Source organism: Equus przewalskii, chromosome 30, assembly GCF_037783145.1.
Source record: "Equus przewalskii isolate Varuska chromosome 30, EquPr2, whole genome shotgun sequence".
NCBI classification, from domain to species: Eukaryota; Metazoa; Chordata; class Mammalia; order Perissodactyla; family Equidae; genus Equus; species Equus przewalskii.
In genome coordinates this window covers 23,913,098-23,985,186 of record NC_091860.1, presented here as the reverse complement: position 1 = coordinate 23,985,186, position 72,089 = coordinate 23,913,098, and the positions used below count along the sequence as shown (strand labels likewise).

The 72,089-nt window shown below is 34.7% G+C and overlaps 1 long non-coding RNA gene and 1 other non-coding gene across 3 annotated transcripts; one reads left to right on the top strand and one right to left on the bottom strand.

The window, feature by feature from the left end:
• The first annotated feature begins 17,220 nt into the window (after nucleotides 1-17,220).
• LOC103556725 (uncharacterized) lies at nucleotides 17,221-35,268 on the top strand. Of its 2 annotated transcripts, none has more exons than XR_011534953.1 (3): nucleotides 17,221-17,346; nucleotides 32,639-32,885; nucleotides 33,625-35,268. It is a non-coding gene; the product is annotated as an uncharacterized lncRNA (long non-coding RNA). The 2 variants fall into 2 exon arrangements; XR_546273.2 differs by having other exon boundaries at nucleotides 17,225-17,423; nucleotides 33,625-34,865.
• Nucleotides 35,269-62,265: 26,997 nt separating this feature from the next.
• Nucleotides 62,266-62,375, bottom strand: LOC139080569 (U6 spliceosomal RNA). Its single transcript, XR_011535181.1, has one exon. It is a non-coding gene; the product is annotated as a U6 spliceosomal RNA (small nuclear RNA).
• Nucleotides 62,376-72,089: the final 9,714 nt, after the last annotated feature.

Sequence of the window (72,089 nt, the reverse complement as noted above, 5' to 3'; positions counted from 1 at the left end):
TTCCTGTTTTGTATCATTCTAGATATTAAATCTAATATCATTACTTACATCAAAATGCCATCCGATTAACTATCATAATTGCACTGTATATTGGCATTTCAGATCTCTAGACTATATTCAGTGGATACTGAATTGCCCTTTTTCCTTTCATGATATATCATGACTTTTTTGCAACCGAGTGTAATCATAGATGTAGAATAAAACTGTGGTCTCTGGCTTTATTTTTCCCCCGTCGCAACTGTTGCAAATATTCAAAATCACAATGCATGCTATTAATTTCAGCTGATATTTTCAACTCTCTTAACCCAGCCCTTACATCCGACAGCTGTAAAGGCTTTCAGCCATAATAAATCTCTGCCTGACTTCCCAAAGCAAACAGTGTTGAGGAGAGTGATCCCTCCAATAACATTTTGTCAGCTCAAATCACCACCACAACATAAGTGATTCAGACAGTCTGAACTGACTCCAGGCTTCTCAACCTCCGGTCCTTATTTCCTATTTTCTTTTACTTATGACCTGTTCTTAATATTCCGAAGACTCTGAAAATGCTGTGTTCATTCCTCGAGACTGGCTGAATGCCCATTTAACAAGTTTTTTTCTTCTCTCTCTCTCTCTCTCAGAAGATTCTGCTTTGTGGCCAGCTTAGTCCAGTTCATCTGAAAACCAAGTTTATTCAGGTCTGCTAATTTTGAAAAAGAAAACTGAGTAAGCTGGAACACTGTAAAATTAAACTTTTAGTAACAAACATCTATTGTTGGAAAGTGAAACAAGGTGACTTTCCCTGACATGCTTAAAATTAATTTCAGAGGTTGTGATGTCTACCTGGTTTATCCTCCTCAATTGTGCACATCATAAATAAAGTGTTGAGTGAATTAATGAGCTTCCTGGGAGTGGAATACCATGAACAGAAGCTGGGTCAAGCCATGTGAGCCTGGTAGAGAAATGTATATATTATCCAAAACCATTCTTTTCAAATAGCAAGTCATGTAACAATTAAGGGCACAGAGCCTCTGAGCCAGACAGATCATCTTCAAATCCTGGCTCTGCCACTTACTAGCTGTTTGACCATGGGCACGTGAGCCTCCCTTGCCTCACCTGTAAATTACAGGCACTATTACCTGTCTAATTAAATAAAACAGGGTTTGCTTTCTTTCTATTGCTGCTGGCAGTGTCTGTGTTTTAACCCAGACTAATCTATTGACTTGGGATGGTGTTATCCCAAAGCAACTGAAAAACACAATTTTCTAAGTAACTCAGCCACTGTAGATCCTTTGGTCCCCAGTTTTATTGAGATATTATTGACATGTAACATTGTATTAGTTTAAGATGTACAACATAATGATTTGATTAGGTATATATCGCGAAATGATCACCACCAAATGTTAACCAATGTTTAGTTAACGTCCATTGCCTCACATAGCTACTACTTTTTTTCTTGTGAGGAGAACTTTTAAGATCTACTTGTCTTTGTTGATGTTTAATTTGAATAATTCGGGGTAAAAATGAGCATCCCTTATCCTCCCAATTATAGGCTACTTCAGGAAAATATATTTTGACACCATTCATTATTTTATTTAAATCAAATTGCATGAGCATATCTACTATTTTTATTACTCCAACAGTAATATCATTGCATTTATTAATTGCTAGTACATTATGAGCACTAGTTTATTTAATTATGAGATAAACACAACAGGATAAATATTATTGTGACTCTTTTATAAACAAGAATGTTAAATATCAACCAATTTAAGAGCTAATAGTTATAAAAGAAAAGGTTGGGCTAGGTTTCACACCCAGATCCAATCAGTGGAAAAGTCTTTTTTAAAAAAAAAAAAATTTACTACCGTTTAACATTAATTTTGAAACAAAACTGAAAAATCACTTAAGGGGGTAGGGAGGCATATAGGGCAATGATCAACAGCCTGGAATTTTGAATGTGAATGTCTGGATTCCCAATTTTGTTGCTTACTTGCTTTACTAATACACAGGTTGTTTAATCCCTCTGGGCTTTGAGTCTTTCAACTATGCATTGAAGTTAATAAGAGTATCTACTGTATAGAATTTTTATAGCATTTAATGAGCTCACAACACTTGATACATAAAAATTTCTCCCAAAATTTTACATTATTATTTTTAGCAAAGGAGAATACTGAGCCCTAGAAAGTTTAATGGATTTGCCTAAGGTCACACAGTTAGTTCATGATAGAGATTGAATTTTACTCAGAACTTCAGAGCCATATTGCATTCATTATTCAATAACAAATATATATTGTTTACTATGAGTAGCATGCTAGGAATTGGAAAACCAATGGTGAATAAAACCAATTATGTTGTTAGATCTTACAGTCTTATTTTGGAAAAATAAAATTACAAAACAAATGATATCATATGTGTGGGTGCCAGTGTATGTAACTCACAGAGGGTGATGGGACACATAGGGAGAACCTACTCCAGCATCAGAGAAGCTTCATGGAAAAAACGACCTCCAAGCAAAAAGTGAAAAAAGGTGAAAGACTGAAGGATGGCTCGCATTCGGCAAAGTGGCCAGGATCTTTCAACAATTTCTCTGTATCAAACCTATCACTAGTTTCTGAATATAGAAAATCATTAATGAGCATGGATTCTATGAATAATGGCAAGCCTATGGTAATTCTACAAACTCAATAATCTGAATAGAATAATTGCAAAGCACATAACCTCCTGAAGTTTTTTTTTCTTTTTTTTTTTTTTAGGATTAATGACTGTTTATAGAATTCTAAGCAATGTCTTTTCAAACTCAGGCTATCTAAGTGCAAAGTGTGATTAATAACCCTGTGAGGTTAAATGTTTGATTATATGGGAAAAAAGAAAGTTGCTACTGTTGGTACAAATGGACTTGGAGTGTAACAGAAATGACGTTTAAAAGAAGTAAAAACATACATTGTTACTCTTTTGGCTCTGGTTGTTGAAAATATACTCTACTTAAAACTTTTTGTTCCTGTTTAGGGAACAACTATTTCTGTTCTTCAGATAGTTGAGAATGAGCATCAATTTATTCTGGTTTTGGACACCTCAACTTTTTTGAATCTTTGAAAAACAGAGACAGCGTTATTAACACTTGGCATTGGCTACTAGGAGAAAACTGTGTTGCTGAATATAACAGTTTTACTGATACAGCAACCTAGACTTTCATCCTTCAGTGACTATAGTGGTACTCTTTTAACTTTGAGATCCTATTCTTGTGGACATGCAGCCCATCAGACAAAGCAATAATTCTGTGAAAGATATCTTATTTGTTTTTTCGCAGACTATTGAGAGTAACAGTAGAATTTTCATCACATTCCATTTCTGTAAATATACCAGGTAACTAGATAATTGAATCTGGTTTCCTTCAATTTATTCCCTGTAGGTCAGTGTATACTAGTTCAATGCTTCCTTTCTTCTCCAAATTCATATGTCATTTACAGAATGTAATGTTGCTCTATGATGATTAAAAACAGTTATTAAGTTTACGCCAAGAAAAAAAAAGAAATAGGACCGCCCAAGATGATTAAATAGGGAATAAGGGATAAAATCTTTGCCCCAAGCAATACTTGGTTCATAGCATGCCACTGATGTTGAAAACTCCATCCCACTCGCAAAAATTCTTATTACACTTACTCGATCCATTTCATAAACCCAAAGTGAGACACTACACTGTATTTAAAGGAAAAGGGTCAAACATTTGTAACTTTATAACAAATTAACTACTTCTCACTTATATCTCAAAAAGTTTAATAATAACCATGCCTCCAACATAAAGTGTAATCTATGAGATGTTGTAGCCTGTTCATATTTTCTTTCTTTGTTTATAAAAGCAATAGCAATAATAACAAAAGAGTTAACACTTACATAACTCTTATTACATACCAGACACTGTTCTAAGCACTTTCCAGGTAACAGCACAATTATCCTTACACAATCCAATGAAGTAGGTACTATTTTTATCCCCATTTTACATGTGAGGAAACTGAGGCAGAAAAAGATTAGAAACTTTGCCCATTAATGTAATGCATAGTGGGACCACAGTGTGCTAATGGATCGCCTAACATGCCAATCAATTTTGTACAAAATTTAGCCCAGGGTTGAATCCTTTAAGGGACTCATGGTTTTCCTGACCCACTGAAACAGTGTAATATATTCTTTGAGTGTGGCTCATGAATGTAAGCTCACCTCCTTCAGCTCTTCGTTCCTACGCTGTCTCCTAAGGGAAGCCTTTCCTGATACCATCTTTAAAATGACAACCACTCCCTTCCCAGCACGTCTATTCCTCTTCTCTGACTTATTTTTGTAAAAGCCTTTACTATACAACTACTAGGTGTGTTTTTCACATTTTGCAAAAATTGTGTGTCTCTTCTCACCAGAATACAAACCCCATGAGAACAGTATTCTTCAGCTGATGCCATGCACAGTGCCTGGATAAATAGTAGATGCTCCATAAATGTTAGTGGAATAAATAAATGAATGAATATGCTGGAAATATTTCCTAACTATATAAATATTATGGGAACTATTTGCGTATTATATATTTTTATATGAATAGCTATTTGCCTCAATCTAGTCAGATTTTCGTTAACACCGCAAGATTTTGTTTTCGTTAATGACTGTTCCTTATACACAAGTAGGGAGCCTCGAATAAGAATTTAGTTTAATTCCATCATTGGAAGAAGTTAAATTTTGGAAATGTGTTCTTTGAGCCTCTGGAGACCTTCTATAACAATCCTTTGCCAGGATCATGCTTCCTTGGTCAAATTTAAGATGTCAACCTCACTAATAACAAAGAAAAATAGGGGAAAAAAATCCCAAAATACTTGATCTGTGCCTAATAGCCCTTTCTCTTGTGTGTATATATATAAAAAGCTGGCTATCTATCTATATATTTCTATCTAACCAGCTTTTTATAATCAAACTACAGCACAATGGCATTGTTCCACTGTCAAATGGGTTCTGTGATGCAGTAAGGCCGAAGGTCCTATCAGAAATTTCCTGTTGGCTACCTAAGCAAAGCGTGGTGCATTCCATGCCTTAAGAAAATCAGCCTTGACAAGTAAATGCATTATTTTGCTCAGGGCAAAGAGAGAATGTGACAGCGAGAGCAGAAGTGAGGGCTAGAGAGAATGTCTTCTAGACACATTCAGTGAAAGTAAATTTGACAGCTACATAGGTGATAGAAACAATCCAATAATTCAGGCACATATGCTCAATAAATATTTAATGCTTTTGGTCAAATATTTCTGAAAATACCACCTGAAATGTTACCTGTTCTCCCATTCACTTCTTTATCTAAGAATTTTTCTTTTAGAATTTTTTTGTAATTGATCTTTACTTTACTACCCATCCGCCTGTGAGCTTGTGTTCACAGTCCGAAAAAAGGTTTTCCTGGAATAATTCTGCCACATGTTGGACTTTCCTAGCTCAAGAAAAGGAGCACCGCTGACCAGCTAAGTTCAGAGACCAGGGCACATCTCAACTTCCCAGAGGGCTCCAGGACAAATGGTGTGAGTATCTGCAGGAACAACTCAGACCTCATAGAAGGATTATTTAAAAATGTAACTTGAGTTCTTATCAAAGTCCATTTGCCTGTGCCTTGTGGCAGAACAAAAGAAAGGAGAGAGAGAGAGAGGAACCATGTACTAAGGTGGTAAAAGTTGGTCAAATATGGCCTTGGGAAAAAGTGCTCTGTGGATTTGTCACCTGCCATTACAGTCAATCTTTTCTCATCCCCAACAATGTCAGTGTGTCACTCAGCATCCTAGCCTGCATCTCTTTGATGAAAAACTTCAGTCATCCTCAACGCCATATCTCCTTCCTTAGGCATTCTGTCTTTGAGACCTGTTCTATTCTTTGTCTGCCATATTGACCCAGATTTATGATTTCCTCTTCTGTGCCTCTGACAACATTTCATTTATTGCAAAAACATGTGAATAGCCTGCTTAACAGTTGTAGAGCATCTCCTCTTCCCAGAGTCCTCTCCTACTCTCTCTTCTCTTCCTCAAATCTTAATAACACTCAGTCTCTGTCTTTTATGATCACTGCACTTAAATTTATCCTCCCCTCCTTGGCTGTCCACACCCTTTAGTTCATGGTTATTTTCAACGAGGTCCCAGTGAATAACTTTTGTGAATTGCTCTCAAGGTTTTTCCTGTACTGTATATGGAGATTGTGAGCTTCTTCAAAGGCAAGGACCATATATGTCCTTTATGTGTCCCTCAAAATGTCTCCTACAGCTTGGGGCATGGGAGGAGTTCTTTGTAGATCTTTTCTAAATGATATTAACCATATATGTAAATATTATACGAGGTTTGCTATCCCTTAGTTTTAATTTCTATGTTCTCATATTTAAAAAACATTTTGCTGGGGCTGGCCCTGTGGCATAGTGGTTAGGTTTGCATGCTCTGCTTCGGCGGCCCAGGGTCTGTGGGCTCAAGTCCCGGGCACTGACCTGTGCACTGCTAATCAAGTCATGCTGTGTCAGCGACACATATGCAAAGTAGAGGAAGATTGGCATGAATATTAGCTCAGGGACCATATTCCTCAGGCAAAAAGGGGAAGATTGGCAACAGATGTTAGCTCAGGGCCAATCTTCCTCACACACACATACACACAATTTTGCTAACTGAAATAATTTGTATTATATTTACTTCTCTAGACCCAGTTCAAGTTTTTCCATCTCTCAATTTGTGAAGACCCATAGCAAACACGATTCTAATTCAAACCAAATCAATTCTGTATTAACTAGAAGAAACACCTCACGTTCTCTAAATGCATTGACTTTTTTGTTTCTAGTTCAGCTCAATGGAGTTTACTGTTTTTTTGGCAGGGGAAGTTTTGCCCTACACTAACATCTGTGCCAATCTTTCTTCTTTATCTATCCACCCACCCCCCACCCTGCCCCCAAGCCCCAGTGAGAGCTGTATATCCTAGCTGTTAACTTCTTCTAGTTCTTCAATGTGAGCCGCTGCCATAGCATGGCTACTGACAGATGAGCAGTGTGGTTCCACGCCGGAGAACTGAACCCAGGCCACTGAAGAGGAGCACAATGCACTTTAACTGCTAGGCCATCAGAGCTCGCTCTGGAGTTTACTTTTAAAATACTGCAGACTTTCCCACTATTGTCTGATCTTCAAGTGCTAAATAGTTTTCTTTAAATTTAAACTTATTCAGACATTCATCTTCCTCTTTTAATTTGACTCCCTCTTCTTCCTTTCATCCTTCTCCTCTTTTCTCTTCCCATCTTTGATTTTTTTCTATTTATTTATCTCTCCCACCCCAACATCTTGCTTTTGCAAAGCACCATGCAATTTCATTTTCCCAAGTGGTACAAACATGTAGATTTCCCCCACTTGAATTAATATATGGATTCATAACAGCTTTCTCTCAAACAGTTTTAGTCAGCTTAATTCTGAAAATTGTCTAGAGAGCTAACAACCACTTTAGAATTTTTGAAAAATGCTAACAAAGTAGATGTTTCTGTGGAGAAAGTTTTACATAAATTTGTAATGATTTGAAAACATCACTTTAAAATATTTGTATTGAAGATTTATCTACTCAACAAATATTTATTAAATACCCATTACTAGCATTTTGCTGTACAATAGGAAAAGTTGATGAATGCCCGTGGGATGGAACTCAAATAAAAATATTTTTTCAATATTAATTTTGAAAATATTTTACTTTGTAGACTTTCTTTCAATGACTAGTTGCCAAACTAAGCCTTTTCCCCAACATTTTTCTTTTATTCAATACTCCATACTTACATTCATAGTAATTAATTAATTTTTACCTTTAATTGTGATAGACACATAACATAAAATTTACCATCAACCATTTTTAAATGTGTAGTTCAGTAGTTTCAATTATATTCATATTGTTGTGCAACAGAACTGCAGAATTTTTCATCTTGCAAAACTGAAACTCTATAACTGTCACACAACTCCCCATTCCCAGCTCCTCCTACCACATGGTGACCACCATTCCAGTTTCTGTTTCTATGAATTTGACTACTTTAGATAACACATATAAGTGGGATCATGCAGTATTTGTCTTTTTGTGACTGGCTTAATTTACTTAGCATAATGTCTTCTTGGTACATCCATATTGTAGCATGTGACAGGATTTCTTTCCTTTTTAAAGGTGAATAATATTCCATTATTTGCATATATCACATTTTGTTTATCCATTCATCATTTGTTGCACATTTGGGTTGCACCTACATATTGGCTATTGGGACTAATACTGCAATGAACATGGATGAGCAAATATCTCCTTGAAATTCTGCTTCAGCACTGTTGGATATAAACCTGGAAAAGACATTGCTGGACTATCTGGTTATTTTCTTTTTAATCTTTTGAGGAACTCCATACTATTTTCTGTAGCAGTTGCACCACCATACAATCCTACCAACAGTGTACAAGGGTTCTACATCCTCACCAACACTTGTTATTTTATGTGGTTTTGGTTGTTTTTTGATAGTGGCTGTTCTTATGGATGTGAAGTGATGCCTCATTGTGTTTTTGATTTACATTTCTCTAATGACTAATAATGTTGAGCATCTTTTCAGAAGCTTTTTGGCCACTTTTATGTCTTCTTTGGAGAAATGTCTATTCAAGTCTTCTATCCATTTTTTAATCGAGTTAATGTTTTTATTGTTGTTGAGATTTAGGAGTTATTTATATATTCTAAATTTTAATCCCTTATCAGATATATGATTTACAAATACTTTCCCTCATTCTATATGTCACCTTTTTACTCATTTGATTGTTTCCTATGATGAGCAGAAGATTTGAGTTTGATGCTGTCTCATTTTTCTGCTGTTATTTTTGTTGCCTGTCTTTTTAGTGTCAGAGCCAAGAAATTATTAGCAAATCCAATATCATTAAGCTTTTCCTTTAGGCTTTTTTTCCAGTAGTTTTATAGTTTTAGGCCTTACATTTAAGTCTTTAATCCATTTTGAGTTAATTTTTGTATATAAGAAAAAACTCAAGCTTCATTCTTTTGCACGTGGATATCCAGTTTCCCAGCACCATTTATTCAAGAGACTGTCCTTTCCTCATTTGTTTATTCTTAGCACCCTTGTTGAAGATCATTTGATCATATATGCATGGGTTTATTTCTGGGCTCTCTTTTCTGTTACGCTAATCTACATGTCTGTCTCTATGCCAGTAACGCACTGTTTTGATTACTGTAGCTTTTTAATATGTTTTGAAATCAGGAAGTGTGAAGCCTATGGTTTTGTTCTCTTTTCTCAAGATTGTTTTGAACATTTAGGTTCCTTGAGTTTCCATATGAATTTTAGGATATTTTTTCTGCAAAGAAAAAGACATTGGGATTTTGGTGAGGATTGCACTGAATCTGTAGGTCACTTTGTGTAATATGGACATTTTAACAATATTAAGTCTTCCAATCCATGGACATGGGATGTCTTCCCGTTTATTTGTGTTCTCTGTAATGTCTTTCACCAGTGTTTTGTAGTTTTCAGTGTACAGTCTTTCAGCTCCTTGGTTAAGTTTATTCCTAAGTGTTTTATCTTTTCTGAGGCTATTGTTCTTCAAATTTCCTTTTTGAATTGTTAATTGTTATTGTATAGAAATGCAACTGATTTGGTGTGTTGATTTTGTATACTGCAACTTCCCTGAATTTGTTTATTAGTTCTAACAGGTTTTTTTGGTGGAATTTTTAAGGTTTTCTACATATAAGAATCATGTCTTCTGTAAATAGAGGTAATTTTATTTCTTCCTTTCCAATTTGAATGCCTTTTATTTCTTTTTCTTGCCCAATTGCTCCGGGAAGGACTTTCAGTACTATGTTGAAAAGAAGTGGCAAGAGTGGGTACTCTTGTCTTATTCCTGATCATAGAGTTAAAGCTTTTAGTCTTCCACCCTAGAGTTTATGATGTTCGCTGTGGAATTTTCATATATGGCCTTTATTATTTGTGGTACTTTCCTTCTGTTCCTAGTTATGTCAAATGTTTTTATCATGAAAGGGTGTTGAATTTTGTCAAATGCTTTTTCTGCTTCTATTGCGGTGATCATGTGGTGTATTATATTGATAGATTTTCATATGTCGACCCATCCTCGCAATCCAGGAATAAATGCCACTTTGTCATGGTGTATAATCCTTTGACTGTGCTATTGAATTTGGTTTGCTAATATTTCATTGAGAATTTTTGCATCAATGTTCATCAGAGGACTTGTCTGTAGTTTTCTTTTTTTTATGTTTTTGTCTGACTTTAGATCAAAGTTCTATCTGTCAAGTACATATCCTTAACCACCATGATAATAGTTTTGAGAACTAAAATATAGACAATGTTGCTAATTAAGTCATCAATATTAAAATACAGTAGTCTGTGAACCACTCAGAGATTCTCCCTAGCTTACCATGAAGTAGAAATCCACAGGGGAGGATCACGGGCCTTGGAACCAGCCTGCAATTTCTCAGCTTTCCCGCAGTGAGAAATGTACTTATCTTTGAAAAAGTGGTGGAAACATGCCTACCTTTATGAGTTGTTATAAGTACTAGAGGTAATTAATATATTAATAGTTAATCTTTATTGCATACAAAGACACAGGTGCTATTTAAATGTATTAGACTTATCTCCTTTAATTCTCATAACAACCCCAGATAAGTGCTATTATCATCCCCATTTCAAAGAAGAGGAAATTGTGGCTTGAGGCATTAAATCACTTGCCTGAGGTCACACAGCTCTTACATATTAGCACAGGACTTGAATCCAGGTGGTCTCAGTCCCAGAATTGTTTTTAATTACTACTCCCCCATGCTTCCTATTTCAGGTGCTCAGCATAATATATAATCGTTCTTCTCTCCGCCTTCTCTTCTTTTCCTTTACCACTCTCTCCTCTTCCTTCTCCTCCTGTGCCTTCTTTTTCCTTTTCAAGACCCACATTGGAAGATCCAAATCACTGTAGCACCCCTGCTTTCTAAGTGAGCTGGGGAAATATAACCACCAAAAGAAAAAATATTCATGACATTAGTTATTACACTAAGTAGATGAACACTTTTTATGTTTGTTCTAACTCTAGTGTTCTTAGACTTATTTTATGATAATAATCTCAATTATATGTTCATTGTATCTGGGACCTAAAACCATTCAAGTTCACACTCAGTTAGCACTTATGGAGTATCTAATATTCCAGGTTTTGTGTTAGGCATTCCACAACTGTTGTTTTATTTAAATCTCACATCAATCATGGAAGAACTCTAAGTCAAAGATCATTCTCCTAATCCACAGTGGTCCCATGTCTATTAACCATTTAAAAACAGCCAAAATAAGTGTTAACTCTTCTTGAACTCCCCAACAATGTTTCCTTTCTGTGTATTTGGATGTTCTGATACACAAGTTGTATTTTTTTGAAAGTTTATTATAAATGTACTCCATAATTAAAGTTTACATTGCAAAAAGAAGAGAAAATATAATATTAGTGGAAGCATTTTTAAAATTTGTCATTAAAAGGACCATATTGCAATCAACATTCATACAATATCAACTTCTTTTCAGCAATTTTTCTTGGTACAGACAAACCTGATCCTCGTCCCCCTCAGAATAAATCCACCTAAAAGAAGAAATGATGTCAGAAGAAACAATGTGATCATTACTAAATGGAGATTTATTATTCTCTCAGGTGGAAATGGCTCCTCTGGGAAACACTGATTCAACTGAGTTTCTGCAAGGAAGGTACTACCTCTATATACTAAATGCATGTACGTGTTTACAAAATGATTCACGAGCGCATCACTGGCGCTTACTTCAAAGCAAAGCACTTCTGTGAATCCTGGCAAAAATAAGGGTGTGGCTTGGGTATTGTCAGAGAGCAGCAGGGGGGGAGAGGATTAGCGGAAAAGGGAAGGACAGCCAGAATGAAAGTACATGCAGGAGATCTTATCTTCTTAGCTGATGGAACTTGCCAGCCTTTGGGCGCCCAGAATACACAACACAGAGGTTTGTAGAGAAATCAAGGGTGGGGCAAGACAAAACAAAACAAAACAAACAAAACACCACGAACAATACAAATGCATCAAGAGATGAGACTTTCTGTGATGCTTCAGTATGAGAAATAGCCCATAGTCTAGAAAAACCCTGAAAGCGAAAGTGGTTCCCTTTTAAGTTTTCATACTCTGAGGAGGTGACAGCTTCCTGCAGATTGGCCTTGGGCTGATCAGATTTCAGCAGCACACTCAGCTCCAAAGCCAAGTTCTCATCCTATGTAACAGTGGAGGGTTTGCTTAGACAAGAGCCCATATGGCAAGTTGAACTATACAAAAGAACTTTTTCTTCCTCCACTCTCCCACTGACTCTTCAGGCAACTGGAGGCTAGCATCTCTAATGTGGGCCTAATTCTGAATTTAAGCTTTTCACAATGGCAAGCCAGTATTTTCATAATAAATGCAATGATTCACCAAGATAATGTCTACAATATTAAAGTTTAAAATCATCTGGCAGTAGCAAAACTCTAAATGATAACTTACAACATGGAGATATCACTGGCTTTGGGATTTTTCTATTATAACTTATTTTATTCACAGAAATTGCAAAATTAAGCAGCTGGAAAAGCCAACATTCCATAACGTGTCTCTTATATATTGTATTGTATTTCTCTCATGTGATAAATAAGGAAAACATATTTGGGGGAGAAAATACTAGAGATTCCATTTTATTTCATGCAATGCAAGATTTCTCCCCGGGGGGAAGAAATAAAGTGTGTGTGTGTCTGCGTGTGTGAGAGAGAGAGAGAGAGGGAGGAATGTCTGAGAAAATGTATCTTGCATGTCTGAGTTATATCTTTCAAGACTCCATATGATGTTTTCCTGCTTCTAAAATTTTCCAGTGTTGCCATCCAGACTCAACACATTATTTAAATGCAGAGACCACGAACCATCTCAGGGCAAAAGACCTAAACCGTCACAATTGTTCAATATCACCAGTGAAGACTTCTTTGAAAATTGTCACTCACAGGCAAGAGTCCCTGCTTCACAGAGCAAATCCTCTGAGATTCTCAGTCTCTCCTGCTGAAACTTCATCTTCCACTTTTGCCTTGGGGTCATTTCTAAACAGCAGGGCACCAGACATGCTACCTTATGAGGAGCCAGACCAAAGTACCACAGGATGGAATTTCACTATCAGCTCAAAGTCTTTTTACCTTAGAGACTTTACAGTAAGTCAGGACCTTGCAGTAATATGATCATTTGTTGTTTCAGAATGTTAATCACTCCACTGAGTTATCTAGTTATTTAAAAAATAAAATAAGAACCACATTAAGATAAATTAACTTGTCTTTCCTATGCCACGAGTTAAAAAATTATTTAATTACCCAATACTTTGCTAATTCTTTTCTGACAGTTCAGGGTTTCATGTTCAGATTTGAAGTCAGGAATAACTACTCTGTGAATTTGCTCTAATTCTGGTTGTGATCCTGACTCTCATTTGTGAACTTTTGCCAATCACTCAAGGTCGTTAGAAGTCTGAGTTAGTTGAGTATTATCATTATTATTTTCACACCTCTGAAGGTGGAAGCCCCCAGTGTTTTGACATCAAACTTACAATGTTATCACTGCAGACAATGAGAATGAGGAAAGTTGGGCAACTGTCCCCATTTGCTGACTTTATGCCATTGACTGCCCCTGCCTGCTCTTTGGGGCTGGCTTGACACGAAGAGCAAATACCAACAGGGTTAATCCCTGGGATTTGGAAGGGAGGTGGCATTTGGAGCTCTCTTTATCCTCAGATCTTAGTAAAGAGAATTGTTAGGACTGTGCAGCAAGAGTCAGCAGGACAAGCTGCTAGTGTTACTCTCCACAATCAGAGCTCACCCCCACAACAGGGTGGGCCCCTTTGTTTCATTCTGTTCCTTTAAAAGGGAGAATTAGCACCCTCTCTATGGCAAATGTGAGCAGAAAGGTCTAAGAAAGGAACAGTAAACTGGTAAAAGGAAGAAAGTAATGTAATGTCAACCCTAAAAGCTTTGCCTACAGGGTATTTTTTCTACTGCCACTAAAGAACGAATCTTCATTCTACTCCCAGTGTGAAGTGCATGGATCAACCATTCCTGACTTGGGCTGAGATGAAGGCTCCTGGGTTAGGAAGGGTGGGTAGGGGTGACATTGCTGTGTTAATCACAGTGCTTTCCAGTCAAAACCTGTATTCTTATTCTGATGAAATTAGACGTTTCTTCAATTGGAAATGTATTCATTAAGGGTCCCTTGAGTGCAAAACTGGAAGTTTGGGAGTTTATAATATAATCCACGGATGTACTCTTAACCTCTAAGTAGCTTAACAATTTGAAAAATCAGATTTACTTCAAAAATAGCATGACTGACTAAGTAATTTTAGAAGTTCCTAAGTGAGTTATGGAGTCACTATAGCATATATGTTGAATACGGTTTTGAAAATAGTTCCTTTAAATTTACAATCACATTTTCAATCACATTTTAACTTTTTGTGAAATCCATAGCAACAAATTAAGAAATTTCAGAGTATATGACATCATGTACTGACCTTCGAACTTTATACCATTTCCAAAAACCTGTAAAATGATTGTGGTAATTGCTTATTCTGTCTGTTGTGTCACACCAAAAGCCATTTTCTACTAGATAGTGGCTTACTTGAATATTAAAATATTGAAACTACTATCAGACTGATTAACTCTCAACTCCACACCCATCTACCTCAGGCTAAGTGGTGCTATAAATGATGTTCAACATCTTTATGGTTACTAAGTTGAAAACCTCTCAATCTTTTGGTCTACACCACAGGAAACAAGCCATAGTCCTATAGAATTGGAAAGCCAAAGATGGTAAATAAAAAGCAAAAGGATGACGCCAAACATCTCTTTTTTTCATTTTTCCTTGTTCTTTCCATTCATGTGCTTTCAGATACTGAATTATGATTTTCCTTCTCAAGAATTTGGCCAAATCCCTAGGGAGAGAAGAACACAATGTCTTCACGTTCATTTAGATTTCATGAAAGAAATAGGGGCATCGTTTAGAAGACTATCAAGATCTCTGAAACTTATCAACATGTTCACTGAAACTGAGTAGAGTGTCTTGACTCCCAACTGAAGGCACCAAATTGTTTCATCCTGTGCCTCCTTTGGTTAATCATTAATATTTTCAGGAGCCCTGTAAAGTCTGAGAGTTTGTAGCCAAACCACAATCTATTTAAAGAGACAGAAGCTGTAATTTGATTGCATGTATTTAAGATAATAGCATGTTTCTCTTTCATAATCTCATACAGAAACAGACTGGGAGATGTCACAAATTCAAAAATGTTGATTGAAATTAATTATGTCAATAGTTTAAGCTGAATACTATCTTATTTTTGAAAAAATTAAGTTAATATTAAGACCAGAAGAAGTTTCTCTTTTTTTCCTAAAAATACCCAGTTATTTTTAGGGTATAGAAATAGATAGATATTTCCTACAACTGAAATATATCATCTACTTATACAGTTTTTTCTAATCAGGGACTTCCTAAGTTTTAGAAACCTTGTCATAAACTTAAGGTTAAATGTACCACAAGATTGCAAACTTCTGTAGTAAATAGAAATTAAAATATAAACTAAAACTTTTCTTCTTTTTAATCCAGAGAAAATGTAACATAGAGGGAAAGATCTTGACAGCCATAGTTCCCTTTCCTTTATATTCCTCTTCCTAAAATAGCATTTTGTGAGCAGTACCTTTAATTAATTCATCTGAATGTATTTTTCCTCCAGTTTCTACAAAAATGAAGTCTTAAAACCCTGTCTTATACAAAACTTTAAGATCTACTTTGAAATTATTTAGAACTCAGGAGAAAAGCAGATTAGGCAAAAAATTTGCATAAATTCAGGTCAACAAGTGCTCATTTCAGGCAATAAAATGCATCAATTCAATTTCCCTCATCCCTAGCATCCCACCTATGACACACAGTTATCTTCCAAATGAGCCACTAAACAATTTTCAATCCAATTCACTGTTTCTCAGAGTGAGGTCTGGGAACTAACCACGTCAGAATCACCTGGCATGTTGATTCACTGTAAGTCCTAGGTCCCATCCAAACCTATTGACTCAGTATTTCTGGGATGGGTCCTGGAATCTGCATGTTTGACAGGTTCTTAGAAGATTGAGAATGATTGATCTAACCCATTTCATCCTTCCATACCCACTTGGTTGCTTTAAAACTAGCCTAATTGATTATGCCTGTTGAAACTAGTTTCATTGTTGCAGCCACATCCTATTTTCTCAACCTCCTTCTGCTGTAATCTCATACCACCTCCTTGTCCTTCCTTAAACTTGACTTTTTTCATATGATTCAGTATGCTTCAAAAACCTTTCCCATAGACACTTCAATGTTTTGTACCTTATTCAACTTTATATTTTCTGTATGTCCTCTCTAATTGAATTAAGCTCTGTGATAGGAAGGATTTTGTCAGTCCTGTCTATTTTTGTATCTGTGCCACCTGGAAAAGGGTCTAGCACATAGTAGACATTCTATAAATATCTGTGAATGAAGGAATGGATTAAGGAGAGATCTTGTTCTTGGTTCCTGAGCGCATCTTTTATAATCATAATATAGCTCTTCATTTGAAATACACCACCAAATTATATCCCTCTACTAATTTAATTAATTAAGATACCAATGTGATAGCCATGTTTTTCTAGGTCCAATGGATAGAAAGATGAATAGGGCATACTTCCTTGCACCTGAGGGTTTCAGAATAAAAAATGAAGAGCTCATTAGCCGTCTCAGCTTCCCCTCCCCTTAATTCAACATCTAATTCTAGTCAACATCTAATATATATATATATATAATAGGCTTGCATAGAATATCTCATTTTATCTGTAGAGTAGCCTCATTTTACAGATGATAAAAATTACGACTGAGAGTGACTGAGGAACCACAGGCATCCTGTTTACTTGGTCTTTTATTAATTTCCGTGGGGGATAAATTCATTTCCTGCTTTATTCTCATCTGTGTTTGGTGAAGCAACAGGGAGTTTTCATGCATGCGTGTGTGCGTGCACATATGTGTACATGGACTTGCATTTCTGTTGAATATCTCTTCGTGTTTGGGGATTGATTAAAGGACTGCTCTTCCGTCAGGCTATATTGCACCCCTTTCTGGTAGTTTCTTTGAACTTGCTCTTCCTCCTCGTTGGCCTCTCTAGTCACATGATCTCAATAAATACATCTGGGACAGAGGGTTGTCTTCTGATTTTGGTTTCCTCCCTCCCTGGCTTGTACCACTTCTCATCAACTTCTCTACAGCCCTGGTTTACACCCTGGCCAAACAGAAGATTGTCTGATCTTCCACTGTGACAATTCTCAGAACCAGGTAACCTCTGGTGAGGGTTTTCATTACACGTGAACTTCAAGGTGCAGTTGATAAAATAAACCCATTTCGTTGCCAAGGTGAGCTTTTAAATGTAACTGGGCCATTTTAATTGTTCAAAAATCCTTTTATTCACCTCTTGCTGATTCTCTAGTGAAGTTATCAACGTATGACTCTCAAAATCCTCTCTAGGTCTTTGCACTCTCCAAGTTTTAGGTTTCTTATTTTTACCTACCCACTGAAATGCTACTGGGATTAAAGTGTTTAATTTGGTACTCTCATTCCCTCAAACTGCCTTCCTTCTAAACATTCTTATTTCTGTCAGAGGCACTATTGTTCTCTCACGTCTTTAAGCTCAATTTTGAGGTACTCTTAGCCAAGTGGTTCCCTTAACTACTCCAAATTCTCCCCAAGGGCCAATCTCATTTCTCTATTACTGCTTCTTATGCCATCTTAATTGTCTTCACACTGATGCAAGCCAAGAATTATATAATTGTTTCATAACTGTTAAAGATCTATTCTAACACACTCACTCTGAGACAGAGTGTGTAAATATTTGTTGAATAAATTAATGAGTACCCTAATGAATACATATTTGATACAAGGATAAATAAATAGTTGAGTTGCATCACCTCCTCCCCCCCAGGAAAATTGTGACAGTTCTATGCTGGGCTTTTTCTAGGTAGAGGTCACATTTTATTAAGAAACTTTCTTCCTTTATTCCCCTAAATCTCCAGGTGCTCTCTTTCTAATAAGAACTCAACATTTTTATTTTGCTTTTAGCAAACATTGAATGACCTTGTGGGAATGGAACAAAGTTTGTGAGGATTTTATTAATCTCAAAACAAAATAGAATTTGTGTATGAGACAAAATCCAAAAAGACCTTGGTAAATGAGCATAAAGATAAAAGTTAACGACTACTGGCAAGTGTCTCGCAGTGAGTAAATAATGAATATCTGAGTAAAATTTTAAAAAGTTTGATTACATCCTTGGAATCTTGAAATCATCATGGAGGAATTCCTAAAAAGCTCTCAGAAACTCTTCAAGAATTTACTTCTTTGTCTTTCTGAGACTTGAATTTTAATACTTTTTAATTTAAATATAATCACATTCAAATAAATATTTCAATCTACAACTCTAATTTAAATTCTCCTCTTCTTTTTTGTGTCTTTCTCTTAGAGCTTTGTTTTGTTTTTCATTTACAATTAGCTGTTTCATACGGAGTTATTAAGTATCTCAAAATCACCAGGAGAATGATGGTAAATATTGGATAAAGATGTAACGTATTCCATTCCTCTTTTTGCCATCAGTTACATAGTTTTGCATCAGCTCAAACCTGACTACTATAAGTTACATTCTTGAATAGCTTTCTATTTTAAGTTATCTTACATTTTTGCAGAAATGAGTGAGTAGACCTCTTGACTCTCCAGCATTCTTTCACCTATCCAAACTGCAGAATTGTGGACAATCTTTGAGTCAGTACAGAAATGTTGTATGTGTGGGTGGTTTTTTTCTTTTTCTTTTTTTTTTTCCCAGAGACTGGTAAAATCGCACTGGCTCCAGAGTTTCACCCTCCTGCCCTAGCAATAGAGGTCATCAGCAGCATGGAGTCAGTTTGGGGTATCTCCCAATCAGAAACAAATAACAGTGGCTCCTTTGGGAATCCACTGAGACCATTACAGACCTTCCAATGAATAGTTAAGCTTTGTAGTGTGTCTCCTGGAGAAACAGCTGTTTGTCTAACCTTTGAACTGACCGATACATTAATCTGAAGCATAATTTAGTTCTGTCTGAGCTCCTGGGTATGGCATGAATAGCTGGCTTGCTTACATTCTACCAGTCTCCAAAATAATAATTTTTGTGCTTGTTTAAAAAAAGGCATTTTCCCCTTCCCAATTTAATTATGTATGATTATTTGATAAGGGAATGCCAGAGCTGGTGTATAGTTCCTACGCTCCTACCCTGATAATTCTACCTCCATCTAGCCTTGATCCTGCTGTTAGTTACTGATATTCATCAGAATCTGTAAATCAGCTACTGCCCTCTCCAGAGCCTCTTTTCAGACCAAAGAGAAGTCTGCGCTCAGGGCTTTGCTCTGGTGAGGAGAGGTTAAGAGGAGTGGCACATACCTACAAGCTCCAGCATTGTGAAGTGCTCTGCTTGTCAAGTAACATGGTAGCATTCTACAGGAAAACCCTAGCTTGAGGCAACCTCCTGTGAAGTCTCCTTTGCAAGCAGAAGATCTATAGCACACAAAACCATCTGATTTTGTACTTCCTTTATAAGAAGTAGATTCCTATCAGTTTGATGAAAGGATGGGAGAGAAACCCTAGCAACTGGGGAACTACTTGGACAAGAAATGTGTAACTGGAAGACTACGCTCCAATTCTTCCGTGGTTGGAGTCAAAGGAAACTGTAAAATCAGGAAAAAGTTCTAAAATGGACATTATTAATGTAATAACAAAGAAATGTTATTTCCATTTTGTTAAAAAATAAGTGAAAGAAAAAAGAGAGAAAGTAAGAATCAGAGTTCAGGAACTCTACCTGATTTTTAAGACTGAGTATTTTTATGCCTATATGATAAGAGCTGAGACCAGGAGTTCACCACACTGTTTCTTAAGTGTGTCAGATCAAACATATCTTTAGGTAGATTAATTTTTTATTGGTTACAATATACCTGCAAGTTTAAGAATTTAAAGTGGAATAGTGATGTGAAAACAGCCTTTGAAATGAATATCTTATTAATAAAGAAAAAGGTAAAGACATCTGACGTGCAACTTCATATTCTATTTTCAGAAAATAGAATGTGAGGTTGTGTAAAGGGAAGGAAGGTCTTGCTTAATCAGAGTTAATGTGAGAATCATTTTAGGCAACAGAGCTGGGGAAAACTTCAGTCCGAATCAAGTCCATATTTACAAAATCTACTCTCTTGTAGAAATTGTGCATGAGCTAGACTCATCATTGTCCTCTAGGAATAAACTCTCTGATAATTTAGGAACTGATACAGTACACCAAGATTTGGGGTATTGTAAGGTGAAGTGTGTACAGTTTAATTGCGTATAGTTTTCCAGAGATTTCCCTTATCTCCCTCTCCTTGTCTCTACATCATGCCTTCCCTCCTCCTTATATGTATGGTTATCACCATCTATAGGTTGACAATGAGTCTCAGGCTTGTGGATGTTTACAGGAAAATTTAGAATATTGCTGATTCCAAGTTTATAATAGATGCTAGTTTGGGTTGAAAGAACAATTCTCGTATAATTTAGAAGGAAACTATGAATTTCCTAATGTGTTTCTCATATCTAAGGAACTGATTTATGTCAGACCAAAAGCAGTGGCTCACTTGTGAATGTTTAACAAGCTGTTCTCTGGGTGGAGCAAAAAAGGGAGCTCTGATTTATAGCTTTTGCCAATTTCCATGGTGTAAACATTCCTCCCATGGTTTATTTCAAGCCACTAACATGACATTACTAAATGCATAGTTGGGAAGAGATGGTCACAGTCAGATTTGTAAGCTTGGAGGGGCAGCTCTGCTGGCCGCTGACGAGTGTCAAGGAACTTGAAAAATCTAGTGTACTGAATGAATCTCAAATTTAGCCTTTGTCACTCATAACTCGTTATGGGCTCTTAAAACTTGAAGCAATATCCTCAACAGGTATATGGAAAAGTGACAGGTGATGAAAAAAATCATTCACGAGGCAGTACAGATTTTTAATAAGTAAAATGGAAAATTTATCAATTTTGCATTTTGAATATTTTGGTTTGGGCACATTGCCAATATTTCTAACTGCCTAAACCAAGTTTTTTCCCCTTCCCAATACGAAAAATATTCTCCTGTCAACATGAAACAACATATAGTTATTATCCTATCTTATAATCTACGAAGTATCGTATAAAGATTTTAAAACACTAATTAAAATTATTTGTGAGCAGAAACTAATGTTAATGATGATCCAGAGAGACAAAAAAAAAAAGGCAAAGTGGTACCCGTGAAGCATACATTCACTTTAGAATTTCCAAGATCTTGATGTACCATCATTAGTTCCTAAATTATCAGAGAATGTAACTCCTGGAGGACGAGGATAGAGTCTGGCTCATTCTTTTATCTAACTGCCTAGCACAATTTCTGCAACAGAACAGGTTTAATAAATATTGAGTTGATTTGGATCAAGGTTTTCCCTGGCTGCCAGTATCCAAACTGACTCTCATACTCACCCTAGATTAAGGCAGACCTTGCCTGTTCACGGTTTCCATTAGCCTGAAGTTGCACGGATTCACAGAGGAAAAAAAAAAATCTACAAAACCTGAGAAAGGATGTGAATGGATTTTAAACATGCCAACAAATGTGGGTATTAAAGAAAGACAAAAAATTTTCAAGACTTTTGGTAATCAAATATATGCAAAGTAAATAAATATTTAGATTCAATTTTAACTCATTAAATAGAAATTTAAAACATAATACTGTCCAATTCTAGAGCTCAAGTGGTAGAAATTGGAGTTCCAATACCTTCCACTATTACTGGAAGGTAATTCAAACCTTTTTGCAGAGCCAAATAGATCAAGAGATCGAGAGATGTGAAAATGATCACACCCTTTGACCCAGAAATTTCTTTCTATAGAATGTATACATATATTTTTTTCATAGAAAGATATATATATATATATATTTAAAATGAATAGGAAAAAGTCCTATATGATTTCAGATGTTCACTGAATATTTTATACAATTCAAGATATGAAAACAACCCAATATTTTAATAAAGAGGAGAGGCTAAATAAATTACAGGACTCCATGCTGACAAATGAGTAGTGGATACTTTGAAAAAGTGTTCAGATTATAAAAATTAGAAAATAGTTTTGAAATATTAAGAAAACAATACAAAATTCTGTACATGTTATAATTTTAAAGCAGGAGTTGGCAATCTTTTTTATGTAAAAGGCGAGATGGTTAATAAATTGGGCTTTGCATGATGTACAGTCTGTGTTGCAACTACTCAACTCTGCTGTTGTAGTGTGAAAGCAGCCTTGGACAATATGCAAATGAATGAAGGATAGCTGTGTTCCAATAAAACTTTATTTACAGAAAGAGGTGACAGCCTCATTTGGCCCAAGGGCCAAAGTTTGCAGACCCCCTGCTCTAAACACAAATGTTGTGAACTAGAAGGGACTCTGTAAAATTGAAAGTATTTTTTTTGAAGTGGGTAGAGTTATATTATTTATTTATTTCTTTTTCTTACATACGTGATTAATATTTTTGCTACATTTTTGAATGATTATAGAACACCCTGGAAAATATATATTGTCATATAAAAAACCTGCCTCATTCTAAACCTGTAATTATCATGTTTTGATGTAGTAACATGACTCACTCAGGGTATAATTTTACATGAGAGAAATTCATAAAGAAAAATTTATGACTTTAGAGTTTAACGTAAGAGAATTCATCAAATATCTCTCCAAATAACAAAAGATATAAATACTTTATGTATAATTTGTATTCACAATAGTTATAGTTTACAATCATTGGCTAATGAAAGACATTGCACTAGGAAGTTTATGTGTATGCAAATCATTTCCTTTAATCTTCACGACCAACCTAATGAAGTAAATTTTATTTTCCTCTTTTGACAGAAATCTGATTTAGGTAATTTTCCTCAGTCTCACAGCTAATAAATGACAAAGCTGGGACTGGAACCTATGCTATGAATTGTCATGCTATCTTTCCTGCATATTTTCTTTCTCAAAACTATTTTTTTAATGAAATTGTCCCTTGATGTAGAAATATCACTTTTAGGAGCCTATTGTGAAAATGCATCTCCAATAAGGCCATAAAAATTGCACAACATTTTTCATGGTGACATTAGTAGCAGTAATAGAAAGTATTTGAAAAAACACGGATCTATATACACATATGTTTGTATGTGTTTGTGTACATATACATAAATATACATATAATATGTATATTTGATATATACATACATAGTAAGGTAGCTTTTAAGTAAGAAAGAAAGGGATATATATATATTCTCTTCCCTGTCCCATCCCAAATTTTTGCAAAACATAGGGATAGGGAAGAGAAGAGGAGTTCTCCAAGCATATTGTTTTATAAAGTTTTGCCTTTGAAATATTTTCCATTTTAAAAATTGTTTTACTTACATGATGGTTTAAAAACCTTAAAATTAAATGCCTAGAGAAACAACTATCTATCAAATTGATAGCATAGCAACACAGAAAACCCACAGAAATCCAAGTAACTTTGACCACATTACTCTTCCTGAACACCCTCAGTGGGACATATTTTGGGGAAAAAATTCCTACAAATATGCCTTACACTTCTCTTTCCTGGTAGTTTTGTATTTGATAGTGTTCTGGACGTAGAAATCCCCAACACTATATGTGTGTGTTGTAGGATCGTGCAAATAAAGGAGTAAATATATTGGTAGTGTTGGTATCAGTGTTATCTTTGCAGAAACAAGGAGACACAAATATGGAACAAGGAAGAAAAATAAAGAACTCTCTAACTTATGTGCAATAGCAAAAAAGTGGAAACAAGCTAAATGAATAAACAAATGTTATAGGCACACAATTGAGAACCATGGAGCTGTATAAAAGATAGAGAAAGTTCTCAAGGAATTGCTGTGTTTTCTGATAGGACAAATCCATATCAAGTGGCACCATACAAATAAACTGGCCCGGACTTCTCTAAATGTCAAAGACAAGAAAAACAAAACAGATGAACAGTTCTAGATTACAGCAAACTAAAATGAGGCATGACAACCAAATGCAATGCCATCCTCTCTATTGGACTTTGGATGATCTTGGATATATTCAACTGCAAAAGACATTATTACACAATGAGAGGAGCTTGAATGTGGACTGTACCATACCTGTATTATACTGTATTATCTATATCAAGGTTAATTTCTTGAATGTGATCACAGCAATATGGTTTCAAAGAAGAAAATCTCTGTTATTAGGAAAAATATGCTGACATAGTTAGGAGTGAAGTGTCATAGAGTATGCCAGGTACTCTCAAAAGATTCAGGGAAAAAAGTCTATATGGAGATAGGTAGATAAATAGATATAGCAAAAGGAAAAAATAAATGTAGAAAAATGTTAATGATTGTGATTCTAGGTAATCCATATACAAAGTTCATCATACTACTTTTGCAACCTTTCTGAAGATTTGAAATTGTTCAAAATAAAAAGTTGCTTTAGGAAGTAAAAACTATTATATTTTGCTCTCAAATTTGAATGATATCTAAAAGAAAATTCTTGGAAAACTGTAATACCATTATTTTCCCCGAGTGCTTTGAAAATATTACTCCAATTTTTGCTGATGCTAAGTGTGTTGTCAACCTAATATTGTTATATTTTTTAAAACAGGTAATCTGTCATTTAAAGTTTTACAATTTTGCTCTTTGCCTTTGAAGTTCTAGTTGCACTCTGTTCTTGCCAGGTGTGTGTTGGTTTACATAAACCCTGTTAGACCTTGCAACAACTATCAGTTTATGGATTCATTTCTTAGCTTAGATCTGGAAAATTAGGAGCCATTCCTTAAAACAACCTTTCAATTTACACCTTCTCTCTTTAGCTGTGTCTAGTCTATTGTTTAAGCATACCCTTCAAACAGATCTGTTTTAAAGTCTCTTTAAGTTTCTTTATTACTTTTCATTATTAGGGAGCATTTTCTGAGTATTTGTTTGATTCTATTGATACTCCCTAAAAATGTCCTCTGGTGAGATATGTATTATATGTATGTGTGTGTGTATATATATATGTGTGTGTGTGTATATATATACATATAAATATACACCTATATATATATTTGCCTTACTGTAGCACTAGCTAACTAGTTCTTATATTACTTTACCAGTCTGAGATATACTTACTCATTTATGATGTTAATTTGGATTCCATAGCCTGTTGTACCATGGCTTGGATTTCCAACTTTTCAAGGATGGCCCCTTCCTACCCAGGGCCTCAAGCAGATCCACAAGTTTCTTTGCAGTTTCCCCAGATGGGAAAAGTTTTTTGTTTCTGTTTTAGAGACAGATCAATATTTGGACTCTATGCTTTATGCATAGCTCAGTTGCAGACCCCTATATTTTGGGGCCTAAGACTTTGACTTCCATTATTGAGGGTCATAGAACTCTATCCTCCATGTAATATAAGGAGCTAGATTTGGAAAGTAAATGTACAGGAAATGACAAGATGGGAAGTGAACAGAATAAGGTCTACAGAAAAAGATAAGGTGACAAGGTGATCAAAAGAAGCAAAAGTGTTTTCCTAACAGTGTTTCATGCAGATGAGGAACATCCTTCATATGTAAACTTTTATTCATTACCTCTACGTATACTGTTATATCCCTGTTCTGTTACTGCCACTTGTGGGGAAGCACAACAGATCGGATTAACTATAATTATTTTTAAAAACTAATTTTTTTCAGTTTGTAAAGGTAACATTAGAGGCATAATGCTCTTCCCCCTTCCAAGAATGTGCTTCTTTTCTCCAATGATGAAGTTGATGTGGGATTTGCTGTGTTCTTAGGGATCCTGCCTCCCTGACCACACCTGTTGACATGGAAAGTAGGCACCTAAATTGGTCTTTCTCTGGAGTTCTTTAGAATTGCTACTGGTTAAAGGGATCCAAACTCTTCCTGGAGGTGAAAGTGTGAGAAACCTAAGCCGTTTGGAGAAGATTAGTATAAGAAACTGCTGAAAAAAGAGAGATGGACCAAGAAGCACGTTGGTGTCCCATGTGTGAGTAAAGACACCATCTTCAAAATGGATTGTCCAGCCCTACCTGCCCAAGCTCACACTTCATGGATTAGTGGTAAACAACCCAACCAAGCTCTTTCCAGATTCCTGACCCACAAATCACGTGCAAAAAGGATGGTTTTAAGGCACTAAGATTTGGTGTAGTTTGTTATACAATAATAGATAACCGGACTACTTAACAGCACCTCTCTAGAAGAGCTGTTTAAGACTAATGGACATCTTAGCCTGCTGATATCCGCTTTTCACTCGAAACCACAATGAGAGGAGAGATGACAGTGCTTAAACCTACTGTAGTCTAGGGATATTTATCCAAAGAGGTTCTATTAAGTGACAAATGAAGACATGTCTCATCCCATCACAGACTGACAAGGTCTCTGAATTTTTGAGAATATCACACCTGGATACTGAATTCACTTTGGGGCCTTTAAGCCCCAGACGGTTTGGAAGAAGTTCAGAGAACAGTAATCCCAACTCTGACCCACACCTCCTCCAATTAAGAAATAAAATTTTTTTAAAAAAAGCAGAACCCCAACAACAGTCTACCTCACACACGAAACCACAGTGATTAAAGAAGGAAGGTCTGGCTAGAGATAAAAGACAAAGCATGTAACTAATGACAAGAAAATATACCTCAGGGCCAGCAACTGGTAACGACAGGAAAGGCATGATCTGAGGCTACAAATATTTGAAAGTCATTTTGCCCCAGCAATAGAACAACTTTTTATGAGGTGTTACTAATAAGGTAAAAGAAAAAAAATGGCTGATTTCTTTTCAGATATATTCGTTTTTACGCAAGCCTACATTTACGGACTTGGAGCAAAAATTATGAACTTGTGGGAGTAGCAGATTTTACTGAAGGTTAGAGAGAAAGGCATATTTGTGTCATGATAACACCAATAAGCTAATCGACTTTTTCTCCTCATTCTTAATTAGGCAAAATTTTCCACAGGCCCCAGCCTTTCCCGATCTTGCCCATCTCCATGTTTGCTTTGACTAGACTATTGTCCCTATGCAACCTAAAAATAATTTTTAAAAACCCTCCTTTTAAATTGTGCAGAGCACTTCAGTCCACTCCCCAAATTTCCCTCTGCTTCTATCTTTACATATCTCTTAAGGTGGCTTGCTGAAGCATCATCTTCCTACTTGAGGTTTGAATCTCTGCCTCTTTCAACAGTGTCTGCAAGGAGCTGAAAATAGATTTGCTGAATAATGGCAACTTCTAAGAACCCGGTGACTCCAGTCAATTTTAGTTTTAAATATCATTTTCTTCTTTTCTGTGAATTTGTGACTGGGTTTAGTGTTTGAGATGTTTACTATGGAGTTTCATTGGAATCAACACCTGGGGGCAGGGTCGGGGGCAGGATTGATAATTAGAAGTTACAGAGCTGCCAGTTTTAGCCCAGTGGTTCTCAACTGGGGGTAATTTTGCCCCCTTCCCACCAGGGGACAGTTGATAATGCTAGAGCCTTTTTTTATTTTCACGATGGAGTGGAGGTGAGGGGTTGCTACTGGCATCTAGTGGGGAGAGGACAGGAATGATCCTGAACATCCTATATAACATGTGGGACAGCCCCTTCAAGAAAATTACCCAACTCAAAATGCCAGTAGTGCCAAACCTAAGAAACTCTAGCTTTAGATAAAGCCCAAGAGGCATTGAGGAACTAAAATGGCTCATCAGAAGTGTCCCGAGTTGGGCAAAAATGAGTGGGCCTTTATAACCCTACCTCCATCTGTAAGTGAATATATTCAGGCAATCTCTGAAGTCTGTCCAGTGACTGCGCTCCCAGAACCTGGACAATCACCCCTCCATTGAAGAGGGATGGAGAGAGCACATCTTTCCTATAGTTCCCTGCTATTAGCTATGTGCAAGAGTACAGAGAAGAAATATGTCATGCTACTTTCCTGAGTTGCTGAGGATAAAGAAAAATCCATGCATACCTAAAAGGTCAATTTCTACTGGAGCATAGCTAACTATATGACTTACTGTTTATTAACTCTTATTGGTATGTAAGATGCTTTATCTGCTCCATCATGCCTCGTGTATCCTTATGCCAACCATTACAAAATTTGATTACAACAAATCTGTAAGTACTTGATAAGATTTCCATCTCTGGCCAATTCACAGCTAAATCAGATGAAAATGCTTAATACTCCTTGTTTGTAATCAAAAGCAAAATGTAGATTTTCTGACTTTTAAAGTCACAGAATGTAAGAAGTAGAAGGGACCCTAGAGGTCACCTAGTCCAATTTTGCATGCAATCTGCACATGTATGCATGTATACACAACACTTCTAGCAAATTCTGATTGCCTTAATTATCTACAGTGAAACGCAACTTGCTATCTCGAATGGTAACGCATTCTAATTTAAGATAGATTTAATTTTATTTCCTTTATTAAGCTTAAAACTTCCTATCTACAACTTCTTCCCTCTGCTCATAATTACATCTTATAGATACTTTGCTTTCTATGTGAACAATGCTGAGAGTTATTTTGTTTCCAAATAAACTCTCATTTCCAAATATTTTCCATATCAAAATATTTTTTGAATTAAATATATCTTTTTTCCTTCAACCTGTGTGCTTCATAAAGCATGGGCTTGACTGCCCATATTCTTGGCTCCCATGAACTCTAAGATGACATATTTGCATTTTCCAATATTTCTTTATCTTTCTCTTCACTGAACAATTTTACCTTGTTCAGAAAAAAAATCTAGAGTAACATTTTTTCTGATGGAACAAGTCACAGATTATTAATCCAACAAAACTTCCTTGTTACATAATATTGTCATAATTTATTGTTCAACATCATTTGCAAAATAATGGTTAATCACGGTGTTTATTTTTATAATGTCTATATCAAGAAAATAATGTCTGAAAAGTAACATAGAGTCAGGAAAAATAATGAGAATTTTGCTTTTCTCATTATTTTAATTAGGGTGGTTTTTAAATTGCTCTTGAATATGTTAGTTATTTCTCTGATATTTTAAATGATTGAAGCCCAAAACATATAAATGATATTTGAATGTAATGAGGTTTTTCTTTCTGGAATGTAGTCCCTGTTATAAAAATATGAATGGTGGTAGCAATGAATAGAATATGTTAATAATTATTCATAATGGTTAATTCTAAGTTTAATAATTAACATAAAATTGCAAAAATAAACATTTGGTCATGTATAATACGCATATTGTAAAATGACATTGCATAATCAGTCCAGAGGTAGTTAATGAGTGCCCATTTGAAATCCCTACTCATTTATGTTTATGCTTATTAATATATAATAATTAATAAAATAATGGGTGATAAGAAAATGGAGTATGTAAATAGTTCCCTATATATAAGTCCTCAATGATGACATTTTCTTTGGAAAAATGATTCTCATGTCACATTTTTAGGAGGCCAAGTTTAGTACATCCATTTCAGTCACCAGAATCGACTTTTATGGAGTAGATTCAGGGCTCTCATTTCTTATTAAAAGAAATAAACATGTTTCTCCTCTTTGAGTTTAAGCGAGTACTAACAACAATGTATTATCAGCATGAAGAGAGAAATCTTTTTCTCTACCATTCTCTAGGTTTTATGAATTTGGTGTCTCTTTTGCTCTAATTACTACCTGCAGGGAACAAAACTAATGCTCATTTTCAATGCAAATATTTAAGAGAAAGATTAGACTAAGGATGCCATGTCACACAGGAGTGGCCAACCACTACAGTCAACAGCCCTCAAATCTTAGTAGATCCGTCTAAGAAATGTTGATTTCTGGCTCACAAAACAGTCTAACGCAGGTTTGCTGTGGGGAGGCAGGCCATTCTCTGGGCCTCTAGGTTCTGTTTTATGCTATGTGGAAGGCCACACAGCAGGTTTTAGGGATCAGCCCTGGAAGTGGCATACATCACTTTCTCCCACACGAACAGAACTCAGTCATCTAACATTAGGAAAGCACAAAAATGTCTAGCTGTGTTCCCACAGAAAAAAGAAAAAAATTTAATGTTGTCCAGCATTGCCTCTGCCACAGACTGATTTTGAAGCAATTATTTCCCTTACTTATTTTTTGCTATAATTTCATGACCTAACTCATCCCTGGCCCTGAACCTTGCAACCTTGGGTTATTCTAGCTTCCTGATCTTGTCAGTTTGCAAGGAGAATTAAGAACAAACAGGATGATTCAGGCTTCCTGAGGGCTACCCTGAAGCGGCAGAATGGTCTCATGGTCTTCAGAAAAGTGCCCTTCTCCCTTGCCAGCTCTCTCCTGGTTATTGCTAACATGACTGCTGCAATGCAGCCGCCACCAATGCACATCCCGCGACCTGGTACTTCTGTCAGCTCACCTGCCCTTTTTAAATCTAGCACACAAATTGCTTTGTGTATGAAGTATGAGTGAGCTAAATTTTTTACTATCTTAGGTTACCTGATAACACAGACAGTAACTGAGACGGAAGGAGAGGAAATGGCATTGCTGGAAGAGGAAGAAATTGATACAGTGCTTAGTCAGAACCGACAAATTCAAAAGAGAAAGTGACAGAGTATTTATTGCTGAGAGGAGCTAAGTGCATAAATTCTCATTCAACTTGCCAATATAAAAGATCTCCAAAGAAGTGAATGACAGAAGAAATGAATAACATTTTAATATTGATTGTTATGATGTTTTGTCCACACTGGCTAATTATGATATAATCTGTGTCAAATTGAGAAAAAACCCATAATCCTGAATCTGTATTTTCCATGCTCAATGACTCTGACCCAACAGCATGTGAAATAGTTCCTCCAAAAAGTCCCACCTGATTGGCCAAAAAGTGGTTTTGTTAATTATTCTTTAAATACTCATATCAATATTGTCCTCTGTATTAGAGCCCAAGACATGGATCAAAGTGTTGATGTTATCTGGAAAGTCCAAGCCCAGGCTGGTGAGGTAAGGAGAAAGGTGGAAGTGAGGTAAAGACAAAGGGCATTGTTGTGCAATTCACTACTATGAGGGTAATGCCTTTAACACAGCCATGAACAGATACAACTGGTTGTTCAGGACATATGTTTGCTTGGAAAATAGGACTTTTCCAAAAGTTTTGCAAGGAGAAATTCCACCACAGAGCAACTGATGAAAGAGGAAAGGAGGGGACATTTATCTATTCAGTTTCTTCCAGTCTTCCATTTCCCATTGTCAAAATTAGCCCATGCAGAGCTAACTTGCTCACACATTCAAAATGTGTCCCTCAGCCCCTTGTCAACTTCTCAGGCAACTAAATATCATGTTATCTGTTGGGACATTTCATCCAAGTGTAGAAATGGAAAGGAAAATCAACATGGATAAAGCTGTTGACTGTGAGAGAGTAAAGAGGCAGTTAAGAGAAAATGAGGTCTACAATGTTTATATCCCACATCGTGTCCATTCATAGTACTTATATCCATCTACGTCCTTCCAACACATCAGCTTACTGGGGAAGTGACTACAAGGTGACCCCTTGGACCTGTAAAATAACCTCAAGCCAGAATTACATTTATTGCTTGATCTTCACCCCCTTTCTAACTGGTGACCATGGTGGCATTTCCAGTCTTTGAGTATCAATGTCACCTAGAACCCCACATCTAACATTCTTTTAAAAATCTGCATATTTCTGATTCCCCAGTACACAGTTATCTTGACAACTAGCTATACGATTATTTGGAGGAACAATGGGAGGAATATTTACCACATATACTTGCTGTGGAACTGTAGGGTCCCCGCTCAAGGTAATCCAACGTCCCCTTCCATAAGTGCATCTGGGTATCTGGTACAGCTTATATTTGGAAACAGGGTAAGTAGCTATGATTTTTCAGTATAATAGCTGTTATTAGCCTTCTGCTAACCTGCTCTCGATTTTTTTTTCTAATTATATAGAACATATAGTACCCTATTCAGCTGTCTGACTGCCTCACTTCAATGGGAATACCATGATCTGTTAGCTGCTACCATAGGTCTTTGTGGGTCCAGGACTTGTTTGACATTTTAGCTCTATGGCTCATTGTGAAGATTAGATCCATCTTGGTGCTGATGATTAATTGTTGCTACTTGCACTATGCCTTTCCAGAATCCCATCTTTCCAGACAGAATAGAGAGGCGAGGTTGATGGCTGAATTCCCTACAAAAAAGCCTCACCCTACAGAGTGCAGTCACTACCAAACTAGCAAAGACTCTGGTACCCATCTTTACCCCCAACACTACATTTTCTTACTCTCCAGTGAACAGAGGTTCTTTATCTGCTCCTGAGGACCTTGGTCATGTGGTGAGTTGATGAACTATACATGAAAAAGTCATTTAACATTCTCATATGCTAGAACTTTCTGATTGCCTCTTTAACATTTTGCCAAGGAAGTTCTTGTACCCCTACTTTGTTTATTCCTGGTCATCATTGAGTCCAGAGTTCTGAGAGCAAACACAGAAAATTATTAGGGCCAACTCCTGTAATTCTTTATAAAATGTTAAATCCTGATTCATGAGATTCTGAGTCTAATCAGTCTTATGTTCCACTTCCCTTTCCAGCCCTACGGTCTCAAGACCCAGACCCATACATGCTTTCCGGTCTCTTGCCGCTACACAGCCAGACTGCCATTACTTTTCCAGTACAGCTTCCTGGAGTATAGCTTTGGTTTCCCCTTTGAGGCTGTGCTGAAGCCTGACTTTGGTGATGGCCTGTAGGCAATGTGGGGTGATGAGAGTGCGTCTTGAGGGAAGTGAATGTCTTCTTGTAAGACACCTGCGTCTTGTGAAATCATCGCATAGCCTCCAGGTAAGAGGAGACTGAAATATGTCCTATGACAATAGAGAAGGGCTGGAACTGGGGGTTCTATATTCTCAAGTTCATCCACTCATTGCCCTATCCCAGGTCTCAGGGTCCCACTCTTCCACTTGCAGAGTCCTGACTTTGTCATAGGAAAACTATCAAGGCTGTAAATTTAGTGTTCCTGGATTTCTAGGCAAGATTTGGGAAGCATCTTCCCTGACTCTTTTAATCAACTATTTAAGGTCTGTACTGTTGACATCAATAATTTCTTCACATCTCAATCCTAATAAATAACATGGTTCCCCAAATTAAGTTCTCTTCCACTGTCTTGCGCTCCATCTACACATCATAATCCACCACAGGTGGATGCTTAAGGAATTATGCTACTACTTCATACCAGCAGTTTTTGTTTTTAGAGAGCTGAGTAATCTAACTACAAAGTCCCATCCTGAGGCACAATTGTGTTGACCTTGGCACTCTAGAAAATAGAGCCTGAGGCAAAAAATAATATGCTGGCAATTTATTGGGACGTTCAAGCATGGGGCTCTGAGTAGGAAGGGGGAACAAGATGCTATTGAGTCAGGAGTGGGGCAGGCAAGGGAGTTGGAGAAGGTGTACAAATATTGTAACCTCCAAATTAAAAAAACTAATAATAAAATATTGAAATATTTAATCATTTTTTCACTTTTAATACACTTTGTGTGGTTATGATCTTTGTTTTTTGTTGTTGTTTTTTTTTTTTCAGGAAGATTAGGCCTGAGCTAACTGCTGCCAATCCTCCTCTTTTTGCTGAGGAAGACTGGCCTTGAGCTAACATCCATGCCCATCTTCCTCTACTTTATTTGTGGGACACCTACCACAGCATGACTTGACAAGTGGTGCCATGTCCATACCCGGGATCCGAAATGATGAACCCTGGGCCACCGAGAAACAGAACGTGCAAACTTAACCGCTGCGGCACTGGGCTGGCCCGGTCATGATCTTCTTATGATCATACAGTCTGAACAAAGATCCTGTGTACACAAGAAAGCAGCAGATAGCACATATTTAGGAGCAAATGATCTTGTACCTGAAACAGATATAATGTCTTCTAGGTCACCTGAATTAGAGGCAGTAGTAGTTCATATATGTACCTAAGGACATTCAAACATGTCAAATTATACAGGAAATGTCTGTATTAATGATTTACTTAGATAATACATCAGAAGTGTGAAATCCATAAAATAGGCACTTTCAAGCTGTTCCTGTCATCTTCAAAACCTATCTCAAAATATCCCTCCTTTGTGAAACTTGCCCCAGGTGAGGGTGGTTACTTCCTTATATGCATTCCTTTGGCACACAGTGCAGCATTTTATAAATTTCCTATCTCTCTCCCCAACTTGAAGATCAGGATGGCATTTTTCATCTGCCCTGATGCTTGAAACAGTAACTAGTATGTGCAGTGCTTTAATAAATGGATGAATGAAAGAAATGACACTTTTACTTTCAAATACTGCAAGCTTTTGAGTCTTGCACTTTTTGCCTTTCTCAATAATTCCCCAGGCATCTTGGGTCTTTACACTCTTTCAAAGTATTCTTTCAAGGGAGGAACTGAAGCTTAGTTTTACTAGGATGTAAATGAATTATAACAGTTTAAGAATAGCATAATTCATAACAAATATAGGTTTCTCCATTTGAAATCTATTACTATTTCAAATACCTTGAAAAATGCAAAAAAAATGATTATCTAAAAATAGAAGAGAAAAAATTAGTTTTGAAAGTTTAGTTATATATTGATTTGCATCTGAGAGTGTGTGTATGTGCATGTAGATGGAGAAATTAGCTTTTCCTTAAACAGGAGAGTTAGAATGTTTCATGAAATTAATGGAAAGAGTATCCTAGAAAGAATAAAGGGAGGCTTGGATAAATTAAAGATTTTATCTTCAACCAAGCTGGAGTAATTGACTAAATTAACTTGTCCTAAAGAGACACGTACTGAGACATTGCAAAATAAAAAAAAGATAAAAGGAAATTAGAGGATGTAATATGGAATATAAACAGCAATAGTTAGAAATAAAGGGGAGACTGAGAATCCACTGTGGAGGGGAGAAAAGGTTTACATGTATAGAAGTGACTAAATACACCAGTTCATTCTATGAGGAAGACTCATCTTCTTTCAACTGACACATGGACAAAAATCTTGCATCCGAATTTTCTCCCAAATCCTGTATGGAAAAAGACTAAGATATAAATTAAAAGTAAAAATATGTGAATATAAGAAATGGTAGCTTTTTCTGTCTTAACCTATCCAAATTTCCCAAAGATTATGTTCTTTGAAGACATTTACATATAAATTTGTGCATTGTATGACAGATTTATTATCAAACAGTTTAAAGTTCTTGCATTTTTCAACCATTGTCTGATGACTTTGGCACTTTTTATTTTATTTGTTTTAAATCTTGATTGGAGATTGCCGTTGCATTTCTCCAGATATAGTTAAGGAAAAGGCACTATTCGGGTAAAATTAATGTGGTATTCATGAATCATACATGATAGAATAGACTACTGAATAATATTTGAATATATGCTTTTCTCTGAAAAAATCTTACAAAATGGAATGAACATGGAAAAAGAAATAATTAAAATTGCTTTTCCTGGTGCTACACCTTAAGAAAGATTCAGCACTTGCCTTTGAATTCAGACTACTCCATGATACTAAGATCACATCTAATGTCTATCCCCTAAGCCTAGCAAGGAAGGGCAAGTAAAATAGTCACTATTTGGCTATTGTATCATTACTTACTGCTTTTAATTGATGAATTAAGTGTATCCCTTTTGTTTTTATTGGAATGATTCTTGAGTGCAAATAAATGAAAGTGTCTGTAGATTTCACAAAAATATTGAATTTCACATACCTCACAATTTAATTGACAGAAGCAATCCTGGTTATCATTTCAAAAAAATACTTGTGATGAGCTTAAAGCATGGAGAAAGGAAAATCATAACCAATTTTCACATTGATGTATAGAATTTGACATCTAGTCCTTACCCGTGAAGTTACCAGCCTAATAATCATACTTTGTCTCTGCCCTTTCTCTGATACTTATCACCCATGGACGTGTTCGTTCTTGGCAATTTTCACAGGAATTGTATTATTCCTGTATATTTCCCCTGTGCAGGTATTATAATGGTAGCTTCTGGAGACAATGACCCAGCTTTGCAATCTAATGCTTTTGTGACTCTAATAATGAGAAATTCAGTTAAAGGTGTTATCACGGCATTATGGCAAGAAAGCTAACATGACATTTTTGTTTAGGGCTGTCCTCCCCAAAGAAAACCCTGTGAATCCAGTTATTGTTCTTAGGCTATGAAATATCCCAGCTTTCTAGTAGAATATAATTAAATGTACCTCATAGAGTTCATACAGTCAGCTTCTGCCAGGTTCTTATGATGAATAACAGATTTCAACGTCATACAAGGTGAGTAAAAATTTGTATAGATACCAAAAAATTTTCAGTCAAAGACACTGTACTCATTGTTGTACCCTTGGGGGCAGCAGCATTGGTCTCAGCTAGGTGATCACATCAGAACTCTGCAAACACTTCCAACATTGATATTAGGGCACACCATAAGGGCAAGGTCCTCAAAACTTTTCAATTTTCTAAACTCCTTTCTTTCCATCCAGCCTGGATGATGGCTTGTTGGCAACCTTAAGGAAGTCCTCAAATAATTTTATATTCAATTTTGAATAATTATTTAAATTCTTCTTGACTTCCTTTTGACTTAAGTTAGTATATCAGCAACAGGAGGAGGTCGTATTTCCTCCTCAAAAGGGGAGAAATATCGTTCACGTAATTCACACATCTCAGACTTAGGATATTTTTATGGGTTTTGATTGAAATGAGGCTTGAATATTCTAAAAATATGTTCAGATAACCTTTTATTTCAGTCGGACTGGGAAATTATCTTGTCTAGTCTCTTGTATATTGATTATATTTTATATTAGGAACTAACTGATTTGAGAGATAGTACAAATACAATCCAAGGGTTATGACAGCTAGAGTGCGGGCAGAGTAGTGCAGGCAGGAGAAAATCTTCATGGAGGAGGCAGACGACTCCTGTGGATGTTGAATGACCATTAGGATCAAAAGAGGTGGAGATATGAATGGATAGAGAAGGAGTGTGAGTGCAGAGACACAGTCCATGTCCCAGGCATGATTATAGTTCAATATTCTATGCTCTTAATTTTTTTCTTTTGGATTGTAATGAAAAATCATAAAGGTTGCATGAGGCTAGATCTTAGAATTCTCTGTGTGTCTGTTCAGGAGAGTAAACATCATTATTGAAGAAACACAGAGAGGAATCAGTTTTGTATAACATACTAGTGACTTTGCACTTTGTTAGGTAGAAGATAAATATTTGGATCTCTGCATGTATATACATATTTATTTTCTAATCCGAAGATGATGATGATTAAAATAACCAAAAGGTACTATTTACTAAATGCCTTATATGAATCTACATCTCTAACATGTGAAGTTAGTACTGTTTGCAGTTTCCTTTAAAGAGGAAAAAAACAAGCAAAAAAAGAAATAGTGATTTTTTTTTTGGCAACACAATGCTATATGTCTGGCTGAGCTAAAAACCCCGCTTTTAACCATTGTACATGCTCCTTCTTGTGTGAAAGATGGCATTTACATAGGACAAAAGTCTGTATGCTAATGCCCATTTCTCTTTAATTTACCTCACACATAAGATCATATAGTGCATGGATGTCAAAGATACATGAAAATAATTAGAATTGTGGCAAGAGAAAGCAGTCAGTGAAGGCCAGGAGCAGTGGAAGGATCTCTTCTCGTATTGTGTCTCATTGGAAAATTGCTGGTTAATATACAAGTCTAGATAAACAAGTCGAGAATAGCGACTTCCTCATGCAATCTCCAGGTATATTTACACCAGTACTTCTCAACTCTGGCTACATGTTTTTATCACTCAATCTACTTAAAAAAAGAAGAGAAAAAAATATTTTATAAAAGCAATGCTGGAGCCTTGCGCTTAGAGACACTGAATATCTGACATGAGTGTGGCCTGGGTACTGGTATTTTTTAAATCTCTCTAGATGACCAAATGCATGGCCAGAATAGGAAACCAGTAACATGTACCAATATATTTTCTTTGAGGAAGATCAGCCCTGAGCTAACATCATCCACCAATCCTTCTCTTTTTGCTGAGGAAGAGTGGCCTTGAGCTAACATCCGTGCCCATCTTCCTCTATCTTGGTCATCAAGTCAGATTGCTTCCTTTCACTGGTCCTTAATTTCATCACAATCCCTGTATCTGCCGTAAGTTGGAGCCACATGCTTCCTTTAAAGATCATTTGAGCTTAGACAGGATAGCAAAAGATCCAGCTTAGCGACGGATCAGGATCATTTGGTAAAAATCAAAATTCAAATCAGTGAATTCTCAGAAACACGTTACTGATTCCTCTCTACCTGTATATAACATTAAGCTGAAAATATTTCTGGTGAATGTTTTTACATATAGATATGTATACGTATTTTTACATGTTCAGAAACAAATCATGTGATTAGATAAGTTAATAAAGTATTATGTATTTTATCCCATGTTGAAAATTTACAAGGTACAACAGCTAAAATTTTGATTGTTTAAGTTAAAAATTGTATTTAATGTTAAATTTTCCAAGGTAATTTGACAATGAAATCCTTTTTACATAAGCTAACTTATATTCTGAGGAATCAGCATGCTATGGAAAATAAAATTGTTCAAAGCATACCTAAACGTTTTAGAAAATTACTCAGGTGCCAACATTATAATGAACAATAATCATCATCATCACATTGCATTTTGTCACAAACTTCTAAGCAACGATGAAGATCTGCTTAATAGACTTTACTTAACGGGTAACAAAATGAATTAGAGATATTTGCAGGCTTTCAGTGTACTATGAAAATTGATGATAGAAGTAGAAACGACACTCAACTGTGAGTTCAATGGGATGGTCTTAGGTTACAGGAGACTGAAAAGCTGGGTTTGTATCTCAGATAAAAGATTACAGACCTTGTGTAATTTTTTTTTTTTTAATCCTTGCTGTTGTACTCACTGATTATCTGTTATTATTAGTGTAGCCACTGGACCAAAAAATGTACTTAACATTTTTTCCATTCAGCTTAGATGAATGCTTCCTATTATTAACATTTCAGTTCATAATATAGCATAATTTGCTATGAGTTTTATAGGTCTAGAATCAGAGTCACTGAATACCATATTGCTAAAACTCTTCAGTGACAGAAATTAGTGATCTTAAAACCATTGAGATTGAATATTAAAATTTAATCAGAAACATATGGTGTCAATTCTCAGCTCAAACATTGTTTAATAAATCTTTAGAACTATTGAATTCATTTATAAATTCCTTCCAAACTTTAGCAACACCTTCCCGGGTATAGTTCTAAATTACTTTTGCAGTGTCGTTACAGATATATTCACTTCCTTCTCAGAAAGCCCGCTGTGTACCAGAAATCCCCTTGTCCCTTTTTCCTGGCTCTTATCAACTTCTGGCTTATTCTGTAACTGTGTGAAAAGACTAGAAACTCCCAGAGGACAGACACTAACTTTTGGTTCTCTGTAGCACCTAGCATATCGACATTGAAAACAACAAGGGTCAGTATATTTTTTAAATTTAATTGAAATGAAGGAATTGTGATCTAAGTATGTGAAAATTTTCTCTAACCGTTGATAGAGAATAAATCACAAAAGCCTATCTTTGTGGCTTAGCCTTTGATTTTATCTGTTGCCCAAATATAAACATCAGCCTGGATATATTTGAACCTGTGTAAGAAAGATACACTTCTACCCAAGCATCCACAAGAAGTATACTTCATGACTTTACCCACAATAAAGTGTTCATGTCTGTGAATAGATACAATGATTTTTCAAAGATTTCGATGTGTCTAAAGTTTTATTCTTTCAGCAAAATATTAACTATAGAAAAACAGATACTATGTGTCATTGTCTAAAGAAAGACAACTTGACAGCTCCGGGTGGCATGTCACACAACAGAACTGGGTTAAAATTTCTATCTTAAATGAAATCTGTTTACGTACTAGCTAAATAGTAAAGCTCTAGCAACACTGCAGATCTAATAGCATATGTTTCTGTTCAGAGTAGTTATAAAGCATATTCAAATAAAAAAATCAAAGTAACATTGGGTATGAAACTCTCTTGCTCCAGATTACGACTTGAATTTACGTTAGTCTGTACATTAACTGTGTAAATGGAAAAATCAGTGATGAGATTGAATTGCATTGGCTTACTTTATCTTGATATTCTGAAGAAAAGGCCTGATGTGCTTATTTCTTCTTTCATTTTTAGGTACATATTCTTTGAAATTTTCTCAAATATTAATATGTTTATGATTTTGATGTCACTTTAAGAATACTTTATCTTTTAACATGTATAAAATTACTTCATATATATTTAAGCATATCCATTTTGTAATTCTAGCTTACCTTTGTGTTATACTATAATAGCTAAGATAGATAATTTTCATAATAAAAAGATAATAACGTCTCCTTCCAGAATCTAATATATATATATACAAATATAACAGGCAGTTTTGCTTCATGAACTTTGATATCAAAAAGAATTAGCAAGATATTGTAAGTGGGGAGACTTTTGGTTGTAATTGGTAACCAAAAAGACGCATTGTTCACACAGAGAAAATTTTGGTAGTGTATTGGAGTACTATTAAAAATTATTCAGGAAGAAAGAAGCAACAGAGTAAACTGGAACCTATTACTCTAATTTTTATGTTGTTACAGAGTGATAGGAAGGAGATTAATTCCAATAAGCTTATCAAATTCTCTGTTTGTGGTCATAGAAATACTCTGCCTTTAATTAAATAATTAATAACATATAAGTGAAGAAAATATGATTTTTGGTTTAAGGCAATAGTAGAACATATCAAAAGAAACCAAAAGAAAATTACATATTAATTTTCTGCTGTATGATGAAAAATAAATATGTCACTGTTAACAAGGTTTCTTTATTTTCTAAGATCATATAGTACTTTTAAGCAAAAGTTAATTAGGATTGCAGAATATCATCCCACCCAACAAGGCAATAAACTTCTTGTGATCAGAGTAAATATCCAGTGCACACAAAGTAATCTAAAATGCAAATAGCATTATCATTAAGTACTAGTTATGCATCAGTAGAAAGGGCATTGTGGGAGTTGTTTAGAAAACTGAATAAAATGATTTCTCTTAGAAGACACATCTTCTATTTACATAGTATTTTTCTTAAAGAAGTTCAAACATTTCAGACCTAACAGAAACCTTTACATAATATCCTTTGGGTGAAAGTGCATATTAATGCCTCTCATTTTATGGAGTAATAAAATTAGTCTCAGCTTAAGGTCACTGATTGAGTCAACAAATCTTTCAATGTAACAGAGCAACCTTCAGGCTATTCTCCACCAGATGTCCTTGTGTTTGTAATACCTATTGAGACTTGAGTTTAAATTCTACCCACAAAAGAGATCTCAGATAGGTTCCATTCTTGCTATTTTAGCAAGATTTTTACTTTATTTTTATTTATCATTTTATAATAGACATATAAATAGTTTTACAGGGGCATCAGCCCTTTCCTGTTTGTAACTTACCAAGAACAAAGGAAAGAGGGTCTTTCTGGGTGTGGTGGATAACTAGTCTGAGAGAGAACCCCTCCAAGTAGTTTTAACTATTGTAGCAAAGAGAGGTTCAGTTTCTGGTAATGACAGAGTAACTTGTATCTGTCTAACCCTTTCATAGATATCCCACAGACAACAATGATAAATTTCAGAAAAAGTATTCAGTTATTTGGAGACTTTAGAGAGAGACCAAAGAACAGAGACGGTTGACCCTTGAAGGAAAGGAAATGCATTGAGAAAGATTTCAGTTCATCCTGTTTCTATCTCAAGAGTACTCGAACATCTTACCTAGAGACCAAACTCAGCCAGAATGATGCATTCTTACTGATTTATAGAATCCAAGAACAGAATTCAGGGCAGACAAAGTGCTTGAAAGTTTGTGAGGGGTCAGGGGAGAGGGAAACATGGAAAAGAGGAAGACACAGAGAAAGTAACCCCAAAATCTTCATATGAATTATAAACTGAATTGTGTACCCCTTTGGGAGAGTGCAAGGCCAACAGAAAACAAAAGCTAGAAGTCTAAAAGTTCTGAGCAGAGATTTTAGCTGCTGCCCAACACAGGGGAAATAGAGTTTGGAGTTTGAATGCAAATGTGTGAACTGCCTGGCTAAAATAGAAGTAAGCATTCTTAAGAGGAATAAAACAGAATCCAGCATTTCCATAATGTATTAGCCACAATATTCACATATGACAAAAATTGCAAATAAGCAGGCAAAAATGACCCAAGAGAAGTATATAGTCAATAGAAATAGACCCCAAGATGAAACAAATGTTGAAATTAGAAGACAAGTTCTTCTAGCTTGAAAAATACGCTTAGAGTATTTAAAAAATATTATTATAATTATGGCACATAAGGGAAATCTCAGCAGAGAACTGGAAACTAAAAAGTAGAAATTCCAAAACTGAAAATTACAATATCCAAAATGAAAAATTCACTGGATAGACAATAGATCAAAAACATTAGTGAAATTCAGTAAATTTTTAGATTATGCAATTTCTATTAAGGAAAATTGTCTATTCTAAAGAAAAGTGAGATTAAAAAAAGACAAATACTGTATGATCTCACTTATATGTAGAATCTAAAAAACCTGAACTCATAGAACCAGAGAATAGATTTGTGATTGCCAGGCTGGGAGTAGGGGTTGGGGGAAATGGGTAGAGGTGGTCAAAAGGTACAAATGTCTATTTGTAAGATAAATAAGCTCTGGGGATGCAATGTCCAGCACAGTGACTATAGTTAACAATACTGTATTGTGCATTTGAAATTTGCTAAGGGAGTAGATCTTAAAAGTTCTCAATATAAGAAAAAAAACTTGTAACTCTGTGAGGTGATAGATGTCAACTAAAGGTATTGTTCTAATCATTTTATAATACATACATGTATCAAATCATTATGTTATATACCTTAAATGTATGCAATATTATATGTCAATTGCATCTCAATAAACCTGGAAAAAAGAAATGCTAATAAAAAACGGAGAGAAAATATTTTTAAAAAATAAACAGAGCTTCAATTACTTATTGGACAATATCTAATATATGTTTATTTAAAATCCCAGAAAGAGAGGAGAAGGAATATGGCAAAATATATTTTTGAACATATAATTATCAACAACTTCTCAAACAATAACAAAGTTCCTAGGTGCATAGTGAACTCAAAGCAAGATAAATGCAAACACAACCATACCCAGATATATTCTAGTGGAATTGCTGAAAACCAAAAATAAATATCTCAAAAGCACTCAGAAAAAAAAAATCACTTATAGGGAAGCAATGCTAGAGAAAAATGCAGGACAGGATTTAGTGGATGAACATCTTAAAGTCCTGAAAAAAATGTGAAGCGGAAATTCTATACCCAGTGAAATTATCCAACAAAAATAAAGACAAAATAACTATTTCTGGACATGAATGAAAAAAACGAAAGAATATATTGCCACACACAGTACAAGAAATGCTAAACCGAGTTCTTCATGCCAAAGGGATATGACTGAGGATGGAAATTCCGAGGTATAGAAAGGAATGAAGAACACCTGAAAATGTAAGTAAGTGGGTCAATATAAAAAGACTATATATATTTTTCTTATCTTAATTTTGTTAGTACATATGGCTTTTTAATCAGAAACCACAACACTCTATGGAAGGTGTATAACATATATAATAACAATAGCACACAGGAGGAGGGTAAATGGTACTATACAGGTGTAAAGATCATACTTTTTATGTGAAGTGATTGAATTTCAAATTCAAGTGTTAAAGAGTAATACCATACAGATTATAATACTTGAAACAACTAGTAAAAAAACAGTGCAAATTGGTGTGATTAAAAAGACAATCTATTATTTAAAACGAAAAAAAATTGTTTTCAGTTAATCCAAAAGAAGGTAAGAATGGAGAGACAGAAGGAAAAAAGAGACAAGAAGATGACAGATTGGTAAATTTAGATAAAATATGTCATCAGTAAGTATACATGGACTAAAAACCACCACCACAAGGCAGAAAATGTCAAATTGAATTTTAAAAAAGAACAAGATTCAGCTACATGGTTTGTAAAAGAAATTCACTTTAAATATTAAGTCACAGATAGGCTGAATGGAAAATATATAGTATGCAAACAGCAAGCATAAGAAAACTGAGGCTCTGTTACTATGAGAAAAAATGTTACCATAAGTTAAAGAGCAATATGAGAAATAAAGAGGGACATTTCATAACAATAAAAGACAATCATTTGTTACCGTAACAATCACAAAAGTGATTAAAATACATAAAGCAAAAATTGAAAGAATTAAAGAGAGAAGCAAACCCATATTCATAATTAAATATTTTAACATTCTTATTTCAGTAATTTGTAGATGATATAATAAATCAGTAAGGATATAGAATATTGGAGCCACATTTGCCAATTACTTTAACCTAATTGAAACTTATCAAATATTAAACCAAATAATTGCAGAATACACATTCTTTTCTGATACAGATGACATGTTCACCAATTTAGACCACATGACGGGCCATTACAAAAGGCACAATAAATTTCCAAAGCTTATAGATAATATTATCTGACTGCAATGGAATTCATTGAGTGGGATTCATTAAAAAGTAATTATATATAAATATATGCCTAAAAGAACTTCCAAGAAGAGTGATTTACAAAAAGACTTCTGACGATAACTCCCTTCAAATCAAAGTGTGTATCTTCTACATTCAAGTAAAAAGATCCATTTAATAAATATGGTAAACCATGAAAAAAGTGTGTATATATATATATATAAGTATATATATCATAGAGATTATGTATACATAGTCTTAAATATTTGAAAGGTGAATAAGATACTTTTAAATAACGCAATATGAAGAAATTACAGGTGAAATTATAAAATGTTTTGAACTGAATGATGATGAAAATACAACATATCAAAATGTGTAGAATGTGGCCTTAAGAGGTGTACAAAAGAAAACTTACATCTTTAAATGATTATAGTAGAAAAGACAGAAGGTATAAACCGCAGTGGTCTAAGTTTCTAAGTTAAGCTAGAAAAGGCTTATCAATCTAAAATAAAGAAAGGGAAGAAATTTCATAGAATAGAGTAGGAATCAATGAAATAAAAACAAACAGAGCAAAATAATAAAGTAAAAATTTGTGGTTTGAAAAAAATTAGAAAATTTGATAACCTCTAACAGGACTGATGAGGAAGATGAGAAAAAAATACAAATTTCCAATATCAAGAATGAAAGAGAGAATATTACTACAGATGCTACAGACATTAAAAGGCAAAAAGTTAATTCACACAATTTCATGCTAATACATTTTAAAATGTAGAAGAGAAATACTGTTTAACAAAATGAACACAAAGTAGACATATATCCATTAAAGGAATTGAATTTTTATGAAAAATAAATGTGGCCACAAAAAGTGAAGGAGACGGTTTCGGGGCAAATTCTGTTAAGCATTTATGGAATGAATAATTCCCATCTTATACAGATTTTTATAGAAAGAAGAGAACTAAATAATTTCCAACTCATTTTATGAGATTAGCACAGCCTTATTATTAAAACCTGATTAAAATATTACAAAAAGAAACAAAATTACAGACTCTTATGCATACAATTTTAAAAATCCTTAATAAAAGATTAGCAAATGGAATTCAGCAATACATTTTGAAAAACCTGATAATACAACACGAACATATAGTTAAATTGGGTCTATACCAGGAATGCAAGTTCCTTCAAATATTTGTCCATCAATCTAATTTATTATAAATGTAGGTTGAAGAAGAAAAAATTGATCATTTCAATAAAATACAAAAGCATTTGACAAAATTCATCATCTATCAAGATTAAAAACTCTCGACTAAGAAGGAGATTGTGGCTTATTTCGTTTTTAAATTTTAGTTTTGCTTTACTTATTTTGAGGCTACGTAATTAGTGTATATGCATTACAAATTGTCAAATATTCCCAGTGGATTAGTTTCTGATGTGATGATTACGATTATAAAGTGTGTCTCTATCTCTGGTAATGGTTTCAGGCTTGCAGCCTACTTAGTCTGGTATTAGTATAGCTATACCAGATTCCTTTTGGTTTTTATTTGCATTGTATAACTTTTTATTCTTTATTTTTAGCATTTGTTAGCCTGATAATTTAGGTTTGTCTGTCATATGTGCAGATAGCTTTTTTTAATCTAGTCTGAAAATCTTTACCATTTAGTTATAATATTTAGTCTAGTACTTTTAATTATGTACATATTTTACTTTATATCTACTGTATTACTATTTTCTATTTTCCTCATAGTTTGTTATTCCTTTTCCCGAACTTTCTGGCTTTCGTTCAATTAATTATTTTTTTGTTATTCCATTTTTCCATCTAATAACTCATTAGTTTTATCTGTTTTCACAAGTGTATTAGTGGATATCCTGGATTAAAATGTGCATTCTTAATCTATTAAAGGTCAACACAGATTTATATTATCACTAATTTCCACATATTGCAAGAACCTTACAACAGTAATTCTGTTAGTGTCCTCTTGTTTCTGCTTTGGCTTATAGATATTTTAGTTTTCCATACATATTTTAAATCCCACAATACACTACAATTAGTATTTTATATCGTGACTATTAGCTTTACTCACCTAATTACATCACATGTTCTTGATTCCTCTTTGCATCTCTAGGCTTCCCTACTTGGTTTTTTTGTATCTTTACCTAAAGAATTGGCTTCAGTGTTTCCTTTAGTGCAGGTCTGTTGGTGACAAATTCTCTCAGTTTTTGTTTGTTTGAAAATGTCTTTATTTCACCTTTATTTTTAGCAAGACACTTGCTAGATATAGAATTTTATGTTGGTACCTATATTTTTCCTGCATTTTGGAGATATGATTCCATTGTCTTCTGCCTTTCATTAATTTGGTTGGAAATCATCTCTCAATCTTACTGTTCCTCATTTGAAGTAAAAACCAAAATTGTTTTTTGGCTGCTTTTAAAAATTTATGCTATATTTTACTATAATGTGCCTAAATGTGCTTTTCTTTAAACCTGCTTGATGTATGTCAACTTTCAAGATTATGTCTCAAAATTTTTTGTTGGTTTTGGAAAATTTATTGCAATTACCTCTTCAAATATTTTCCTGTATCATTTTCTTTCTCCTTTTCTCCTTTCCTCTTATGACTCCAGTAGTACATAAATAGGCCTTTTTATCACGACCCATTGTCTTTTATGTTTTTATCTATTTTTTGGTATTACTTTGCCTTACCAAGCTTCAACCTGGAAATTACGTATATATATATATATATATATATATATATATATATATAAAAAACAACCTAATCTCTTCTGTTGTTAAATACATCTGTTAGGTTAATTCCAGTACTAAATTTTCAGTTCTAGAATTTCCATTGCTTATTTTTAGTAGTTAATGAAATTCTCTTTCTTATCACTTAAGTTCTTAAACCTATTAATCCCTGTCATTTCAATGTCTGCATCTGATAACTCTATTATCTGGATTCCTACGTGTTTGTTTCTTTTGCCTCGTCTCTGCTTTCATTCAGGTATTGTTTTCTCTTATGCCTGGTTATTTTTAAGTGAATATTGGATATTGCATATGAAAAGTTATAGAGAGAATGTGAGACCTTGGGTTACATTACCTTCTCCTAGAGAGGATTTACTTTTACTTTGTTTAGGCAGATTGACTGTACGCATTAGCAAACACAAATCAACTTAGTCTATTAGAGATTAAGATGGTTCAAAGAGGGGCTTCAATCCTTCTAGGAGCTCTTCTATTTCCATTTCACCTCTTAATCCTTTGGTAGAGCAACTTCACAGTCCAACTGAACCCCTGGATCATTTATGACAGACCCTTCCTCTTGACAGTCATGGAGTCCCAACTTTTATTCCCCCATTAATGAGCTTGCTAGAAGCTCTTCTCAGTCTCTCAGCCTCTTAGTCACTTTGGCTCAGTTTCTCAACCTATCAGCTTTTGCTGTGGAAGCAGAAAATGCCTTGAAATAAATAGCAGCACCAGGAATAGGGTCACCACCATTTGGAATCTTGGCCCCTCAAATCTTCATTTCCTCAGTTGCTCTGCAATGACTTCAAACACACTTTATATATAATCTCTCCCCCAACCAGAGTTTTTCTAACAGTTCTTAGAGAGAAGTTGTCGATCTCCCATTGCCAGATACAGAAATCCACCTGAAATCATTGACCCTTCCATCGGAGTTCTCATTTCATGTCCCTACTCAAAGTTCAGAAGTTTTCTGACTCCACTGCAAACACTCAACTACAACTAGCTATTTCTGGTTGACATATGCAAATTCTTCGAAATGTCTAGAATTCAGGATGCATTTCAGTACACAATAACTCCATTCTTTTTGTTTCTCAACCCAAATAGCTTTAGTCATTCTTGACTCATCCTTTTCACCTACAGCCAACATTTACTCTATTAATACATTTTTGGAGTTTACCTTAAAATATATTCAAATTCTTATCACTTCTTATTGCCTCCATTGCAGTCACCCTGATCCAAGCCATTAGTATCCCCTGCCTAGCTTTAGGGAATAACCCATCACTAGTTTCCTTTTCTTCTGTTCTTTGTCATTGTGTCTGGTCTCAACATTGTAGCCAGAGTGATCCTACTAAAATGGAGTTATTCATGCCACTGTTTTATTCAAAACCATTCAATGAGTTCCCATTTCACTCAGAGTGAAAGCCAAAATTATTGCAATTGTGTACAAAGCCTTTTCCAACATACAGTCTTTATCTCTCTTACCTCTCTTGTTCCTGCCTGTGGAAGTTTTCCTTCGGATATCTGCACAGCTCGGTTCTTTACAATTTTACATCCTTACTCAATATCTCCTGTTCGGTGAGCTCAATTCAGAGACGAAGGGAACCAAATGGCCAATAGATGCTTAAACTTACTTTTCTGAAAACACAAATTAACTAATGAATAAAATATCACTCATACATGGATAGAGAGATAGATGGACAGAGATATTAAGTTGATAATACCAAATGGATCTCTCATATACTGCTAATGGGAAGGGAAATTGACCATTTTGAAACAAGTTTGGCAATATCTAATAAAAATGAATGTGTAAATATATGATTTAGAAATTCTATTACCATGTCTATAACCTGAAGAACTATTTGCACATGTGCACAGTAACAAACGTGCTAGGACGTTCATAGCAGCATTGTTTTTAATTGAGAAAAACTACAGAAAAAATCAAATTATACCAATAGGGGAAGGAATAATACATTGTGGTGTATTTTTACAATATAATCAAGCAGTCAAAATTAATGAATTATGTGTACATTAATCAATATGTATACATCTCCAGAATATTATGTGGAATAAAGAGCAAGCTATGAAAACATCCATATAATATAGTGTCAACTTAAAAGAAAACAAAACACTGTATATAATATATGTATGAATATGAAGCAAAAGTATAAGAATGTAGATAGAAAAGACAAACATCAATTTCAATATCATAGTTATTTCTGGGAGGCCGGAAATACTACAAATGACAATGCTTAAATTGGGTCTTTTACTGTTTGATTTCTTAGAGAAAAACAAAACTGACCAATGTGGCAAAATGTTTCCATTTGTTAAGCCTGGATGATATGTGCTTGAGTGTGTGCAGTACATACAATTTAATGCTTTTCTGTGTATTTAACATATTTAATATTTTAATCAATTAGACCAAAGGGGATATATATTTCATTTTCTTTTATATATTTACAAGATAAAATTATTTCAATAGTTCATCTGGAACACAAAGTAAGTGAAGGATATTCAACTTTTAATATTTCATGTAATATATTTGTTAGTTATTTGAAGATATTCCAGATACATGAACTTTTCTAACAGATCAAAGCCAAGCATCTTTGAATTAACTAACTAGGAAGAGGTAAACTGAGCTAATATACTCAATCATTTAAGTCACCTCATGTGATTAGAAGCCTATTAAGTTATAAGACATTATAACTTAGGGGTCAGTTTATTGTTTCCCAGCTGAAAAAGGTCTCCAACCTCTAGATGTATTAAAACATTAACTTGTACTTCAGGATCAGTTCTTAGCTTAACAAGTTAACCTCTGTCTCATAAGGGATAAGCTGAAAGCAAGACATAATTAAAGATGGTATTCAGAGAGAAAGTGATAGCTGTGGCTCACTCATCCTCTACACATTTTCATTGGAAAAAAGATTTCTGCTCATAAAGGAAATATCCACAAAAGAGTTTTAAGAGGATATTGCATTTTGTGGAATCAAGATGTGTTCCTTTGGAAGAAATGAGGAAGGATCACGTTGCCTCCACTGGCTTACAAATTTCACCTGCATCTTAATAGAGAGACGTCTTTCTCTCTCCATTGAGAGAGAATTTTTCAAATATGGTTTTCAAGATGTGTCCAAGATATACTCCAAGTTACTGTAATATGCTTTTATAAAAGAGTAAGGAGGGCTCTGAAAGGTCCTCCAGGACATACATTAATATTTTCAAGTGAGGGATGTAAGATCCAAAAAAGTTGAAAGTCTAAAATTTCATAAGACGCCAAGTAAAATTTAGAGTGGTAAAGTCCTTCTTCCCTCCTAGTTTAGCCTCTTTGCTATCTAGTTGCTTCAATAAATAAAACCAGGAATTACTTAAACTTCAGATATCTTTATTTCTTGTCACTTCACTGCTGCTGACATCTGACCATATTTAAGATCCTATATTTCTTTATTGACAAATATTCATTTACCTTGAGAATTTCAATGTGTCCAGAGAAAGAAGACATAGTATTTACTAGGAGAACATGAACAAAATTCCTCCTTTTAATCTTTTGAAAAAAGTTTTTGCTTTACCTTTTCATTTTTTCTCAAGAGATATTTCATCATTACAATATCAAAAGGTACAGCCTAAGCACAAAAAAAGTATATATTTATGCACATATGAAGTACACTGTTTTGAGGTTTTCAAACACGAGATTGTCAGTGCTTCTAGAGATTTTGGTATAGAATATTCTAGTAATAAAATGTTATAATGTTCTCTTCATAGATGAAAATTACACTTTTACTACTGCCTTCTCTCTGCTGTTTCTGATACTTGTTACCATGTATATATTAAGCCTGGAAATTCCCCCATTTTTTTTTTTTTTTAAGTTACTCTTGTTACATAAAGTGGTTTAGGCTTCCCTCCACCCTCATTTTCCAGAAAGCTGAGCAAAGTAAATTACCTCTTTCTAGATGCGTCAGATGGTCACCCTTATGTTAAAACAGTGATCTGTAAAAGCTTAAATTCATTCATCTACCTCTGCGAATGATTTGGGGATAATCAAAATGCATTATTGTTAGTGACACTTTTATCTCAGTTTGCTTCTACTCCCCCCACTTATAGGAGTTATTTAAACTTAACTATCTAAGGCTTAGGTACAGGTTAAAGTTAATTTTTCTATGCAAAATTTCATTATGACTTCTTATTCCTGAAATGTTTGGCTTTTAATGGAAAAAACCCCCAACTTTTAAAAAATAATCATATTCAGAGTTTTCACGTACTGCTTTTTATTTCTTTGCCATTACCATTATGAATTTGCCTTAGAATACACATTCCTTCAGGAACCCACATGCACATGGATGCACATGGATCACGTCATGAACATCCTCTGGGTATCAGTTAACACAGTCAAAGTAAGTGGGTCAATAGTTACTGAGATCTGTAGAGCTTCCACATTCCAAACCTTGGGACAGCAAATCCATTCTGACACCAAAAGCACCTCCCTATGTCCTGACTATAACAACCACAGTAAATTACGTCAATGAAAACTTTTTCAACTCCCACTATCACAGGGGATAGAAGAAAATAGTCTTATGACATGTGAGCCCAATCATTAAAAATAAAAACCCATAAATTCCTATATATAGAATTGCAAAGACAAAGCATTATAATTGCAGTATGATAACATTGCTTGACAAAAATTCAAAATTCTAAAATCCATATAATGAGGTCATTTGATGATCAGATGAAAAATGCATAGAATGGAAGTGACATTGACATTGAATAGAAAAAAGTAGTTATGGTGCAGGAAATGCCATTGAGCATCAGAAAATACAATTTTTTAAATTGGATAAATTTGACATGTAACATTGGGTAAATTTAAGGTGTACAGTATGTAACTTTGTCACATTTATATATTGTAATATGGTTGCCATTAGAATGACATTTTTCACATAACATACAGTATAATATCATTGTCTATATTCAATACACTTTATATTAGATCTCTATGTCTTATTTAGTAGTCATTATAAGTGTGCACTCTTAAATACCATCATTCTATCCCCTCACCCCCTATCCCCTGGTAACATTGTTTTACTCTGTTGTGTTTTTTTTTTAAACAGGTTTTACTTTTATGTTTTTTCTTCTTGTTTTTCTGTTTTGTTTTTTATGTTTTGGGTGTTTTTGGTGAGGAGATCGGCTCTGATGTAACATCTGTTGCAATATTACTTTTTTCCTCCCCAAGGCACCAGGACATAGTTGCGTATCTTAGTTGTAGGTCGTTCTAGTCCCTCTGTATGAGATTCCTCCACAGCATGGCTTGATGAGCGGTGTGTAGGTCAGTGCCCAGGATCCAAACCGGTGAACCCCGGGCCACCAAAGTGGAGCATATGAACTTAACCACTGGCTTCTAACAGGTTTTATTTTTTCAGATTCTACATATAAATGATATCATGCAGTACTTGTCTTTCTCTGTCTGACATCTCACTTAACGTGATGTGCTCAAGGTTCATATATGTTGTTGCAAATGGCAGCATATCTTTCTTTCTCATGGCTGAATAATATTCCAATGTGTGGAATGTTCCCTGTTGCATCTTTTTTATCCATTCATCCATTGATGGGAATTTGGGTGGAAAACACAAACTTAAATCTTGGTGTTGCTACTTACTACTTACTTATTAGTTCTCTGACTTGGCAAAGAATTCTCTACCTTCTCTGAGTATCAGTTTCACTGTCTGCATGATGAAGATAATGTCTGTGCTATAAAGGAGTAAGATTGATTGAGATCCTGCAAGAGAAAGCCCCTAAAATATCTTACAAAATTTGTGTTGACAGATTTCAAAAAGGGGAAGTTCCTGTTTTATAGATAGCCATATAAACTTCTTTTTCTCTGTCATCAAACTTCTACATTGCACAAATTTATACATTAAAATGTATAACTTTTAGGACCCGGCCCGGTGGCACAGCGGTTGAGTGCACATGTTCCACTTTGGTGGCCTGCGGTTCGCTGGTTCTGATCCCTGGTGAGGACATGGTGCCGCTTGGTGGGCCATGCTGTGGCAGGCGTCCCACATATAGCGTGGTGGAGGATGGGCACGGATGTTGGCTCAGGGCCAGTCTTCCTTGGCAAAAAGAGGAGGATTGGTGGCAGCTGTTAATTCAGGGCAATCTTCCTCAAAAAAAAATAAAAAATAAAAAGCCACAAGTAAAACACCTGGAAGAAACGCAAAGATACATAAAAAGATGTATAACTTTTAAACTAAGATTTTTGTTGTTGTTGTTTTCCATATTTCCTTGTATTGACTTGAGGCCTTTCAGATCTGAGCCAATGCCATCCCTGGCCATGGGTCAAAGGTGGACATGATGTAAAACAAAAAAGTCAACTGAACTTCTCAATAAGTTTTACAGTATGTAATAGGGATAATGATTGGAAATCCAAAATGCTTCTCATTTGCAAACACCAGAAGAAAAAAATTGTGGACTTCTAAATTACTTGCTTGAGTACCAAGAGCCAAACCTGGCAGATTTGGGTCATGGTTTATTACATAAATCACTAAGTAGGAAATGGTAATAGCACTTAATAGTAACCTTTTTATGTGGAACAGTATTGTTATTTTAGAGCTGAGACTTACATAGTGCCAACTATTTGCCAAGCACTGTTCTAAGGCTTCACATATATTCACTTATTTAATCTCAAACTACCTATGAGGTAGCAGCCATTGTTTCCCCACATTGCAAACATTAGGAGTTCAGTAATTTGTCAAGATCATACAGCTGCTAAGGAAAAGATTTGAAAACAGCAGTCTGACTCTATAGTTTTAATTACTACACTTAGCTGTTACAACAATGTTTCTGGCTCCAAAATGAGAGAGTTTCACCAAGGTTGAAGAAAGGGGACCAAAAGGGATGCATCTGGGACTCAGGTTTAAGCAGGTCCCTGAGAAGAGCTCTAGCCCTCTTGGTCAAGTTACAGGAGGGCAGGGAGCCACGGACGGGATGGGAACACTACTGACAAGTTGGAAGGTTTGGGGGAGATCCTGAGCTGTCCTCCCAGTGTCACCAGAAAAGGCCCTGAGATATTCCACATGGGGCACGTCAATGGGCAGCTGATTGAGGTGCAGGAGAGAATGCCCTAAAGGCAATCTTGTGGAATTCTGCTCATCCCAGTGAGATGAGGTATGGTGAGGAGGGCACAGCATGTGGCAAGATTGGTTACCCAAACCGGGTGAGATGACCTATTCCTCCATGAAGTCATTGTCAAATCCTCTTCACAACACTGCCTGTCAGAGCCATGTATTTGCGTGGTGAATTATAAGATTACATTCCTATTATTATCTTATTTTCTATTTCTCAGCTACAGGAAATAAGAGCACTGTGATCAAGGAGTCTGCTTAACAGGTGTCAAAATGAGACATTCTACATCAAAACACAAAATTTAGTTACTTCTAACTCTTTGGTTATTTGAAGGGGGGATCAGGGGTGGGAAGTGACACTCTGTGTATATATGATTATACTACTGTGTGAGAAATGTTAGGTTCTCATTTGACATAAAGCCTGGATGCAGACTGCTACTTATAAAATGTTAGTGCTTCATTTCCAATGTCTGATATTTCTGGACATGTTAAGGTCCAGAGTGCAGCTGACCAATTCAAAGAAGGATGTTTTCTCTGTAGTGTTTTATCATTTCTCAGGATGCTTCGATATGTTTAACCAACACCTCAATGTATGCTCAAAAGTGGAGATTAAGAACAAAATTCTACTCTGTAGGTCCTGGCAGGGTGATTTTTATGGATATATAGACACAAAGGAGTCACATCATTGGGACCACTTGTCTCCACCGCCGGCTCCATCACTAGCCTCACTTCAATTTCATCTAGATGCAATCTGTGTTTAACAGCTACGTGACAGCCGTGACAAAGACTTGCCCATTTGCCTTGGTTGTGGGTGTCTTCTATGTACATATTTCTAACTCCTTCTTCTCTTCTTTGTCTCATTTCAACTCCATCCATTTTAGTAGCCCTCAATTCTTCAGCTCCTGCCCATCTTGGATAAAGTTTGGAACTAGTTTGTAGGACCTGAAAGATAAACTAGGAACCCTGGAAGACATATTTCCCCTTTCAACAAATAGGCTCTAACTATATGCATATTTGTGTGCGTAGATATATCTTATTACTAGACCATCAAGAAAGTAGTTCAAGCCTTAACTGTTAACATATTCTCCCCAAAGTGAATATAATTAAACGTTATATTTTCAACGAAGTTTGTGTCTGTCTATCCACACGAAGAAGAAAATAGAAGTAAAGTGATAATGTGAATACTTCATGTAACAAATTTTTTCTTAAAATGTCTATCAAATATTTTAGTAAAAATAGTAAAATAGATTACAAAGAATATAGTAGATGTTGAGTTCCTCACTAGTGTAACTCTCTGTCTTTATTACACAAAGTTATCCTGCTGTTAGCATTAAGAAATTCCTAATTGTGCCATAACAGTGTAAAAATTCTCATGGCTTACAAATGCTGAATGATTTAGAATCTTTAGCAATATTTTCACTTTACTGGTGAGTTTAAGATATTAGATACACATATATTTTTTCTCAATCCAGTCTCTTTTCTAGAATGCCATAATATGTCTCTAAAGGAAATATGCATAGCAGAAATAACTATAGAGACCTACTTAGTCAGCTTCTGAGCAACCCAAGGTGAGAAACTTTCTAAGAGATGCTTTGTATTAGCGCTTTAAACTTTTTTTTTTAACTACAGCTACAGGTTTTAAAGATTTCTTTGAAACAACTGAAGAGTGAACTTTAATTCATGTTTTTTAAACAAAGGTTATATGAGACTTACAGCAGTCTTACAAAAGAAAACTATCAGCAAGAATTGCACATTACGCTCTGAGTGCAACTGACTTTCAAATTTCTCTACAGGTATTATTTCCCATGAATAGGAACAAAGAGCAAAAACAGTTAAAAAAGCATATTCAAATGTGTGCATAAAAAGGCATGGTAAATGAATACTGTTTAGTTTGCTGACATAATTACTTGAATGTAATTTTTATGAGTCGTAGAAATCTTGGCATTTTCACTGAACCAGATAATTAGACTCTGAATAGAACAGGGTCAGAATAATTAATACATCAAAACTAGATGAACTTTTTCTAATTATTTTTATTTAATCTCTATTATAATTATTGTTATACTCTGCTGAGCATGATTGCCTCATGTTCATAGATTTGAATGCAGTCTTATAGTTGCATCCTGGGACTTTGTGGAATATTAACAAACCGTGGCATGGAGAAATTAGAATGGTGTAGTTTCATGATGGAATTCTAAATTGGAATTTCATATTTTTCTATATAGTTGCACAAAATTTGTTCCATAATCGTAAAAATATGAATTTTAAAACAAAAGTCTACTTTTCTTTCAAGTTATACTTCTCCAAAGTTCAAGAAAAATTGTTTTCACAGTTTTTTTAAAGGCATATCATCAGCTATTCAATCCATGTGAAATTTTCTGAAAGGGGATTACATTAAATTTTTTCATTATTTAAGAGTTTTGAATATTATAAGAAATCTTAATCATTAAAGCAAATGTATCAACAGGCAGTAAAGAGCATTTACCAACTATTTTTAAAGACTGAAATTCGTGTTAGAAAGTAAATGGTCTGACTTTCTGGTAATAGCTACTCCTTTGTGCCAGACTTTTGATATACCCATGAAAATATAGAAAAATATAATAGGAGATGAAAACAAGAATACTGATAATATATTTTTAAATCTGAGGGCTGAAAGATTATATATGCCAGGCCGGTTAACAAATGATTAGAGGATAATCTATGTTCGAATATCTGAAATAAGAATACTCTAATAGAGAGAGGAAGATTTTATCCACCAAAATAGCATCCAATAAAGACTATAATGCAAGGCGCCAATGAGAAAGTTTGGAGTTACTCTTAACTCTTAGTTCTTATTTCAGAGTCGATCAGGACTACATTTCCCTCACCTTATTTCCCACACCTTGTCACCATCTATCTCTGCTCTATGGAAGTCCACAACTTTCCCTTGTACAAGACTGAAAATTGATGGGTTTAAAGAGCATTGCATTCTTAAACATAAAGGAGGAGACAGAAATTAGTAGATTACTGCAAAATCCTGAAGAGAATACATTCTGAGAATTTACAGAATGTTTTAAATTTTCTAGGAACTAATTTATTTCCTAGTATTCAGAATAAAAGACAAGAGACACAGGATAACATTCTGCCTAACTTTTGTGGAACCAAGCTATTTAAATGTTTGCTTGATCCTGGAATTTGGCTAGGGAAGATACATATCACTGGAGAGGGCAGATAAAATGATTGTGAGATCCTGGAAACACTAAGATAGAAAGTGATATCCATCAAAGGAATAATGTCCTTTGCAAATATCAACAGTGTTAGATTTTATCTCATTCAAGAATAAAAAAAAACAACAACAAGATTGACCTTGAGCCAAAGAATGCAGATTTCACTTAAGAAAAAAGTATTTGTCATAAATATGTCAAATAAATGTAAAACGGGAAAAATAGGAGAATAGGGAGAATGTTGAACTGTGAATGTCTCTGGCAAAGAAATAAAAAGAAAATGAGAGAGATATCACAGTGGAAAAATTAAAGTTGGCTTCAGCTGTAATAAAAAACATAATTGACATTGTAGAAAATGAAATCACTAATAAAGATGACAGCTTTCTAAAAATAAAGAAAAACATAATAATAATAATAGATACCATAGAGCAGAGAAAACAAAAATAAAATATTTAAGTAATTGGCATCCATTGGAAATGAATCTAAACAAATATTCATTAAAAGTGAATACTTTCTATTAGCAAAAATAAACAAAACAACAAGAGACATTACCTGAGAATACAACTGAAAAAGGTCCACTAAATCCCACACAAAAACACACAAAAATAAAGTGACTTGGAATAAACTTGGCAACGTTTTTGAATTTCAAGTTTAGAGAAAAAATTCCACAACTATTTGTGCAAAAAGTAACAAAAAAGTCACTCTGGTTTCAGATTCTATTTAACTCAGAGTCAGAATACAATGTAACAATAAGAGCTAAATTTGAGAGAAAAATACTGTGGCCCAAGAATGTTTTGACCAAGCACAACGTAGTTAATGTTCTGGTATAACAGAGTGACTTCCATGCTTAGATCTGCAGGATTCAGAGCACAAACTGCTCATGGATACATTCCTTGAAATTTTTACTTAAGGAGGCACATTAGCAGGGTGAAGATGAATAACAGTCAAAAATTAAAGAATAAGGTATTTGAATCTGAAATTACTGTGTTATATATTGATATTAGTTTCAAACATATTTGCTTAACAAAAAAAAGAGATGCTCATATTGAAAGAAATAATATCTGTATATAGACTAATAACATAAGTAATACCTTGAATAACATGAGTAACAGCATGATTCTTATTCCTAGTAGATATAAACTTCACTGTATGATCATGAATATATTATGAACTTTATATGAACAGATGTAACATTCATCAAATAATTTTGGGATAATTGGCTTCTTGGAAAATAATTCTTAGATTTGATCCTTATCTTACACTTTACTAGGAATTTTAGGTAAAATAAGGATTAAAATTCATAAAATAAGAATATTTTTAAAAAGACGAAAATATAAATGACAATATTTCTGTTCTTGGAGCAGTCTCAGAGCTTTTAAGCATGAACACAGCAAAATTCCCAAAGTGCAAAGTTAAATATTGAAGTGTTCCTCAGGAAGAAACTTATAAAAGTTTCTCTTACCAAAACCAGTAAGTATCTATGTGGTATACTTTTCATTAATATGACAATGACATGCCAAAAATATATTACCTAATGGCCATGCTTCATCCCTGCTTAAACATGCAGTCATAACAGTGTGATAATGGCATTGAAGAAAAAAATGACGCAAAGAATTTAACACATAGGAAATGAGATATAACTTCCATTATGACAAGCTTCATATATCCCGGCACCATATTTAGAGACTTACTTTAATAATTTGATTTGGCATTTGCAACAAACCTCTTAGGAAAGTGCTATTCATCTTCTTACAGATGAATAAACAGAAATAAGTTACATGACAATATAATTTTTTGGAGTAGAGGCAGGATTTGAACTCAGGTCTGACTACACAGTCTGAGTGCTTAACCCGTTATATGGGTATTATATCATATGCATGTAAGGAAAAGTTTTTTCTGTGTTGTTCTTGTGTATATCTCCTTGGCTTAGCATAGTGCCTGACTTTTAGTAAGCACTCAATAAGTAATTGTTGCATGCTGAATATATATACACGAGACACTGTATTAGAAACTAGGAAATACAACACTGAAAACAGATGGATATTATACCCTAAGAAAGTTCTTGTTAGGGTTTCATGGTATGATATGGAAATGTGGGATGTGAACTTGCAGAAATAACTATAATATGAGGCAGATTTTCAAAAGTGCATCGCAATGTCCAAAAACAAAATGCATCTCAAAGGAAGAGAGACTGTGACCAAAACTAGATTAGTGGATCCCTAATGCTAACTCTGCTTGTAACATGATCTAGGTTTTGAAACCTCCAATACGGCTTTCTTGGATACCTTTTCATACATATATGGCTAATTCAAGCATCCTTGATCACCTTAGGTATGATGACATTATTAAATTTTCTGCCTAATTAAGAAAAATATTAGTCTGGATTAATCTATTTTAATTGTAAAATTAATATACTAGACATGAAGGATGGTAGGAAAAATAGGGATATATTCACTTAAAATTAAGGTAATTCAAAAGAATTGATGGTTACCCTAAGGTCAACACAAAGGAAACATTGGTACAATCTTGAGCTTGTCATTCTATATAATAGGCTAAATACCAACAATATAGTATTTAGCTACAGCAATATGTTTAAACCTTGCAGACATAAAGTTAGGATGTGATCATATACGAGGCTTAAATGTTATCTGAAGGTAAACAGTAAGAAATAAATAATTAAAGGAAAACGCCACCCAAAAAGAACAGATTCAACCTACTCTAAAGTTTTAATAGATTAAGCTTTTCATAAAACCAGATTTCATTCTCACTCTATAAACTTTTCTTAATTTCTTCCTTTCTATTGCTTGTTACTATCCCCACTATATTGACAAAATATTGTTTGTGTGTTTAAAATACAGAATCTGAAACTGTCTATCTAAAAGTCGTTAAATAGAGTTATTTCTACTTAGAGTCTATAAATTCGTCTACAAGTTAAGAAGTATCTGGAGTTCTTGTTTTTCTTATTTTTTTTTTGTATTTTAGTATCATTTAATCAATTTATGCCCAAGAACCCAGATTGAAGACAAAATTAGGCACACATCGTGATTTCACACAACACCCGTATTTGCGGCTATTCTGTTGTCAGTGTTCTGGCAGTTCATTCCATTGTCTCAGTTGCTTGATGTGCTTCCTGGCATTTTAGTATTTTATCAGTGAGTATTAACTTACAAGCGATAGAAGAAAATGGAGTCAAGAACCTGGGTTTTCCACTTGGCAGCTCTTTTCTATCGGCACTCCTGTCTGACTTGTTGACTATTCTTAAAATCATGACAGAATTTCTGTGAACCTTTTAATGACCTTAGTTAAAACCATTTTTATTTATGTCGTTTGGAGACCTATAGAGAAAGTGGACTTTCAGGAAGACTGGCTAGGCACAGAGAATGAGGAAATAGCTGAGAACAAATATTAACCAAGTGAAATAAGTATTAAGAAGGCAGAGAACAGAGGCAAATTATGGAATCTGTACATTTCAGTGGACTGAAAATTTCCCTTTGGCAATGTCTAGGGAACCATGAAGACTGGGGAAGGAGAAAATAGACTGGAAAATACAAAATCACTACATGAATAGCCATGTGTTAAAGAATTTTCCCAGTATTAAATACTTGAAGAATTTGCTTGGCTTTTATCATTTCATCGCATCAGAATTTGAACTCTTACTTTTATGTATTTAATACTAAAACACATAAGCACCCTGTAAAATTAAAAAATGCAACCTCCTGGAATGTGGAGCTACTTTCCTTTCTGTTCTTAAGGAACTTTTCTCAAATATCGTCCAGTACGATTACCTTACCTTGCTGGCAGCAAGAGCCATTACAACATAAACCAAGCCCAGGATAAGAAGATTTGGTGAAACGGAGCCCGCATTCATTTTTTTTTCAGTAAACAACATATATTTTTGTTTTACAAAATATTTAGTTCCTAAAATTGGTTTCTAATTCAAACGTTTGCTGTATTTTCAACGGTGATTTGGACATATGGTGAAATGGTCATAATTTTGATTTCAGTAGCTTAGGAACCTCTCTAAAACCAAATAAATAGTATACGTAAAGTATCTAGCACCAGGTACCAGAGAGCGTTCATTGAATGTTAGTATTCTTTCCCTTTTTCCTCTTCAGTAGAAAGTAGAAAAATGAAATATTGATGAACTGTAAATGAAACTTAAAGTTCAGTTGTTTGGAACTAGTTCATAGAATTGTAATGCTTTAAATGAACAATGACTTCCATACTTTTATCAAGTTTGCATAACAAAGATACCAAATTTGAGTGTAATCTAGAGTTAGAAATCTAAGAATTTTACTATATGGCTAAAATCTATCTTTTTCCCAATAAAAAATTTTTGGTCACCTTTCATTTAATAAAAATTTTCCCCCTTGTCTCTCCTTCACACCTTAGATTATCTATCATCATCATCATCTATCATTTACTTATGCAATCATAAGTTCAAGTTATTGATCTCAAGACTATTTCTGCACAAGAGTGCATATAATCACAATGTACACATTTGGTGAAAAACTATGTACTTACAGATGTGATTGGTTTTAAGAGGCATCTTTCATTTTTATCTCTGAAAACTTTTGTAGGCTAGTGACAGAATCCGACTTTTCATTGCATCATGTTTAAAGATATGAGTCACATCATGAATGTTCATGTCATCCTTGCTCAGGGCCCATGCTAATCTTCTGTATGTGGTTCCAATTTTAGCATATGCAAAGCCAAAGTGAGTACTGCCTTCATTCTTAAAGCCTTTAAGGACGTAAGGAAATCTTTCTGTACTGTCTTGTTTCTGGGGGGAGGTGGAGGTGTGTGTGGACAAGCCACAAACTCCCCATTTAGTCATCACATTTTAATATTTTACTCTTTAAATGACTTATTTTAAATGCAAATGGCATTTATTGTTGTGTATTAATTGGCAGACATACAGGGCAAAGGGAAACACCATCCCATGCAAAATTTAGATACATTTCATATAGCATTATCTCTCCATTTCCAACATCAAGCTATTAAACCATACAGCCCTGCTCTGAGCTAGAAGGTCCCAGAAGTCATACATGTGTATATACACATATATGTGTATGTGTGTATGCATGTATATACCCACAAATTCAAATTATCCTTCACTTTTTCTTTGTCTTTTAGAGTCCTACCAATATTCAAAAATTAGGAAGAAATTCCTGCCTACAGTATTTCTAAAACACTAATATTTGTTTCCATTGGAATCTGGAGAGATTCTTTTTATCTAAGAAGTTTAAAAATTACTCCTCAGGTGTAAGGCAAATAGATACTAGTATGTATTTCGTCATGACTTCACTTTCCCTTTCCTATTCCTTAAAATTCTTATGCAAGCCTTTGGCTAAATTTCCTCTACGTTATTGAAGTTGAAACTTAAGGCTCAGAATAAAAAATACAAAAAGTGGGACACTTGGATGTTATTCAAATTTTTGATAGATACATCAATATATACAGTGAAAAAAGAGATCTCTGGTCCCAAAGGGGAATTACTTTAGCTTGAATTATCTGTTTGATAATTTGATTATAATTTAATATTTAAAATATTGCAAATGTATCTTACTTTATGCACACAATGTTTAGTCAATGCAGCTTCAACTTTAAAATAAATGGAAAATTAAGACACATTCCATGTACTTCGACTCTATTCGTTCAGATCTTGTTATGTCATGAAAGAGAAATAAGTTTTAAAAACTAGTGATTTTATATCGTCTGGGTATCTGAGAACAAAGAACAAATTTGTTCAGATTATTTTCAAATGCTACTGAATTGTGCCATGCTTTTATGTGAAAATCTAACAGAAGTGTGAAAAAGAATCTTGTCTTTTCCTGGTTCTTAAGAATTTCTTTCCCCAAATGTGCTTGATTGATTTTGTCATCTCCTATCTGTATATATGGACTGCTTGTGGGAAGCAAACAAATGACAAATATAGAGAAGCCATCTTTAGTTTTGTTTTTTTGCAGATCCACAAATATATCCTTATAATATATACACAAAATGTATCTCTCCACTTAGTAACAAAATTTATTCATGCAAAATTAGAGGACCTTATTTTAACAGAGATTAATCTTCCTTTTACATCCCTACTCCTACCATTGAATAATATTTTCTTACTCAGCTAGTGCTTCTGTGTTGTTAGCAAAAATAAAAATAAAACAACTGTAAATTTGATATTTAAAAAATCTTATTTTTCTGATGCTTGCTACATTTAAACTATACTACAGTATGCGCAAGAATTCCCCATTCTAGTGGGGGGTTTTTGGTTGTAGTTGCTCTTCTGTAATATTTTTAACCATTTCAACTTCCATCAAAGAAGTATAAAAGCAGTTTGAAAAAGCAAGTAAAACCATATTAAACTCCTTTAGTGTGAATAAATTGTTACTTCCTATAGAGGTCAGCTAATTGTACCATTTAATTATTAAGCTTTGTTTACTAAGACATGCACGGTGGTATAAGACAGGGTTTTTATAAACTAAAATAAGAATAAACAGGAAGGAATAGGTATATCCCCTGAAAAAAAGGGGAATTAAATTTATCTGCATTGATTCATTCCATATATTTATAAAAGAATTTATTCCTCTTTAACTTCACTAATACAATCATCTTAGTCCACTCATCAAAATACTAATCTGAGGGCTTTTCTGTCCGTATAACCCAGCAAACCTATTCAGCATCAAAGACTCATACTCAGGTGAACGCACTTAAGTCCTTCCTTTTCTGAAAAACAAATTAATTCATTGTTACAAGCTATGATAATATTTCATGCCTTTATAATTATTAATCTTTGAATTGATGAAAATTCAGATATTTACATATTTTAACTGTACAAACATTTTTTTCTAAATATTTTATTGGCCTAGCTACACCTAAAAATGTTTTCCAAGGTATTTTCTTTTCTCATCGTCAATTCAAAAACCAATTCACTCTGAAAAATTAAACTGTCATCAGTTAATTTTCCCCACTACAAACAATTATTTGAAACATGTATCCATGTTGGAGTGTGTGTGTGCGGGGGGTCATGAGAAGAAGAAGGAATTTAGACCCTAAAATGCTTAAGAAGGTCAGGGATATTTTTGCTACATGGCAGAAAGCAATTAAATAACAAATATATTTGTGAAATTGTGGCCCTCTTCAAGCTTAGCACCATTTAGTGACAGAAGGGAATCTGGTTTCCTATTTGTACTTCCCTCTCACCTCCTTTTTTTCTCTTCCTTTTTTTACCATTTGCAAACTTGGCATTCTATTCAATGTCGCAAAGTTGCTAAAAAATCATTTCAAGTAAGGAGTGTCGTTGGCTGCGTTAGGATGGGGTGGGTCAGAGGCAAGAGATCCAAAAGGAAGGTGAACTGTTGGAGAATCACTCAGTGTGTTTTCACTCTTTGAAGTCCTGAGAAACTCAATGCCAACAGCAGTGGCACTAAACAGCATTGAGGGCACAGTGAGGATTTTGGAGACAAAAGCTGTCATTGCCATCCAGTGGCAACAGAGGTTATTGCATGTTGGGCTAAGCCCCATTTGTTTTGCCTGGGAACTAAATGAAGATTGACAACCTGTCCTGCCTGTTAAGTAGAAAATAAAATACAATGACTCTGTTTGTTTCCCTTATCGTCTACTTTAACAATTCAAGATATATGATAAGCAAACATGAGTAGTTTTGAAATGATTTTTCATTTTAGTTTGAGTTTTACTATTTTGTCTCTAGGTTTGAGGGAGGGTGTGTAGGATGAACAAGGTTTTAGGCAAGTAAACGTTTACTAATGTTTTTGAATTAATATTAAAGTACTTAAAGTGGACTCCAAATGAACACCTCTTTATAACATCAGGTGATGGCCACTGGTTAAAAAATTCAATGTTTTTTTCCCATTCTTTTTCCAAAGTGTTACTAACAGAAAGATTTATTGATACTGATTCACAGCAAGGTTACATTATACTGATGAAAGCTATCCAGATTAAAGTGGGGGGGGGGGGGGTGGTGCAGTTCCCATGCATGTGTTTAATAAACATACAAACTCAGAAAGAAGACTCAGGCAGAGATTCTTCTCCTCTTCACCTCAGTGTAACATGGCACATTATTTTTCTGTCGTTTGGCTGACCTCAGTATTTATTTCGTAGACATAGGAAATGCTTTTTCAATCTTCTGGGTAAATTTCAATGGAAGTCCCATCCAATGGCACATGCTCTTGTCATTCTGGCTCTTTAGCTTTGTTGGCTCTTTAGTTTTGAGTTCATTAACAATTTAAATTGCCTTATTTTCCAGCAATTTTCATAAAAATATAATAGCATTTTATTTTTCCTTAAAACTTCATGTTTTCCAGTGCCTTCAAAGAGCTGAAGTGTCTAGATAGCCCGTATCAGTTAATCTGCGTTTCCAATAAATTTCAATAGGGTTGTCCTAGAAAAATGGTACAAGTTCAGGGTTGCTTTTTGTTCTTTACTCCCTCTCTTTACCTAACTATTGTGTATGATTAATTCCTATTTTTTTATCTTACACACCCTGTAGATGTTTTATACACATTGATTTTCAATGTTGCATTGCTATTTGTTTTTAGCAAGCTATAAAGAGAAATAAGATCTTACAAGAAAAGAAGGCTATAAAGAGACAAGAGATCTTATAAGAAAGGTTGTGCTCTGCATTTTTTCTGTGAGTGGAATTATTTTACCTAAGAGAGAGAATGACTTTATTGTGTGGACCACATATTTATATTATTCTGTGTGAATACAGATTTACAGGGCATTAAAGGTAATCCACAAAGCTGAAATAAAAATTGAGTTAATCTGAGATTTGTTTCCTCCATGTTTCTGCTAATCAGGTTAGAGGGGTCCTCTGGCACATAAATAACTTTTTATTTACTTTGGACTCAGTGGTGTCAGCCATTTCAACAAACCATGATCTGCCAGAAACCTTCAAAACTAAAAAAACCAGAAAAAGCATATATGAAAGGTATGTATATATTAACACTTTGACTCACAATGACTCCATTATTTTAAAAGAACTTTTATAAAGCAAAATCAAACAAATAACTGAATGGAACATCTTCATGTATATTCATCAGTTAAAACAGTTTGAACATTTTCCTTTAAAAAGAATATGTTGGTATTTGTTACCTCCCTGTTTTTCTGTTATACATTTGCTTAATAGGTAAGCAAATGATTTATTTAGAAAAGTTGGAATCCAGCTAAATTACAACAACAAAAATCTGTACACAATTAAGTAGTCTCAGAAGCGCTATGCATACTTTTTTCTTGCTTGGACTATGTATTTATCTCCTGCTTTTTAAACCTTAAGCCTGCATACTGAGCTGTATTTGTGCAACAATCTATTTAGTCAGTTTAATTCATCATTTTATTACCAATCATATTAAAAAGGCATGTATATCATTCCTATTTCTGTTCAGGTCTCAGTTGCTGTTTTCGGAATATTTGAGTTTATAAAGTAGAATATTAGCGATCCAGCATCTCATTAACAGTTTAGGAGTTTGTGATGGCTTTGTAATTGGCAGATGTGAGAGGCAGTGACAACAGGAAGTAAGAAAAATAGAAGGAGTTGTTAGGACAGAGAGCAAGGCAGTGGATGAAAATTGCCCTCTGCCAGGAATTATCTTCATGTATTCTGTGCTAACTTTGGGTGGAATTTTACAGTGATAGTTGACTTAAATTTTAGATGTTGACATAGCCATTTTCATACTTTTACAAGTGAAAACTGTCTTAAGGCTTGGTACCTTGACAGTCTGAGCTTAGGAGATAGTCTCACGCTCTATTTTTAAAAACAATCTACTTAAATGTGGACTCTTCATTCACTCCACAAACACGTGTTGAGAAGTTACCGATGACAAGGTAATGTGGAGTGGTGTACAAAACTAAGTCAACTCAACAATAATACTCCAAAGATATTGGCATTTATAGTTAGCTGTAGACATCTCTTTCAAGATTCTTACTCTGTATTTTCACTCGGCAGCTTCCTAGCATTCCATACTCAAATCTTATTCTTCATATGTCCATGTTTCTTATTGACTCCAACAAGTAAAGAAAAATATATGCAACAGAAATAATTGAAAAGATAGTTCAGTATCTATTACAGGCAAAACCAAATTCTTAAGAAAAAACAATGCCACATTTAAAAGAAATGAATACTTAGGCAATACATATGATATGTAAAAATTTAGAAAGAAAAATTTGATGCTGGAAAAACAAGTTATAAATATGCTAAAATTCCCACCTATTGACTCCAAATACAACTATCTCCATTGTCAAAATTCATTTAATTTAACCCTCTATCTATATACAGTTCTGATTAAAGTTAGCAAGATTTACCTGAATTTACATAATGTTCTGTGAAAGAAAATTTGGTCTAAATAGAAACTGCTAAAGGGAAACTTTAAGAACCTCAAGACAGTTGATCCAAAATATAGAAAATAAGAATATAAGTAAATATTCATTGTGCAAAAAGACACATGAAAACAGGATCATTGAAAATAAAACATTTTGTCACCCTCTGCTTTTTAGCAGCTATTGCAGCATACTTTTAAGATTTCCAAAGTTGCATTTTGATGATAATTTTAGAAATATACAAAATTGAACTGAAGTAAAAAATGTTTGACAGTTACAAAAACATGCAAAATGAAGATTGCTGATAGAACCAAAATAGATTGTTTCTAGTTAAAATATATATATTTGAAATCATTATAAAATAATCATTAAAAACTATAAATAGTGATTTTCCTAAATTTTATTGAATGTGTCCACAAAATAAAGAAGAATAATGATAACTAGATAGAAGAAAATACGTTTCCTAAAGTATAGACCTGACTTCAAGAACTTGACATACCTGTTCTCATTATCTTAAGCCAAATGCTAGTTTGGAAAAAGAAATTAATATCATAATATTTCTTGGCATTACATTCCAATAGAAAGCTCAGTTAGCAAGCTTCTATCTTACTTCTAACTTAATTTCCAGAGTTACAGCCTCTGAAGATTCCATCTGGGCTAGGGATTCAGAACAGCTAACAAGCCTATCAAAAACAATATGTCACTATTAAGTCATGCAGAAAACAGTGTAATTTCCTATCAAAATGAAACAATTTTCTCATATGTAATGTGAATATTTTTGTCCTAAAAGTGTAAAGGGTAAAGTGTAGGAGAAGAGACACAAGTTTTGGAGGAACTCTAAAGGCTTGTTTTTTTATCTGATGTTGATAAAGTATGAAAAATATCAAAGCATAACAAGGATTGTGTTTTTTTAAACACCCCCACTAATTCTATTCCCACAACTTCTCAATCTTTCATACATGCAAAGTTTTGATACACAAATAGTTCATTGCTGGCTTGTTTGATTTGTATCATGCTTAGTCCTGCTAAATCCTCAGGATACCTGAGTATTAATACCAATAATGGACCTCAAAAATGACAGAGGAGGGTGCCACGAATGCCCCCATTTCCTTCCATGGTTTCTTACATTTCACAGAGGAAATGATTAAACTCTTTTGACTACCTTAATATGACTGGCTTCCTTAATTGTATCAGACTAGATCGACTCAGGAAACAGAATCTATCAAAGAAGTTCAAGAAGGGATGTGTAAAATACAAATTTATTAACTCTAAAGAAGATTGGTGTAACTGAGATTTGGATACTAAGAAGTAAGGGTAACTCTAAAGAATATAAGAATAGCAGATTCTGCCCCTAAGGCTGAAATACAGCATCCAAAGAAGAAACAAATCTGGAAGAGGACCCTGCCCCCAGGACTGAGATCCAGACCTCACTGGAGGGGGCTGGATGTGGCCCATTGGATGGAGGAAAAGTTCACTGAGGGTCCGTGCCACGAGGAATCACTGGGAATCTGCCCTCTGAGGTGCCAGGGGGAAACCATCCATGGAGCGTTGGCCACATGAAATTCATTTGGAATCTGCTAGTGGGAAAGGTACACTGGGAAACCTCCCTCTGGCTGTCAGGGAAGACTGCCCTCAAGGGGAATGCCATGCACTACTGGCTGCCACACACTGCAGGAGCCTGCTGAGAGAAAACACACACTGGAGCAGAAGGAAGAGCCCCTTCGTCCTCCAGGTTCCCTCCAGTGCCCTCGCTGAGAAAGCTTCACATCATGCCAGCTGGCAGAGAAGAAATGATTAGGAAGCACCATCAGGACAATGAGGGTTTATTTGGTACTGAAAGGTAATACATTGGTCAATTAAGTGATCTTACTTAATTTTTGAAATAACATCGTTATCAACATCCTACACCAGAGTGGTATATTTGTTGCAATTGATGACCTACATTGTTACTTTGTTGTCACTCAAAGTCCACAGTTTACCTTAGGGTTCGCTCTTGGTGTAGTCTATTCTATGGGTTTGGACAAAGGACAATGACATGACATGATAATGGGAAGTGCATATGTGAGGGCAGGGAGTATATGGGAAATCTCTGTACATTCCACTCAATTTTGCTATGAATCTATAAGTGTGCTAAAAAAGTAAAGTCTATTAATTAAAAACACTCACCCACAGACACAGTTTTAAAAAACAGTGTCATCGGTGGACTTTTTTCTCAATCTACAATTGTGGTACCACCACATTACAAATTTCAAACTGCAATGTGTGTTCATTTGAAAAGTGGTACTTGTTTTTTTCATCATGAATACTGTACATGGCAGAAAAGCTAAATTATACAGTCATTTCTTATATAATAATAGAACCCCTTCAGGGCACAAGTTTATTCAGTTAAAGATGACATTTCCCAGACTCCTTTGCAGCTAGATAGGGCCTTGTGACTAAGTTCTGGCCAATAGGATGTGGGAGGAAGTGGGATGTACAACTTCCACATTATAAACTTTAAGGAAGTGGAATGGCAATTCCTTCCCTTTTTCTCCTTCTTTCTCGCTGGCAAGTAGACCTGGTAATGAACCATCATGGACAATGCAAGTGAAAATAATTCCCTAAAAATGGTGGAAAAACAAGAGAGAAGGAGCCTGGACTTGTAATGATTTTTGTAGAACAGAGATGCCACATCAGCTCAACTTGTATGTGAGAGAAAAATATTTTATTAAAGCTGCTATTATTTTGGGTCTTTTCCATAATATTTAGTGTTTCCTGTCTCATGACCCTACCATTGTTGACTAGAAAGTTAGCATATTTGTAAATATAAAGCAGCACAGACATATTAATCAAAAAACTTTTACCTGGAAAACTACCATACAAAAGCAAAAAGCACCAATATTTTCAAGAAATGTGAAAAACAATGGTTTCCTTCATGATTTAGAAGCTGTTTTATTCATAATAGATTTATTTTTCTGAAAAATTATTTTTCAGGCTTGAAATATACTAATAATAATTAGTCATGTTTTATTAAAGAGGTTCATTATATTGTCACTTTTAGATACCGCCTCACTGATTCTGATCTTTGTAGAAAAGACTTGGAAAATTGTGGCTTTGTTATTAATAGGACACTTTTGTCCAAAACTTAATGTCTCAATCAGTAAAAAATCATTGAGCATATATGGAAAAGAGGAAGTTTTAAAAGTTTATTTTTTTAAAAAAAGAAGTCATTGAAAACTAACTATTCCTGAGATTGTATTATAGGTTCTACTGCATAGTGATCTATCAGGTTAAAAGATATTTATTTATTTTCTTATTTAGAGTAAATTATTATCTGAATCTTAGAGATAGGAAAGTAATGATTACACATGGTCAAATGAAACTCTATTTTGCTGTCTATTTTCCCAAATTTGATGCAGAATTACCTACTTTTAGGTAATTGGTGCAGGATTAATTTAGGGTGATGGACCATGAAACTTATTTAATAACTATTCTGCTTCTTAAATTATTTTTGTGGTACATCTTCAGTATAGTAAGAACTTACTAATTAAACACAATGTGGGGTAGGAAAAATTAGAATGATTAAACTTTTTAAACTTTATTACTTTTAAGTATATTCTATATTACCAAGCAAAATATTAATTTAAATTTAGGTTACAGAAAATGCTGATTCAAAATAGATCTACATCAATTAATAAAATGCTACCGACACAAAAGCCCTTTTCCATAGGAGACTTCATTGTTCAAAACATAAATTGAAAGCGTGTTAAAATAATTTTTAATTAAAAGCACATATTTTCTAGTCAGGTAGGCTTTAGCCAACTGAACGTTGAAAAATCAGGCAACCTCTCTGGGCTGTGGTTTCATCATGAAAATTTGGGTAATATCATTTATTCCGTAAACATCTGAACATTAATAGAAATAACATCTTAACCCTATCATATTCCTGACATGTAATAAGTGCATAAAAAATCATAGCTTTATTTTACCACCATCTCATTCTCCTTGGATTCAGAATGCTCAGATTCGATGCTTTGGTGCCCTTCCTTTTAAACGTTAACTACCTTTTTCTAATATATACTTATCATCTTTGAATTATTGCAGAATCCAAATTAGCAGGATTGGAATTAA